Source organism: Candoia aspera, chromosome 16 (assembly GCF_035149785.1).
Source record: "Candoia aspera isolate rCanAsp1 chromosome 16, rCanAsp1.hap2, whole genome shotgun sequence".
NCBI classification, from domain to species: domain Eukaryota; kingdom Metazoa; phylum Chordata; class Lepidosauria; order Squamata; family Boidae; genus Candoia; species Candoia aspera.
Window position 1 is genome coordinate 1,441,818 of NC_086168.1, and position 67,216 is coordinate 1,509,033.

Below are 67,216 nucleotides of genomic sequence, written 5' to 3' on the forward strand. Positions count from 1 at the left end.
CTGGCATCTCTTCTCTCACAAGTGAACAAGAGACTCAGAACCCTTACCGTTCAGCAACAGAGATCTCAGCCTCCTGTCATCCACTTTCGGTGTACAGGTAGGTCTCAGTTAATTAGGTTAATGAATCCCACTAAATGGTTGCATTATTTGAATTTGCACTATTCAGTGATATTTCTATGGAAAGTAGGGTAATTTGTTCCAGCTCGACAGAAATAGACAATGAAAATTTTTAAACATAAATTTTGATATGTATGTTAATGAAATATTACAGTGAAGGGTAAAAAGAATATACTTACAATTTAAATTTATGGTTAACAAAGTCACAGAGTAGATAGAAAGCAAAATAAAACAAAGCAATTCTAAATATCATTCCTAAAGGTAAGCTTGATGTGGAAGGTGAAAGGGCCCCTGTGCAAGCACTGAGTCATGTCTGACCCTTTGGGGGGAATGCTGCTTTCGCGACGTTTAAGGTAAGTTCACGAAAAGCTGATGCAACTTTACTTTTTTTTTCATTTCCCCTGCATGTTTTATAATATTGAGCCCCATACATTCAGGCATTCCAACATCTCATCCTATTTTAGCATTCCTATGACCATTGTTCATGTTGTTCAATTACATCAAGTTTTTGCTCTAATGTAATAATGAACCTCTTCTTTTTAAAATTTGTACTGTTTCCCTCTGATGGAATCTTCCTTTTCTCCATTTTGCAGACACAAAGATTAGCAGCATCTAAAACCCCAATCACTCGCCTCAATTGCAGATGCATTAGTCTTGCATTAGCCACATTTTGGGTCACATTAAACATGACCTGGTATCAATTTACAATCTGCACTAAATCGAATATCACATTATTAAACTCGCACTAATCTGACCCACTTGTACTGCTAATGGCTTTCTCTTTCAACTATGTTAGAAACTATATTTTTGTGGGGGACATGTGCTCCATCAAAGGGTGGTTTCAAATAATTGAGCCTTTTTTCTCTCTCAGGTGAAACAGACATCAGTGAAACAGATTCTGGGTAACTGTTATTTGGTCAGAGGTTATCTTTAATCTACATTAGAACGAACTGGAAAGTGCTGCAGTTCCTGACTCTCTCATGCACTTAGAACCTCGTGCTAAGGTTAGTGGAAATTCCATTTGTGCTCTACACAGTTTGTAATATTCCATAGTATATCTCAGCATTGGTAAAAGATAGCAGGTCTTGGCCTCTCAGGTATTATGAGATGTAACATACTGAAATTCATTAGCCTGATCTATGATCCACTGGAACGTGACCACAGATCTCACCTAGGCACCATCTCTTACTAAGGGGCACTCAAGGGAAATGAACAGATTTCCATAACTCCACTGAAAGATTAGAATGATCAAACACTGGAATCCCATGTTCCTCCTAGGACAGATCATCAGGAAATTAAGTATCCTTTGCTACAGAACATTACATAAATGATTCTACTATCTAACCCACTTGAATTTCACCTAAAGGCTGAATGGTGATGATTATATCTTTCCACCCCTGGTGAATTAAGTGATGCTGTGGATGTCCTGCCCAGTGCTTGGAGGCTATAGGGTCTGGATGGGGAACAACAGGCTTCAAATGAACTCTGGCAAGACTGATTGGCTTTGGGTTTTAGGGCCTTCCAGATCTGGGATTTTACCATCTTTGGTACCGGATGGGGTGGCACTCCCCCAGACAGACCCAGTGGGCAATCTGGGGTTCCTTCTGGACTCACAACTCCTGCTTGAGAAGCAGGTAGCAGTTGTGGCCAGGAGGGCCTTTGTGCAACTTCATGTTGTGCACCAGTTGCACCCATGAGGCTCTGCTCACAGTTACTCATGCCCTAGTCACTTCCCAAATGGACTATTGCAATGCACTCTACATGGGGCTGCCCTTGAAGGGTATCTGGAAGCTTCAATTGGTGCAAAATGCAGTGGCATGGGCAATTACATGTGTCCTTAAGAGGACATACATTATATCCCTGCTTCATGAGCTGCACTGGTTGCCAATCTGCTTCCAGGTCCAATTCAAGTTGCTGGTTTTGACCTTGAAAGCCCTACATGGCATGGGGCCAGGGTACCTGAGGGATTGCCTCTTCCCAATTACATCTACCCATACCATCAGATCCAGCAGGAAAGGCATGCTGCAGGTCCCATCTGCAAGAGTTCCATCTGATGGGACCAGGAGGCGAGCCTTTCCTGCCATGGCCCCCGCCCTCTGGAACATCATCCCTCCCAAGGTGAAGTTAGCCCCAACCCCTGTTGCCTTCCAGAAAGCCCTTAAAATGTGTTTTTTTTCAACAAGCCTGGGGATCCCCTGATAATAGGCACCCCGCATGTTGGCTGTATTATGTGTGATATTCCCCTGCTTGTGGTCTTGTTTTTATCTCTGTTTGCTGTTTTAATATTTTTAATTGGTTTTGTAGTATGTTTTAATAATGGGTTTTATTGTACACTGCCCAGTGTCACTTCCTGCGAGATTCTACAGACATGCTGGAAATAATGTTTCCCTCATCTCTCTTTCATCAAAGACAGAACTAATCGCCAGGTTTCTTCTAAGAAAAAGGGAGGTGGAATGAATCAAATGTTGGTGGAATGAAGAAATAATTGAATATTATCACTTATGAGCTAAGTTGGAAAGTCATTATCTATTTCCTTTGTGATCATGTGTTTTATTTCCAGGAGTACGCACGGTGAGAACTCTTTGGGCCGTACTGGCACGTAAACTGAGTTTTAATAATGAGACTCATGATTATGTAACACTTTGGAAGAATTCTACTTTGAAAATCAGTGGTAAAGCTTGGGTGGTACCTGGGATCATGACTTTAAATCAACTACTATAAAAAGACTATTTTAAGGATTTTTCTCGACTTCAAATTGAATTTGGTCTTTCTAATTTGCAACAGTGGAAGTATCTTCAGCTTCAGCATGTTCTAACAGATCAATATGGACCAGATGCTTCGGCTGCCTCAAAGGCACCTGAGCTGCTTTCTAACCTGAAGGAATCAGGACAGAAATAAAACCTATGACATATCTCTATCAAAATCTCAAGAATGTTTTTAAAGTCGACATTTCTGGGATATTTCAAACACAGACTACAGAACTGGAATTTCCAATAAAGCCACAGCAATAGCTTTAGGTCCTTAAAAATATTAAAATGGTATCTACAGATTTGAGATTAAGGTTGATTCATCAAAAAATTGTATTTAGGATGTATTGGACTCCCCAAAGGATGTATTTGGAATGATGGACATCAGATTTTTGTATACTGGAGGTGTAAAATTTTGAGGATTCACTGACCCATATGAGATAGTCATGTGATCATTTAGCATCTTTTTGGGACAGAGTATTAATGTATATTAATAGATCTATGAGAAAAACCTTAAATATTAAAGATATGAATGTAATGTTTAATGATATACCACAGCTTTAGAATTTATCAGGGATTGTGGTTGTATCAAGCATTGGGCAGGGGGGTTAAAAATGGGAAAGTGATATTATTCCAGGTGTCAAGGAATAGTTGTCAGAAATGTGTGATTTATCTGTTTTGAAAAAGGCAATATTCTCTACTACACAGTAGAGACACAGTAATATTTGTTACTATGGCAGAGATCCTGTGACATCTTACAACAATATCTTGTATTGTTCATATAATACTAGTGAATTCATTGGTAAACCAGTGACTATTGATAAATATAAAATATAAGATAGATTTTTTCCCTGTTTCTCTCTCTTCTTAGTTTGCATTTGTAGTTTGTACTTTTAATTTTTTTTCAAATTTTCTTTTTTCTTTAAGATTAATTATGATTTTGTTTAAAAAACAATAAAATTATTTTTAAAATCTAGTTTTTATTTTTATCTAGCATAAACAATCTTAAGACAAAGGTAGAAGGCAGGGCAGCGAGCACAGAACAGCGTGCTGCAGGTTGAGATATTTGGATGTGTCCGAACATGAGCCTGGTTTGGGCGTAGAGAGCAGGTCCTTCTCAGTCGATGTGCCGGAGCTCACACTGTAAACAGCTTAAATGTCTGTCCTCTGTATTCAAGTGGAATATGAGATTGTAAGAGTCTTGTGCTTGTCTGCATACCATTATCATGCCACAAAACTGTGTAAAATCATCCTGATGCTTTCTGCTGTGTGGTGTGTTCACATCTAAATCTCAGAAACAAAACCACCCTACTTGTCTAAAAATGCTATGAATTATTTTGACATGGGTGACCAAGATACAAACTGGACCCTTCACAGTTGCTGTATTTTTTAATAGCAAATTCTGTTAAGTTTCAAGAGAAGAATAAAAACTACAAAAAATAAAAAATAAAAAACTACAAAGAAAGAAAAAAGAACTAAAAAGGTGAGAAAACACAAGAGAAAAAAATTTCAAATTTACAAAAGATGTGGCTTCCAACTTTTAACAGCAAGGATATACAAAAATTTCCATAATCAATCTTTTATTCTATATTAAACCAAAACACCACATTATTTCTATTCCACTTTAACACATAATAAAGATCACTAAATACAGCTACTCCTCCCCCTTATATTAAAATAAAGAAAAAAAATTCATATAAACCTCCTAAACATCTTTCTCCCCTCCAAAAGATCACATATTTAATTATTCCCTTCCTACCGTTATTCTATACATTTCTGTCTACTATAATAAGAATCAAATTAAAAAGTACATAGATTGTCTGCTATTATACTTAATAATACAACAGTTCATTTCAAAGCAAATAGCATCAGTCAAATCCTTAAAGCAAACCAGATGAACATTCTTCAACCCTTATCCCACTTCAAAATAAACCAGAGCAGTTACATATCCCCACAATGTGCACAGAGCTTTTCACTTGAAAGAATCAAACAGCCCAACTGCCCCCCTCAAAGATTCTGCCTTCTTTTCAAGGCATTCCACCAGAAAGTCAGTCTCACTCATGGCTTACAGATCTCTCTCTTTCTTACATTTCTCCAAGTCTACTATCCAATCTTCATCCAGCATCTCGATAAAAATCCCAATCTCACTCTTAAAAGAAACCTTTCTAACACTGTTGAATTCATTCACCACATCCCCAGCCGGATGGCACATTACAGATATCACATTTTCCACAATGTCCTGAATATCTTGCATAAAAGCTTGATAGAAGTCAGAAGAAATCTGTTTAAAATCTTGGTGGAAATCGGAAAGAAACTGAAATCCTCCATGTGTCACGCAGTAGATTATGGCGCCCCCCAGGAGCTTAACCGGCAAAAATCGAAGATATGCAAGAGTTCTGGAGTGTATTTACATAAAACGAAAGTGAGATAGCAGACGGTTCTCAAGGGAAAGTGAAAACAGAAAGCTGCAGGTACAAATCAGCCAATTCAAGGTGTAGGAAAATGCTAATATCCAAATTTAATACAAAAATAATAACAGGAAGACAATTGTTTACTTTCAATCCTCCTTTCTATTTGGAAGGAAAATGAAATCCAAAACTTAAAAAAAAAATTAAAAAGCACCAAGAGAACCAGCTTCTCCTCACTGTAGAAAGCCTTTCCTGGGGTACATTTACTTAAAAAAATACAAATTGGTGATTTAGGAATGGGGTGGCCGGTCTTAGTGTCCCTTTAAGGCTACAGCACGAACATTTCTGGGCTTCAGGAGAACCTGCCTGAGCCCTAAAAAAGTTGTCGCATTGCCAGCTCTGCCCGCTGAGCCCACGGGCATAGCCATTCAGCCCACCATTCCCACTGGATGCCCCTTCACAGTTGCTGTATGACGTTTGGGATTTACTCTCCCAACTTATGTGGAAGACCAAGACTGAGACCAAGTCTTTGTTACTAGACCTCACTCAATCAATGGTTGAGCATTCAAGAGAAAGAAAGGGCTTTACCCAACAAAACAGAATGCAAGGGTGGGTTTTGCAGGCACCAGCTGCAGTAATGCTTAGATGACTTTTAAGAGAGAGATAATTGTTCCCAAATTTGCTACCTTGTACTAACAACTCTCCAAACACAGAGAGGTGCATCTGTTTGCACATGTCCCAAACACCACTTTTGCTACCAAAACCATAATATATTTTTTCTGCATTTTTGTGGACATTCCTATTAACACATTTCAAATGATAAATTGAGGTCACACATTGGTTAAAAAATAATGAACTAGAGAAAATTGCACTTTGTTGTTGATGAAATGACTGTAATCTTTGAGAACTCCTGAACTTCCTTGTAGGGAAGTGTGAGAAGTTTGGAAAAGAGTTTATGTAGTTGCAATCTTTAAAAAGGAAGAAAAGTGGATCCTGGAAACTGCAGGCCATCAGTATCAGGGAAAATCCTAGAGAAGATCATCAAGCAGAAAAGGTGACTGGAAGCCTGCAGGTGTCAGTCTCCGATCAAAGGTTCACAGAACCCCTTATCGGAGCATCTTCCACCCTCCTCTCATCGGTGTGAACAGACTCCGTGCCGCCAGATGGGAGGGGGTGCCAGAGCGGAGTGCGAACTGAATTGTTATGGTTAGGGGCTTATTGCATCGGCTACCCCAAGGCCATGCAAGCAGGAAACATCAGAGGAGCCACCTGGCATGGGAAGAGGGGTAGAGGGCAATTTAGAGAATGTAGGTTTAAATGTAGGTTTGAGTGGGAACGGGGCATTGGCAGCTTTCTTCTTGTGCTGGTCATTTCGCTTCATTAAAACAGTAGAAAGAGCCTGGTCTCCTGATTGCAATTGAATGAAGGCTTGAATGTGCAAGTGCTTACATTAAGCTGTGAAACGTTCTACCTCGGAAACTCCTCCTGGCTATCAAAAGCCAGTTGAGAGTTGACAAGAATGCCTAAACACCTGAAATCCAAGGCAAAGGAGCCCTCACATTTGACAGATACCAACCAGACCATACTGTGCACCAAAGTCGAGGAGGAGCGGATTGAGTCAGCAGAGAGCTCCAAAAGTGGAGAAAGTGAAAGGGAAGCCAAAGCAAGGTTGAGTACAATGGAGCTGGAGAGTACACTCAACTTCGTGGCAGACCCCCAAACCCCAGATGTGAGAGTGGTCAACCCAGAGATGGGACCATCAATTTCAAGTACAAAGGGCAAGAGGGCACCCCAGCCAGCGGAGGCACAAGTGAAGATACAGAGCCCAGGGACCCATGGGACAGCTACTGAAATGGATGGTACCCTGCAAGCAATTAGAGGGTTGGAATCAAGGATGTCCGCCATGGAGGTGATGAGGCAGCACATGTTGAAAGCTATCAATACCCTGGTGTACCCTCGGGTGAAGGTTCAACCCCACCCTCCAGGAGGACTTTGCCTGACTGACGCAGAGGCCACCAATCTGTGACACCTGTCGAGAGGTCCTGCTACCCAGTCCAGAGGGGGAGGAGCGGAGGCCACCGGGTGAGCCAGGATGAGTCAACATTGGCACCAGTGGAGGAAGCGGCACCCATGGGAACCCCTAAGGAGATAGAAATCAAGTTTAATGGTGACCCTCAACAATTGGCCTTCTTCATGATGAATGTGTCTGTCTACATGTGAGAGTCTGGAGCTTGCTTCCCGACTGAGTACAAGAATATAAGTCAGGTGGGGGCGAGGCTCTGGGGAATGGCAGCCAGCTGGTTCACACAGCTGCACGATGCCATGGCACCCAAGCTAAATAGCTTAAAGGACTTCATGAGGGCCCTAAGAGTTTCGAAGATCCCTTAGACAAGATGTGGGTGAAAACAGCCATACAGCAACTCAGGGGGGAAGAGCGTAGCGGAGTATGCTGTGGAAAGCCCTGGCCGGGAAAGTATTAGACTGGTCTGAAACCACCAAGATAGATTATTTCAAAGGCGGGCTTCAGCCAGAAATCCTGAGATGGGAGCTATGCAGAGGAGATCCCTCCACCTTGAGGGAATGGATCTGCCTCGCGGGGGAAGTCGAAAACACCCAGTACCAGTTCCGCAGACAGCTGAGAGCGCTGGTGGTGGGGAGAAACACCGGACCCCCCAGCCAGTTCCCATTTGCCCAGAGGAGGCTGTTCCATGAAAGAGAGGAAATGAGAGACCGAACCTGGAAGAGGCAGGTGCTTCAAATGTGGGAAAGACTCCCATTGAGCAGCAGAATGTCCACACAGAGGAGCGGAGACAGCCAAGCCGGGAGGAAAACCCACCAACCACCACCACCCCCGCCACAAACACAAGGGAGCTGCAGTGGCAGCACTTGCTTGCAGGGAGAAAGCAGCGGAACTGCCATTGAAATTCAGTGAGGACTCGGAGGGTGAAGACCAAAAACTGGCAGGAAACAGGATTCACCTGTTCTGAATCGCGCACACAAGCAGGTGGAAAATCCCAGGCACAGGATCCCAGTCTCCGAGGAGGACGAAGAGGAAGACCCATTGGTGAGTGATAATTGCCCCACATTACTCATCAGGGTGGAGTTGAAACACTTAAGGATATGGCACAAAGCCAATCTCACAGCGATGTTAGATTCAGGGTGTACAAAATGCTTAATCCACCCCGCACTGATCAACATGCTTGATCTCAAAGTAAAGAGACTGAAACAACCCATAGTTTTTACTCAAATGGATGGGTCAGTAGCCCATGGGGGTCCAGTAGAATTCCGAACAGAAAGTGGCAATGCAGTTCGGGTCTCACAAGGAGACTTTGCAATTCATTGTAGCCCCCATAGCCAACTACTCGATCATATTGGGACTCCCATGGTTAAAAAGCAGAAAGCCCTGGATTGAGTGGGAGACGGGGTCCTTAATTTTCAAAAGTGGGGCAAGGAAAGTTGTGACCCAACCGGCTAGGCAGACAGCAACCCAGTTGGCCAGCATAATGGTCAAACAAATTCCAGTAAAGGCACACAATGCTGACCCTGCCATACCTAGCCCGTATGCTGACTTTTCTGATGTCTTTGATGAAAAAGAATCAGATCAACTAACCCCCCATAGAAAAACTGACTGTGCCATCAAAATAGACCCTGACGCAAAGCTGCCTAAATCAAAAATGTATGCCATGACAGAAACTGAGAAAACGGTGCTCAGGGAGTTCATTGATAAAAATCTAGCCCAGGGATTTATCGAACCAGCTAACTCACCACTAGCAGCCCCAGTGCTTTTTAGAGCAAAAAAGGATGGGACCCTAAGACTCTGCACAGACTACTGTGGAATCAATGTGATCTCAGTCACAAATCAATATCCTCTCCCACTGATGAAGGATATAGGGCAGGGGTCTATAAAAAATAGGTCATGCTAAACAAATCTTACTATTTTTTTGACAGATTAATACACCAGGAGAATGCTGTGGATATAGTGTACCTATACTTCATTAAGGCATTTTATACTGACCATAGTCTCCTTCTCGATAAAATGGAAAGACGTAGTATGGATTTGCATTTGGCTGAAGAGCCATACTCAACCCAGGTTCCTTATTGGATCTACATGTATGTGGAGAGAGGGCTATCACAATGTTTCCTCCTGGGCCCCGTGCTCTTCAACATTGTCATAAATGATTTAGAAAGGGAGGCAGAAGGGATGCTCTTTACATTTGGAGATCATCTCAGAAGACAGGGCGAAGGTTCAAAAGGATTGTGATAGAATTTGGGGGCCTATCCAACAAAATGAAGCCCAGTGGGGGAAATGAAATGTTCGCTACAAGACAGGTAGTACCTGGCTCAATGGTATATGCAACATGCTACAGATAGTTCAGCAGTAATTCTCATCAGATAGACCACAGATTAGGCATGAGCCAGCAGTGTGCTGCGGCTGCCAAAATGAATCTCAATGAATCTTGGTTTCATCAATAGGAAGTGAATTCTGTTCTACACTGCACTGGTCAGGCCATACCTGGAATACTGTGTCCAGTTCTGAGCATTACAAGACAAAAAGGATGCTGGGGAACTGGAACAAGTGCAGAGAAGAGGGACAAAGGTGGTGAGGGGCTTAGAGGCTGAATCCTCTGAAGAGCAGTTAAAGGAACTGGGTAAGTTTAGCCTAAAAAACAGAAGGTGGAAGGGAGACATTATAGCAAACTTGAAGGGCTATCGCAGGGAAACAGATAATGTCAGCCCTGTTGTCTGATTGTTGCTTTGTAACATCACTGTCCTTCAAGGCTGTACAGGCATGGACATGAGGGTGGTCAAGAACCAACATATGGAAGCTTAATACATCCAAGCTTGGAGGTGCCTGGGGAGCAGACTTACCCTGTTATCTGGGAACAGTTTGATCCTGTTGGACCTGAGGAAGTGGACAGGGTCCTTAGGATTGTGAGTGCAGCCACCTGTACTTTAGATCCATGCCCCTCCTGGCTGGTTACAGTCACCTGAGAGGTGGATTCTAGCATTGGTTAATTCATCCTTGGAAGAGGGGGTGTTCCCAGCACCATTTAAAGAGGCACTGGTTTGCCCTCTCCTCAAGAAGCCATCACTAGACCCCACTGTCCTGGACAATTTTTGTCCAGTTTCTTATCTTCTCTTTCTAGGAAAGGTGATAGAGAAGGTGGTTATGCTGCAATTCCAGAGGATCCTGGATGAAACAGATTATCTGGACCCCTTCCAGTCAGGTTTCAGGCCGAGATATGGGACAGAAATGGCATTGATTGCACTTTTAGATGATCTCTGGTGAAAGCAGGGTGGGGCAATGTACCCATCCTGGCTCTTCTTGACTTCTCTGTGGCCTTCTATACCTAGACACATGACCACTGTATCCTGTTGGGTCAGCTCTGGGAGATGGGGGCACAGTTTTGTGCTGGTTCACCTCCTTCCTCCAAGACCAGTCCCAATCGGTGTTGATAGGGATTGAGAAGTCCGACCCACAGCTCCTGCTCTGTGGTGCCTCAGGGTTTGGTGCTCTCTCCACTCCTTTTTAACTTCTACATGAAGTCGGTGGGTGAGATCATCCATCACCACAGGATGAGTACTGATGATACCCAATTGTACAACTCTGTCCCAGATGAGCTAAGTGATGCTGTAGATGTTCTTTTGCAGTGCCTGGAGGCGGGGGTGGTGGTGGCCTGGATGGGGAACGGCTGTGGGTGTGGGATTTCTCTGTACCTGGGGATTTACCATCTTTAGTCCTTGATGAGGTTGCACTACCGCAGATGGACCCAGTGTGCAATTTGGGAGCCTTCCTGGATTCACGATTCCTTATCAAGGAGCAGGTGGCAGTCATGGCTAGGAGGGCCTTTGCTCAACTTCATGTTGCGCACCAGTTGTGCCCTTTCCTGGATTGAGATGCCCTTCTCTCAATCACTCACACCCTGGTCATCTCCCATGTGGACTACTGCAATGTGCTCTACATGTGGCTACCCTTGAAAAGCATCCAGAAGCTGCAGCTGGTGTAGAATGCAGCAGTGTGGGCAGTTATGGGCACCTCTAGGGATGTGCATGTAACACCTCTGCTGCGTGACCTGCATTGGGTGCTGGTGTACTTCCAGGTCCAATTCAACGTGTTGGTTATGACCTTTAAAGCCCTTCATGGCATGGGGCCAGGTTACCTGAGGGACCATCTTGTCCCAATTACATCCATCCCATCCAGTCCAGCAGGAAGGGCATGTTAAAGAATGTTGACTGGCAGAGTTGAGGACAGCTTTTTTTGCTGTGGCTCCTGCCCTGTGGTACATCTTGCCCCCTGAGGTGAGGTTGGCCCCCACTCTCCTGGTCTTCCGGAAGAGTGTTAAGACCTGGCTCTGCCTGGGGATCCAAGAGTGGTCGGCAGCCCTGGGGATGGTTGGTGGGTTGAAGACACTCTCTCCGCCTATTAGTTTTCCTCCTTTACCTTCTTGTATTTCTTATATTTTTTTGTATTTTTATAATGGTTTTTATGATTCTCTATTTGTAAGCCACCCAGAGTCACTTTTATAGTGCGATGGGCAGTGTATAAATTTAATAAACAACAACAACAAAACTTCCTGGCCATGAGAGAAGAACAGCCTGCTTCCTGCATTTGTGGGAAATCCATCACTGGATTCTACAGCTATTTTCTTGATGGGGTTGGAATAGAAGGCATCCAAGGCAGTTTGAATTCTATGATTCTATGAAAATAAAAATTCTCAGCCATCTCTTGAGGGAGTTCTGGCAAATATCTCAGGACTGATGCCATACCAGCAGAGCAGGAAAAAAAAAACTAGAAGGGGCAGAGACCTTGCAGGATGAGATGAAAAGGCTGAAACGGGCTGCAGGGCTCCTGCCAGCACATGTTCAAAAGAGAAGAAAAACCCAATCAACCATACCGAGGCAGCTGGGGGGAAGTGAGCAGATGAAACCCAGAAACGAAGTGCCGTCATAACCTCAGGTCAGTAGCAGGTTTGTCAAGAAACCTGCAAACTCTACTAAAGGAATGTACCGTCATTTACAAAAAGGAAGGAAATTTGTGAAATAATAATGATAAAATTGAGAGATATTGTAAAGGCCAAGGCCTAGTTAGCATTTGGGCTTTGGGATCAGAAAGAGCTGACTTTTTGTAATATTGGAGTAATAATGTTTATTGAAGTCATTAACCCAGTAAACTGAGAAAAGTAGAAATACCAAAATACAGAAATATCTCCCAGGATGATATACTTAAAAATTAATTAATTTTACTCAAAGAAAACCAGTTTAACCATTTAAAATAATGGCAATGCTGGGACAAGGCTGCTGCAGGACTGGATATCCAGGGCTCTCATTCCAGTTAGAGCAAGCAATCCACTCTGTTATTTTCTTCATTTGCACACCATTCTGCAAATCTTCTGCAAAAGCCTCTAACATGGATATTTTTTCTGGTTCTTGATTGCTTTATATGTTCTTACGGAAAATTGCTCTGAAATCTTTTTCACAAAACAGCAACTTTTTCTCCTTCACTTAGAAGTCTGTTATGCAACAAAGAAATGGAAGTTTAGAGGTAGACAGAACAAGTCACAGCCGAGCACAGGAAAGATGGCAGCAAGGGGTCGCTGTTTCAGATGCAGCTCCGATAGATCTTTATAGCAGCCTACTTTCTTCCACAAACAAAAAGGGTAACCATGCATGGCTTGTAACCGTGCACTTCCTAATTTATACATCCTGCTTTCTTAACTTCACTTGAGATGTGATCTGATTGCAAATGACGAATGCAAAAGAATTCAATTCCAGTCCGGTCTGAAGCATATTTCTTTCTCTTGCTAATCGGCAGAAATGTTGGTGGGACAAATAGAGGGGAGATTCATAAGGAAGCTGGAGAATATGGAGTAATTAAAGGTTCCTGAATAAGCATCTAGCCCCACAGGAGCTTCTGAGACCGGCTGAGTGCTCATTAGAGAGGGATAATTAGAAATCAGACTCCACTCATGAGCCACTTTGAATCCCCAGCTCTTCCCTCTTTCTGATCAAGAAGCCTTCAGCCTCTTCTCCGGCTAATGAACAGACAGCAGGGCTGAGAGGTAGATGCAAATTGGCTCCATTGATGCTGCATCGAGCCAGTCATGCTCTAAAAAGAATCACAGATGTGAAGCTGCAGCAGGAGGACAATAGACACGGTGGCTGGTGCTTTCCTACCTTTTGTTGGGCCACTAACAAAATAGGCAGGTAGATTGTTTATGCACTTTATTTATAAAATTAATCTCACTGCCTGAAACCAATGGGAGTCTAGGCAGCTTACAGAGCGTGGGTATTAAAACAGGGTACAAAATCAGGATGCCAAAGTTAAAATATTAAGTAAGAATGCAAAGTTTAAAAATTATGAAATTGTCTATAGCCACTTTGCTATACACAAGTAATCCCCAAAGGCTCTCCAGAAGACCATGGGGTGGGGGTGGGGGGGAGAATCCGCATTTCAGAGGGTGAGCCAGTCCAGAGCAGGACGGCTGGTCCCACGACCAGGCCTCCTCATGCTGTATCTTCTGGTAAGCAGGGATCCTCAGCAGCTACTCAGGTCGGATGGGCACGTACTGTTGGGAAAGACCGTCTCTAAGATACCCGGGCCCTGAGCTATATAGGGTGTTTTGGTAGCGACCAGCACCTGAAAAGCTGCTGGCAGCCAGTGCACTTGCACAGCAAGGATGTAACGTGGTAATAGCAAGACCAAACACTAAGCATTCTGGACTAGCTGAAGTTTCTGAGTGGTCTTCAAGGGTAGTCCCCATGTAGAACAAATCATAGTAATCTAATTGGCAGATGACAACCGCATGACTAGCCATCTGCAGTGCATCCTCTTCCAGGTAGCAAGGTGTTCTCAGCAGTACATTAAAAAAAAGCCACAAGTGGAAATCAATAAAATTAATTAAATAAGGTTTTGGGAGTTAGAGAGAAATCTGTAAGAGGGGACTAATGAACTTCTTTTTACCCCAATCACAAGTTTCAGTTTCCTCTTCCTTTTGACCTTCAGGGAAGAGAGGAGCTTCCTTTTTTTCCTACTCAGGCAGGACGACACAGAGTAGATCAGTCTCCAAAATTTATGATGGGTTTGCAAAGCCAGCTCAAGCATGCATGGGCAAGACCCCGAAACAGAGAAAATGGGACGTGTTTATAATCAAACAAGGAACTACAGAAGTATGGAGACATGATTAATTACAAAGAAACCCAAAGACACCATGCTGAACATGTCAAATGCAAAGCTGCAGCTTTTCAGTCCTAATTCTCTGATCAACTTCCTCTTGAATCCTAACTGCTAATACAGAGTTGAAGCTATGCTATGTTCTCATTAATCATTGGCTGCTATTTTTAAAACCCTTGCTGTGTTTAAGAGCTCTATGCTAAAACATTTATTAATGTTCAAATTGCTTAAATACTTCCACAATTGAAGACTTTCTCAGCAAGGAAAGGGCATTGCAGGTTGTTTTTTTCCTCCTAGGAAAATATTTATTTATTTATTTATTTATTTATTTATTTATTTTCTATCCCGCCTTTATTATTTTTATAAATAACTCAAGGCGGCGAACATACCTAACACTCCTCCTCCTCCTATTTCCCCCACAACAACAACCCTGTGAGGTGAGTTGGGCTGAGAGAGAGAGAGACTGGCCCAAAGCCACCCAGCTGGCTCTCATGCCTAAGGCGGGACTAGAACTCGCCGTCACCTGGTTTCTAGCCCACTGCCTTAACCACTAGACCACATGGGAGAGGTGAGCATGATGGATTACAAAGTTTATGCAGAGACAGTTATTAGTACAGAGATTTTTCTTTCTAGTCTCCCCAAAATATTACTCTGACCTCTTCCAGTGAGGGCTGAGCAAAAAAGAACATGGGGCTGGGGACCCAGGATGCAACCTCATGATCTTAAGAACAAATGAGGACAGAATGCCAGACAATATTGATGAAAGCATTTCCTTTTTTCTGTGTATATGTTGCACAGATCTGTGAGGTCTCTGCAGCCTCTTACAAGCAGAATTTTAAAAAGGTAAAGATAATCTTCAGTTGAACTCCTTTCCAATCCAAACATAGTCATGCAATGTTGACGGCAATATGAAAGTGGTTTGTCTGCACTTACATTTGCCATGTTTCTTTTCTGTTTCAAGTCTAGCCTCCAGGCCTGACATGTCCTGGCAATCTTTCATCCAAGACCCACCAAGCTTGCTTAGCTACTGAGCCCATACAAAAGTCAACTGGGTCTTCTCCATTTTGCCCCATCTTCTTCATGATCATGAGAGGAAGGGTCTTCTCTTGACCCCGACTCTGTACTTCTGTTGACACAACTACTTTGTGTTTGTTTGGGCAACCTCATTACACTGTTAGCTGATGTTCGATTTGTTCATTGTTCAAGCAGATCCTTTCTGCATCTTCTGCTGCCCAGTGTAGCTTCCCCCATCTCATGCCTTTGATTTCTCCATCCCCAAAGTAGGACTGCAATCATACCTGATGAAATTCATCTTGCTGGTTTCAATCCAGGCCACCCCTTGGGGTCCGGCCTTCCCTCCCGCAAAAGGGCAGGAGGGGAGTGAGTTGGGCAGCTCCCTTGCCAAGCCCTCTTCCCTCTCCTCCTCTTCCTCTGCCAGGGCAAGGAGTTTGAGACGCAGCTGAAGGAGAAGAAGCCGGGGGACCTCTTGGATGAGCTGCGCATTGCCCTGGGGATGCCTGTGGGGCCGGTGAGTCGGCAGGACATGCTGGCACTCACGAGATGACTTGCCAAAGTCATCCTGAATCTTGATACTGTCCTCCAAAGTCCTGTGTATATTTGACTATCATATTTTCTAACCTCCTCCCTCCCCAAGCCATTTATAAATGACCGGAGCAGAGGCCTTCTGTTCACCATGAAATCACTCTCGCTCAAATATTCTTGAGGCTGGTGCTTGAATGAAATAAAATAAATATAACATCATTGGTGTGCAAAATTGCAATGTTCCTTCCAAATGTATTGCTTTCACTTGCAATGTATTCCTTAAGCTTTTTTAGAACATCATTTTTTATGTGGATACGTGAAAACATAGAATCAATATCATGGGGGAAAAAATCTTGGAGTTAATTTAAGGGAAATTCTATGCCACAGAAAAACATAGTGTCATTTTTTGATTAGTAGATGAAAACTAATCAAACCATCTCTTGAATCCAATCCTCAATATCAGCAATATTACTTTTCCAATTTCTCAAAATTTCTTTTAACAACCCCCAGGCCCAGTACAATCATAACTCCTCAAAATTAGTCAAATTCCAAAGTTTCAAGATATTTTAACATTAACATATTTTTTTTTTAAAAATCCATTAATCTATTAAAATATTATCCCAAAAACATATCAGTGATTCATAGGACTCAATATTTTTATATCCTTTTTCTCTTACAGCAGAAAAAATCTGATATCCATCCTTTCAAATACATTCTTTGGGTCTCTAGTAAATGTTAAGCTGTTAAACCTGAAGAAAGGAAGTGGTGGCACATAGGAGGACCAGAGGCAAGGTAACACTTCAGCTGTTCCAGCCTGACACTGCAATACAGCCAACTGGAAGAACCTCTGGAGATTCTAACCTGAGAAAATGACTTCTGCAGTCAGTCTGGACCATCCCTACAGCTATGAAATATAATTTGGCAATGATTTTTCCAGCCTAATGAATATTAACTAGTGCAGCCTGCCTGAACCTGACACCCTCAGAATTCCCGTTCTCCCAGAGTTGTCAGTCCAACACATTTGACAATGAGCAGATTGCAAAGGCTGAACTATAGGAAAGGAACAACAAATGATTGATTCACCAGCAAGATGTTTGCTCTACTGTACAGTGAGTGTGCGTGTTTTTATAAGACAGTGTTTCTTTCCTCCAAACAGTCTTCAATAGTAGGTAAGGCATAGCACCTGGAAAGCAGGTAAAATCCAGCTTTGGAATCCCAGAACATCAGCTCTTTTCCCTCTCATTCCTCTCTGCAAAGCATACCTAAATTTCTTCTCTTACAAAGAAACAGGAAGCTGTCAGGCAGGAAAGCAAGCTGTCAATTCAGTCCTCGCTTTCTCAGGAGGCCTTAAGGAAGAAAAGCAGCTCTTCTGGGCTCAGCTTCTCTGGGGATGCCAGGGTGGGGCGGGGGAGAGAGAGAGAGAGGCTGCCAGCTGCACAGGAGAAAAAGTCTTCAGCAAATGAGCAAGATGAATTCCATGTTAGCCCATAGACCAGAGTTCCTCAACCTTGGCAACTTGAAGATGTGTGGACTTCAACTCCCAGAATTCCTCAGCCAGCATCTTTTCCTCAGTCCACACATCTTCAAGTTGCCAAGGTTGAGGAACACTGCCATAGACAGTAGAAACTCATCCAGACCTGCAAAGAGACTCTTGTGACACGGTTACAGATTGGGGTGATTCCTCTTGAGTTGTTTGGGTGACAGCCCCTTTTCCAGGCATTTATCCAGGTGACAGCTCTGCCCATCTGGAACAGTTGTTCCTGCCCCAAAATCCGGATTACCCTGTTCATCATTCAAAGGAGTAGGGACAGACAATATAGCACCATACTGAGAAATGACCCTGCCCATGTGACTCACGTATCTTAGTCCTGCTACTTCTTTCACTTTGATGAAAAGGCATTTGCTTCTGAAATGTCTTGCCAAGGAAAAGGAGGTTCTTGGGTGTCAGGTCACCTGGGTGGGCATATCTTTCATTGCACAGTCCTCTCTCCAGCAGCACCCCAGCCTTCCCAGGATTCTGTTTTATCCCAAGGGAAGACTTTGGGAAGGAACTCTTCCAACAGAGTTTTTTCAGGTGAGGAACTGCGAGCAGCCATGGAGGCTGTCAAGAGATGGAAGAGGAAGCAGCATTACCACCTGAATTTGCACAAGACATCAGCTGAGATGTCACAACAGGTGGCAGTACCAGGTCAGAAAAAACCTAAGCAGGCCAAACCTGGTTAATACTGGGTTTTGTTTTGTTTGGGCTTGGGTTTGTGCCTTCGAGTCAGTCTTGACTCTTGGCGACTGCCTGGACAGTTTTCTCGGCAAGGTTTTTCGGAAGTGGTTTTCCATTGCCTCCTTCCTAGGGCTGAGAGAGAAGCGGCTGGCTCAAGGTCACACAGCTAGCTTTGTGTCTAAGGCGGGACTAGAACTCACGGCCTCCTGGTTTCTAGCCAGGGGACTTTACCACCATACCAAACTGATTCTCAGGACTGGGTTAGGAGACCCCAATGAAGACCCAGAGTGATAGGCGTCAACTGGAAAGCTGAAAAATCCCAGGAAGCAGCGAGATACTACTTCTGCCTTGTTGTCAAAACAAACACAGATGTCTCCATGTAGTCATGAGGTTAGCATGGTTCAGTGTTTGGTGAGCTTGATTCTTAGCATTTTAATGGAACTTAACCGTTACGTAAAAGCATAATGCAATTGATTGATTGATTGATTTGGGCACAGGATATTATGTGACCGTGCCAATGGTGTTTTGTTTAACAGTTTGTTTAAAATTGGTTGTGTGAACTCAGCCAAACTCAGCTCATTATTTACTACCATTAAAGAAAGCTCTAATATGAAACATCCATGATATCTTAGTCAGGATTGTGGTGACACCCAATTTATTTTTCGTTAACTCTAATGTGGGCAAAGGAGCAAATATTGTAAGTTGCAGTGTCTGAGATCAATAAAGTTCTGGATCAAGAGAGGCTGAAATTTATTTAAGGGAATACTGTGGGTACTAATAAGACTAAAGTGGATGTTTGTATGTGAGGACACTCACCTCTTGAGTGAGAGACAGGGGGTGGGAGTAGCGGATGAAGTGCCCCCCTGCTGACCAGTGAGAGGCCGAGAAAGGGGGCACGATGGATGGTTGGGCTCTAACAGCGCCAAGAGTGGAGGTGGAGCGCTGGGGGTCCCACCATCGCCCTGTGGTTGGCTGGTTGTGTATGAGGATGTACAAGTGGATGGAGGGACCCCTAACCAGGGATTCCGGAGGTCTAGGATTGGAGGGAAATGGATTTGGAGACTCTGGGGGTTTTAGGGCAGGCCATGTTATTGAGGTGGTGGCGGGCCAAGGATGCTACGATGGGAGTCAGAGGGCAGGCCATCTTTGGGGAAGATGCCCCTGGTGTTTGAAACCTGTGGTGTGTTGCAGCCCTCTGTGCTCAGACCCAGGCCCTGGACAGCAGACTCCTGGGGGCCCTGGTCGCCAGCTGTTGCTTCTTAACGCCAGGTCAGTCAACAACAAGGCCCCCTCATATGTGATTTGATCACTGAGGAGGGGGCAGACTGGGCATGTATTATCGAAAGCGAATAAATACATAAATACATAAATAAATAACCAAGACCTGGCTGGGCCCGGAAGGAGGGGTTCCCCTTTCAGAGATGTGCCCGGCCGGGTTTAAGGTATGGCACCATACCTTTGAATAAAAATCCAAATGCATACTTTTTTGCTAAAAGGTTTCAAGACAAAGTACTCCAAAACTGGGAACAACCCCAAATAAAGAAAATTAACTGGGCAAGTATCTTTATTCTAAGCAGGATGCAACTTTTTATTCTACAAGTTGATTCTTTGTGTGTTCTACCTATTTGTGAAGCAAGTGTCTTAGCACTCTCTCGCCTTGGACAGTCTGTGCTGAGAAGATATACCAGAAATAGTCTGGGAGGCAGATTTGTTACTGAAAGCACAAAAGCTGTTGTTGACTAAGCGCAATGCAATGCAGGTGGGTAGTACTGAGAGAAAGTGAAAAGAAACTGCCACCCACTTCATAGATGCCCTAAATAAAAAGAGTCTAGATTGCTAGATTGACCCAGGATATAAATCTGCATCTTCTGGGTCAGCTTTTATCCTGTCCAAGTTCCAGGTGGTTCAGGATACCTGGGTATGCTGCCCACACTTTTCTCCTCCGCTTCTTTTGGTTGTGTATTTGAGTATCTTAATTAATTAACCAATTAGCTTAATGGCATTAGATCAATTTTAAGTCTTTGGGGAGTTGAACTTTGCACAATTCAATTCCAAACTCCCAGTCTAACTTTGCATCCAGGACTTAGAAACAGGAGCGAATGCACATCTTTTATTTTTGGCCTCCAGAAAAATCACCTGCACCATTACTATAAGGCAATATTTAGCATCTGAGTTGGAGGGACCCTGGAGGCCATCCAGTTCACCCCCTGATTAAAGCAGGAATCCCAATTAAAGCATCCCAGAGAGATGGCTGTCCAACCTCTCCTTGAACCATCAAGGTGCCTCTCAGTCATGGGTCCGAAACTGTTCTTACACTAAAGAAGTATAGTTTCTTTTCCCAACACTCAATTAGATTGTCAGCCCTTCCATCACACAGACTGCCTAATGCAGTGCCTCTCCTTAATGGACTACGGAGCGGATCATGCCTCGATTAGATGGACTCCCCGTTGGCTGAGTGACCCCGCCCAGAGCGTGCTTGTTAATGGCTCAGCTTGCAGGGAAGTCTTTGGGAAGTCTCCTGAGCCCTGGGCTCTTCAGCACATTTGGGATTGAGGGGACACTTAGCAATTTTGCAGAGCGCCCACACAACTGGGAGGGCCAGCTAAATCGAGGTTAGATGAAAGAAAGAGGATTGGATGGAATGAGCAGGCAGGTGTGTCCAGTTCTGCATCTGTGCAGGACAAAGAAACGGGCAGACAGCCTGGCTTGGCAGTAGGACGTGTAAAAGGGATCTGGGCATCATCCACAAGTTTATCAGTTCACGAGAAGGAATTGCTCTCCTCTCCTCTGCCCTGGTGAGACCCCTTTGCGGTCCTGGGTCCAGTTCTGGGCATCACAGAGAGGCCCTGGAGCGAGTTCAGAAGAGGACCGCCGAGGTGGACGCCAAGCCCTTGGAGGAGCGGTCAAAGGGCCGGATCTGTTTCGCCTATAGAAGAGGCAACTGAGGGCAGAGACGACAGAAGCCTTCCGGTACCTGAAGGGCTGCCACAGACAGGAGAGACTGGATCCACTCTGCTGCCCCAAAGGGCAGGGCCGGAACTGAGGGATTACAACTACAGGAGAGGAAGTTTAGGCTAGACGTCGGGAGGACCTCCCTGACTGTCCAAGCTGTCAGCCAGTGGAACAGGCTGCCACGTGAAGTGGTGAGATTCTCCTTCATTAGATGTCTTCTAAGAGATGCTGGATGGTCATCTCTCAGAGATGCTGTAGAGAGGTATTAGCTGGCTGTTGCAACGGCTCCTGTACCAAGCAGAATAACGTCTCTTTCAACATCTCTTCCAATGGCAGGATTCTGCCATTCAGTTGCTTCAGGAATCAATATCCTGCATTCTGGAATGAGAGAGGACTAGTCTGACCTTTTCCTCCGGGACGTCCCTTCCCTTATCACGTTCCCCCCACCCCCATCTTTCCTTTTCAAGGCTAAGGCTTCTTTATGGAACTTCAAATCTCCTCCCCATATTCCTGAATGCCATTTTTGAACCTGTTTATCTGAGGAGGGAATAAACACCACCTTGAGATAAAAGGCATCTCATGAATAATAGAATAACAATAACTGTTCTTGTTGCTGTTGTTATTCCTTTTCTAAAACATAGCTTTGGCTGACTCTTTATCAGAATTTTTATGCAAATTCTACATCTATTCTAGCAACAAGCTGACTATGTGACCTTCTGTGCTGGAAACAAACCAGCCCCGAATGCAATTCTATTACTCAACTGGTCCTGCGTTCCTTCCAAACAGATGTGCTTGTGACATTCAGATAAATTATTGTGGTCGAACAAAGAAGCTGCAATTAAAAATAGTCCTGTACATTAGCCAACTCAGTTTCTCACTTTGTTCAGGATAATAAAGATCTTTTGGGATGCTGGAATTCTGCCAAGAAGGTTTTTTGATTAGAGAATGCAGCAGCAGCAAATGCACCAGGATACTCTCCCCTTGGTGGGGTTGATGGCAGAGACACCCACCCATGGGAATCAGACCTACTTTTTGCACTCAAAGTCTGCAACTCCTTTTGCAGAGAAATTTGCCTGAGCTCATGCAGGGTTTGTGGTTTTGGAGTGCAGTGGGAACCCAGCCATTTTTCCTCATAGGTTTCAAGTTCTGACATGCCTTGTCATGGAAGAGCATGCTGTTTAACCTGGATTTGGCTCCACTCCAACTGCTCTGGCTGTGATAATTCAGTCACACAAGAACAGCAGCCATAGAATGGTGCTAAAAAGAAATGTTTCGTCATATGCACTTCTGGACAGAACCTGATAAGGGGACATGCACACTTTCATCCAGGTGCTCAGACCCAGCTCCCATAGGTCTGGAAGCCCTTTTTTATTCTTTCCAACCCGTGGTGGAAAAGGAATTAGGAAAGGGGCTTAGCACTGCCTATCCATTGGCATCGCTACCCACAGAGGGCTGGAGTTTGGAAATAGGCCAGATCGAGGGGGAGGGGGGAGAACAACCTTCCAGAAAATTGCCCCATAATCCAGATTGGGGGGGGGGGGTCCAGAGTGCTGCCCACTGCTCCCTCCTGATCATGTGACCCAGAGTCCAGCTGGGTTTCCTGCTGCTGGAATGTGAAAACCTGCGCAGGCTTTGCTCTCCTGCTACAGAGGATGAGCCCCAAGACCCTTTGCCCATAGTGAGGTGGTGGCCCCTTGCACAGCTCCCACTGACTTCAACGGAAAATTTTGGCAAGCTGTCAGGGGCCAGAGCAGAGTTACTTGGAGTCAGTGCAATTATTTTCCTGTTTCAGCTCCGAGAGGGAGAAATTCGCTTGATCTCATTTCACCAATCCCACTGCCAGGAACACAGATCTTGCAGGCCATTCTCAAAGCAAGAGCAACTGTGTCTCTCAGCAGATTTTAGTGAGCGAACAGTCCACTGCAAGTCTTCAATCGCACCCCCCTCCCCTTGCAAAAGCTTCCTACCAGCTGTCCCAGTTTAGGGGCATTTTCTGCTTGAAGAACTGCTTCAGAGTCCATCCAAACATTCTTGTAGATGGTCTTCTGTTCTCCAGATGAATCATAATCCTTAGCTACCAGTTCGCATCCATTCTCGGTGGACTGGACAAGCCTCTCCCCAGATCTTTGGCATGTGGGCTGCAGATCATTCCAGGAGTGCCAGATCACTTGGATGTGAAAAGTCTGACATCAAGTGGCCAGAAGGGGCGTTGCAAAAAGGAGAGACAATCTCAACTTTCCAGCATCGTCTGGCAAAAGAGGCACCCAAGAAGACAGGGCTCAAGCTGTTTGTGGGTGGGGAGAGACTCCACACCAAGGGAGGTTCAGGCACTTGGCCCTGGGGGTGGGGGGGGTGGACACAACACTCTGAAAAGGAGCAAAGAAGCAGGTGGGGTCAGGACAAAACTAACTGAAATGACTTAATCAAACACAAATATGGGACACCTCACCAGCCGAGTTTGGTGTACTGGTTAAGGCACCGTTGGCCAAGAAAGGCCCATGACTTGGCGCGATGTCGCCCAATAAACCACACCAAGGCAGGAAGGTCCTTTGTTCTCTCTTATTTCTGTTCAGATCAACAAAGAGGTCTCCTGCCCAAGTGCAGAGAGCTCCTATGCAACATGCCCATGTTTCCTTCGTGGGTAAACCCAGCTCTAGCCCCTACACAATCATTCCTTGATCACGTGTTGTTCAGGGGATTGTCAGTGGCCACTATGTCTTGTAAACACGGCAACTGGGTCATTCTGTGGTTTTACCGCTGGGACATCCTGCCCGGTGCAGCAAGCCTGCTACCCTTCGGCTACCAACCCACATCCTCTTGAAACTCAACCACATGCATCTACTATCGTCTTGTAAGCAAGCAGGCACCTACAGCAAACAACATTAAAAGGCCATGGGGCCCTCAGCACCAGGCTAGAAACTGGGGGGGCCACGTGTTCTAGTCCCGCCTGAGGCAGGAAGCCAGCTGGGTGACCTTGGGCCAGTCCCTCTCTCTCAGCCCTAGGAAGAAAGTAACGGCAAACTACTTATGAAATCTTGCCAAGAAAACTGCAGGGACTAGTCCAGGGAGTTGCCAAGAATCAGACACAATTGAATGGCAGGAAAAAAAAAAGGATGGGACACCTGACCAGCCAAGAGGAGGACCCAGCAGGAGCCATTACCTAGGATGGGAAAGATCAGGATCCATTTTCCAAGATATCAGTCAGCCTGCCCGAGTCTTTAGATTTCATTTTGTTTATCCCAAAATCTATCAGTTGGTTTGAATTCTAGCCCAGGAGTTCAACCCCAGGGACTGTTCCCTTCCCTGTCATTCCCTTTTCCAGAGGAAAATGGGATGGCAGAGGCTTTTCCCCATGGACAAACGAAACAAACTCTTTGCAATCTTGCACTGCTAAATTAAAAATTCAGAAAAATCTTAGGGGCTGCCCAATTTTTGGTAGGTAGATGTTTTTTCAGTGGATGGTGGTTAGTGTTGGTTTTGTCTCCGCCACCCATCCCGTCCATTTTTAAAGCTCCTTTAAAACTGAATGTTGCACCACAATCATTTCTTTCCCACTTGAACACAGGAGGCAGGGTTGAGAGGAGGGAGCTCTGCTCTGGCCCATGGACCAGCAGTAAACACAGGGAGGCAGGCAGTGAGGCCGTAATCAGGCCACACGTGGTTGGTGGCAGAATCCTGGGTGAACCTCTGTGGACCAGATGGGCCGCAGACCAGATTTCGAGGAATTTCCTGTGAAAGTCTCAAAACCTAGGGCCAGCAACATTTCTGAGGCCAAGCTCCATTGCACAATTTAACACAATGACACAGATGCCCCAAAGCAATCCCTTTATTTATACACACACATGTACTCACTTCAAATGTCTTAAATTAAAACTAAATGAATCTCATGATAATACAAAAATCTAACTGAACAAGGGTTCAGCCACTTTACATGTCTCCCTTTGTGTGTGGATGTGGATGTTGCAGGGGAAGGATGGGGTTGCCATCTAATGTCCCCCACAAGACACTCTTAAGACCTGCTCTGAACCCCTTTAAACTCCCAGTCTTCTTTGTGGGATATTAGCTGACTGGCCAGATCAGCCGCCCAATGCCCTAGTGCCACTTCCAACTGCCACCATGCCTGCTGGTAGAGGATCTTAGAGAAGGGGCTTTGCTCAGTAGGGAGTTCCAGAACAACCACATAGGAGGCCTTGTCTTTCATTTCTACCACGTCTCTCAAAACGGTGAGCCTGGGAATTGAGCTTCTCCCACAGATCTTGAAGCCTAGATAGGCTCATCAAACCTCGTGTAAGTCTCTGTGAAAGCCTGGTCCCAATCCACAGATAAAGTTTTCCTTGTACCATCAGACACACTGAAAATGGATGGAACCTTTTGGTGCAGGAGCAGCCACCCCAGAGGTGCACAGATGATTCTGTTCTCTATGAGAACCCTTCTTTTTCAGTCAAGAAGGGTGGCTCCCTATATATGGCTCCTGTATGTGCTCCATGACAAGGGCTGTGGAAGTCAATGGGTAAATGCCAGTAAAATGCCATCCTGGGTCCTCGAAGGACTGAGCTCTCTTCTGTAGAGCAGGAGAGGGGAGCCCTCTTTGACTCACAGCTCCTGTTGGAAGAGCAGGAGGAGGCCGTAGCCAGGAAGGCCTTCACACAGATCCATCTTGTGCACTATTTGTGACCATTCCTGGACCAAAAGACCCTGATGACTGTCACTCTTTGGTACTTAAACTGTTGGACTACTGCATCTGAAGGAAAACATAGGAAGGATTTTGTGGATGGAAATCCAGATGGGAAAAAAGAGTCAGGAGGATTGGGAAATTCTAAAAAATGAGATGCTTAAGACCAAAATCAAATGATTCCAAAAAGAAAGAAAAATGGGAGGTGCCTGATGAAACCAGCATAGTTGCATAAAAATCTCTCTGATAAGCTGAGAAACCAAAGGACAAATTCAAAAATGGAAAGGAGGGCATATAAAAATATCAACCTATCAGAGAATAGCCTGCATCTTTAAAGGGCTGGAGGTCAGGAGTGCTAAGGCTCAGAATGAGCTGAGGCTTGCAATGAGCATCTAAAATAAAAGAGATTCTTTGGGGGAGGGGGAACAAGAGGAATGTTAAGGAAGTGGTTAGTTGGAGAGGATGGTGAGATAGTGATGGGCAACCCCAGGAAGAAGGCTGAACTGTTAAATTTTGCATCTGTCTTTCATGGTATGAAATGTTCTCCTGCAATTCTTTATTTTGACCTGCATTTCTCTTCTAACCCCCATGAAATCTAGTCTGATGGATTTCATGCCACAGCACTAATAGAACTGGTGGATATGATCTCAGACTTGCAAGATTGTTTTATTATAGCCAATCTCAATTAAAGTAAATTCAGCTTTCACGCAGAGTTGATTTCCTGATCTGGTCTACCTAGTGGGGCTGACATTAATCTTGCAAGTCTGCTTGTGCCGTACCACCTCCTCTTCCTCATACTCCAGTGAGTTAAGGAGGCATTTGCCTGAGCCACTTCTGAATGTAATCTTGTTGCACTAGATTTTAAAAATGCTTCAGCCCCTTTTGCCCAGGTAACAGTTCATGAATATCTCCATCAAGGTCATCTTCCTGACTCTCTACACGTACTCCCAGGTTTACTTCTAAGCAACTTTGCTTAATATGAGCTTACTTCACCCTCATCTTGCATTTAGAAAACCCAACACAAACTATGAAAAGGATAACACTGCCATACATCAGAAACATCTCAGAAACTACCAACAGACTATTACAACCACACAGCATCACCGTACCACACAAACCAACCAAAGCCCTCCAGAACATCTTAAGCAAACCAAAAGACCCATAGCCCAGGAATAAAAAACAGAGTCATCTACAACATACAGTGTAAGGACTGTAAGAACCACTGTGTAGGACAGGCAGGCAGAAGACTAGCAGAGCGCATCCACGAACACCAACTAGCAGCCAGTAGACACGATGAGAACTCCTTAATCTCACAACACATGGACAGACTCAAACATACTTTCAACTGGGAAACTGTGAATGTCCTAAACCAAGCCAAATCCAAAAATGCCAGAGAATTTCTGGAAGCCTGGCACTCAGACAAGTCAGCCATCGACAGGCACATAGAGGTAAACAACATTTACATACCATTCAAAAGAGACAATAAAAAAGCTAAAAGACCAGAACACCTCCTCACCAGCAACCAACACCTGGATATGCAAAGATTAACACCAGGATTAGCACTAGACAACAATCAAGCAGTACACAATATCCTAGTCCTAAACTATCAACTCAGTCAATCAATCGAGAAGCAAACAACAGCCTAATCAAAGAACTCCCAAGGAGAGAACAACACCCCCACCAACACAAGCAGGGCAAGCCACCATATATAAACAGAGAGCAAGGCCCACTCCCTCTTTGCACTGAAGATGGAATGGAGTTATCCTACCAATTATTGATAGAAAATCTGAACAACAAATTTTAAAAAATCAAGGAAAATTGTCCCAATCTTTTTTTGATATGTCAGAAAATTTGGCTATTGTAGCCTGGAGATATAAAAATGGTACGGCTAGAGATTATACATTTTATTCAGACAGATTCAAATCGTTCTCCAGGATCAATATGATATGGGTATCTAAAAATTTGGCAAATAAAATTTTAAATGTATCAATTCTTCCTCGATCCTTCTCAGACCATAATCCAGTTCAACTGGCTATAAAACTCCACCCAAAAAGCTATAGGTGGAGATTAAATGAAACTTTGTTGAGAAATAAAGAACTTGTAGAAGATTGCCAAAAGAAATTGAAAGAATTCTTTGAACTCTTTTGGAATCTAAATAATGAAGTGAGTATTGGGACAGTATGGGATACTAGCAAGACATATATCAGAGGATATTTTATGTATCTAAATAGTTGCCTAAAGAGGAAAACACAACAAAAAATTCAAACAGTTCTTGACCAAATTAAGATAAAAGAAAAAAACCTTCAAATAAAACCATCAAATAAAAATTTTACAGCAGCAATTAAAAATACTTACAACAGATGAAATTGAAAGAAAATTGAGATATATTAAACAAAGAAATTTTGAATATGCTAATAAAGCTGGAAAATGGCTAGCATATAAATTAAGAAAAGGAAAAAAAATTATTACTAAAATTCGAGAAAATGGGAATTAGTTGACAATGAAAAAATTAAAAAGGCATTTCATAATTTCTTTACAAATTTATATAAGAAACAAGAAATTTCAATTGATAAAATTGAGAACTATTTATTAAAACAAAATTTAAAGAAATTAACTAAAGACCAAAAAGTATTAATTAATAATCCCATCACAACCCAGGAAATTATTGAGGCAATTAGAAAATTAAAAATAGGCAAAGTTCCAGGTCCAGATGGATTCTCAGCAGGTTATTATAAATGTTTTCAAGATCAAGTTTTGTTACCACTCAAAGATTTATTGAATGCAATTCTGCTAGGAAATCCAATACCAAAATCTTGGTCAGAGGCAAGGTGAAAAAAATTTGGTCATCTATACATAATTTGTAAAATGCTGGCAGTTAATATTGATAAAGTACCGGAACTCTATTTATTGGGCTATTTATTGAACAAAGATTTGGAAAAAAACTATGAAAAACCTACTGTATTTGATTACTTTGGCCCAAATTCTCTACGCTGCAAAGTGGAAAGAATAATTAATCCCATCTGTGGAGGAATGGATACTTAAATCCCTAAATTTGGTGCAAAAGGCAAAACTAACAGACCAACTAAATGATAAAAATATGGAAGATTTTCAAAAGGATTGGACACTTTTCAAATATGTGGAATGGACTCAAAAAGTTAATATGAATATATAGTATATAGATAGCAAATTGTTTAATTTATTAGAATTAATGAAGGTAATTTAGAGAAGAAAAAAATACTTCAGGATACTAAGCTGTACCATCTAGAAAGTTGGAAACCCTCATCTTTCTATTTATTTATTTATTTTTCATCTTATTCCTTTTTTTATTTTTATTTACTTTTTATATATTTTTTTCCTTTTTCCTTTTCCCCCCTTTTTCTTTTTTCTTTTTTGTATTGTAAGATATTATTGTCTGTATGTAACTCCATGTTTATTTGTATGTAATTTTTGTTTGTATGTAATTCTGTTTATTAAATAAATTAATAAAGATTTCATATAAAAAAAAAGATGTTGCTGAGTCTGGCAGTGAAACGTCTGCAAGGAAACGGCCAGGCTCAGAGAGTACGAAGGATTCCACAGTTCAACCCTCAGCTACAGAGATTCTCTTCAGTTGGCAACAGAGTTCTTTTGTATATCCATCAGTATATTTTTGAATAAGAGCCTTCAAAATCGCAGGGTGCTCTACTGTGCTATGTCCTTTTCAAAACCCTGCCTGTTCTGGAAGAATTTTGTTTCTTCCTCTTAATTTATTCAGATGTCTGGCATAAAGCTTAGAAGAGATGTCTAGCAGACTAATTGGACAATAATTGGCAGGATTCTGCCAGCTGCCGTTTTTGAAGATTTGGTATATTTTACTTTGTTTCCAATGGGGAAATACAACACACATTTTATCTATTTATCATGAGTTCTAGTCCCGCCTTAGGCATGAAAGCCGGCTGGGTGATTTTGGGCCAGTCACTCTCAGCCCAACTCACCTCACAGGGTTGTTGTTGTGAGGAAAACAGGAGGAGGGAGGAGTATTAGGCATGTTTCCCACTTTGAGTTATATATAAAAATAATACAGGGGGGATAAAAAAAAATTTTTTTAAAAAAAAAGTCTAGTCAGAATGGGAACCCAGCAGGAATCATTCGCCTTATATACCTCTGGAGGAATCATCTCTCTCCAGGGGCTGTTCCAAGGGCCAGGATGGAAATCAGCAGCTTACACTCAGATTTTGGGACAGCTGGTCACTCTGTTAGTACGCTCAGTTCAACAGAAACAGTCATCGACTCAGTATGTGAGCAGCTGCAAATAGACAAAAAATATTGGGTCCAATTTTGTGCCGAGATGCATGCACGGAGCACGGCACTGTGTGAGGAAATACCATTAGCTACCAATTCCCCAAATTTCCTCTCATTTATTGGATTAAGCTGAGAACAAGTTCCCTATGACGGGATAACGACTTAGTCTTTAATAATTACTTGTGTTGGAATCGATAACTGAATCCAAGAATCTGTCCTTTCCTCCCTCTCACCGGTAGCTTCCTCAGAGCTCGTCTTTTGTTGCTACAGGCTCGGCTGTACCACCCCTTCCTTACGTAATTCCTTCCAGAACAACAGGTAGTGCAAAGCCGGGAGCTTTCGTTTCAGTCTCGCGCCTGGTATATGGACCCAAGTTACGTTCCTGCTTGTGGGTCCTCTCTTTGAATATGACATCATAGCTGTACGTACGTATGAAACAGTATGTATGTGTACTGTTTCATACATACAGGTAGATGTACGAAAAACCATACGAAAACACAGTTTCATTGCTTCTTCGAAGATGCTTTCAGATATGTTCCTTTTATTGTCTGACTTACCTAGAGTTTGGCAAGGGCAAGGTGTTAACTAAACAGAAATAGAGCCAATCTTGCAGGCTGCAGAATTGTCCATCGGGGAATTGAAAGACGCTCCTGGAAGACATTTTCAGAATCTTCACCAGCGTCTAGCAGATGAACGGTCAGATCTCCATATTATTTATTCACAGGCTAATGTTGTGATATTCAAAACTGCTTATGATACATATGTAGGCACTGTTAAACTGATGCTTAAAGGAAGTCACAATGAGTGCTGCAAGGTTTACTTAGTCAATGGTTTTATCACACACACACAGCCACATTTTCATCCCACCTGGCTAGAAAAAATTTCTGAGAACAGTGAATTGAATCCCAAGACTCTTCTTCTGTAACCTATTTATCCAAATCTGACTCTGTCTCAGTCTTTCTCCAAGAACCTTGGGCAGCAGATAACATGAGGTTAGGTGTACCAATACAACACCAATTAACAGAGGCAGCAGAATGAAAGGGGGGCTGGCAGTCCTTATTTCTACCTGGATACAACTATCAATCACACACCTCTACCTGCCCATTGGTCAACAGCAGCAAATTCACGGCTTAAAAACTCTGTTAACATCTTAACTGATTTCATTGGAGCACGTATTGAGTCTAACCCCTAGCTTCTATTCTATTTGGGAGGGTTTCAATACTAGACAGGGCCTTGATGAAACTACTTTGTATGCTTATTTCTATGGCTACCCCACCTGAGGATAAGGAGGGCTTCTCCCTTTTACTGAGGCTTGCTAAAGATTAAAAAAATGTATTTTTGATTACTTTTGCCTAGCCAGATTGACCACCCAATATAATCTGAATATTCTTAATGCTATAGTATTGGGTGATCACCAGAATTCACTGATTGATCTGGCTCTCACATATCAAAAATAGACTATTGGTTAGCTTCCAATGATCTGGTAGAGATTACTCAGATGTCAGTTGAACGACATCTACAGAGTGACCACCTCCCTCTCTCTCGGCTGTCAACCAGATCCTTACGTAGCACAGCAAGGGTTCCTCCTCTAGAGGTCAATCCAAATGGAGTCCCAGACTTCCATGGTATCTAAATTGTTGAATACACCCAGGAAATTTAAGCAGGAATCTTAGCCACAGGCCCAGATCAAAAGGCAATAGCTAATTAGAGGTTTCTTCTTTCACAGGACTACAAGCTGCACTCCACCTCATTTGAGTTCCAGGCCTGAAAGGCTGGCTTGACCAAGAGCGTCTAGCAGCTAAGACCTTATAGCACAATTTCATGTGTATCAACAAGATCTTACCCAGACTTCTCAAATTAATGCAATATAATAAAAGAGTTTAAGGTTCTCTTAGGTTCAAGAAAAAGGAGTTCAAAAAGTGGCCTGGTACTGCTTGGCCCAAACAGCTAATGCTAAGAACATAAGACTCAGGGCCACTCCCATTATTTATTTTCTATTCCACCTCTCTTCAGCAAAGGATCGTTACCTTGTCGTGGTGCTGGAGCTTGAGCACCTCGATGATGCCATGAGCTAAACCGTGAAAGGCCACCCAAGACGGGAAGGTCATGACAGAGAGGTCAGACTAAATGTGATCCCTGGGAAAGGTAATGGCAACCCACCCCAGTATCCTTGACGTGAAAACTAAATGGATCAGTACAACCAGAGATATGTCGGTATACCATCGGAAGATGAGACTCCCAGGTCGGAAGATGGTCAAAATGCTACTGGGGAGGAACAGAGGATGAGCTCAACTAGCCCCAGACGTGATGACGCAGCTAGCTCAAAGCCAAAAGGACGGCTAGTGGCCGGCGGTGCTGGTGGTGAACGGCGAATCCGATGTTCTAAGGATCAACACACCATTGGAACCTGGAATGTAAGATCTATGAGCCAGGGCAAATTGGATGTGGTTATTGGTGAGATGTCAAGATTAAAGATAGACATTCTGGGCGTCAGTGAACTGAACTGGACTGGAATGGGCCACTTCACATCAAATGACCACCAGATCTACTACTGTGGACAAGAGGACCACAGAAGGAATGGAGTAGCCTTCATAATTAATAGTCAAGTGGCTAAAGCAGTGCTTGGATACAACCCCAAAAACGACAGAATGATCTCAATTCGAATCCAGGGCAAGCCATCTAACATCACAGTGATCCAAATATACGCCCCAACCACAGATGCTGAAGAAGCTGAAGTAGAGCAGTTCTATGAGGATTTGCAGCACCTACTGGACAACACGCCTAAAAGAGATGTTATTTTCATCACGGGAGACTGGAATGCTAAGGTGGGCAGTCAAATGACACCTCGAATTACAGGTAAGCATGGCCTGGGAGAACAAAACGAAGCAGGACATAGGCTGATAGAATTTTGCCAAGACAACTCACTCTGCATAACAAACACTCTCTTCCAACAACCTAAGAGACGGCTTTATACATGGACTTCCCCAGATGGACAACACCGAAATCAGATTGACTACATCCTTTGCAGCCAAAGGTGGTGAACATCTATACAGTTGGTAAAAACAAGACCTGGAGCTGACTGTAGAACCATCGGAGATAAATTCCAGGCCAAAATGGGTATGATCAAAAACAAAGATGGCAAGGACCTAACAGAAGAAGAAGAGATCAAGAAAAGGTGGCAAGAATATACAGAAGACCTGTATAGGAAGGATAACAATATCGGAGATAGCTTTGATGGCGTGGTCAGTGAGCTAGAGCCAGACATCCTGAAGAGTGAGGTTGAGTGGGCCTTAAGAAGCATTGCTAATAACAAGGCAGCAGGAGACGACGGCATCCCAGCTGAACCGTTCAAAATCTTGCAAGATGATGCTGTCAAGGTAATGCATGCTATATGCCAGCAAATTTGGAAAACACAAGAATGGCCATTAGATTGGAAAAAATCAACTTATATCCCCATACCAAAAAAGGGAAACACTAAAGAATGTTCAAACTATCGAACAGTGGCACTCATTTCACATGCCAGTAAGGTAATGCTCAAGATCCTGCAAGGTAGACTTCAGCAATTCGTGGAGCGAGAATTGCCAGATGTACAAGCTGGGTTTAGAAAAGGCAGAGGAACTAGAGACCAAATTGCCAATATCCGATGGATAATGGAGAAAGCCAGGGAGTTTCAGGAAAACATCTATTTCTGTTTTATTGACTATTCTAAAGCCTTTAACTGTGTGGACCACAACAAATTGTGGCAAGTTCTTAGTGGTATGGGGATACCAAGTCATCTTGTCTGCTTCCTGAGGAATCTGTATAATGACCAAGTGGCAACGGTAAGAACAGACAGGAACAACGGACTGGTTTAAGATTGGGAAAGGAGTACGGCAGGGCTGTATACTCTCACCCTACCTATTCAACTTGTACGCAGAACACATCATGCGACATGCTGGGCTTGAAGAATCCAAGGCTAAAATCGCTGGAAGAAACATTAACAATCTCAGATATGCAGATGATACCACTTTGATGGCTGAAAGCAAGAAGGAACTGAGGAGCCTTATGATGAAGGTGAAAGAAGAAAGTGCAAAAGCTGGCTTGCAGCTAAACCTCAAAGATTATGGCAACCAGCTTGATTGATAACTGGCAAATAGAGGGAGAAAACATAGAGGCAGCAACAGACTGTATTTCTAGGTGCGAAGATTACTGCAGATGCTGACTGCAGTCAGGAAATCAGAAGACGCTTAATCCTTGGGAGAAGAGCAATGACCAATCTCAATAAAATAGTTAAGAGCAGAGACATCACACTGACAACAAAGGTCCACATAGTTAAAGCAATGGTGTTCCCCGTAGTAACATATGGCTGCAAGAGCTGGACCATAAGGAAGGCTGAGAGAAGGAAGGTAGATGCTTTTGAACTGTGGTGTTGGAAGAAAATTCTGAGAGTGCCTTGGACTGCAAGAAGATCAAACCAGTCCATACTCCAGGAAATAAAGCCAGACTGCTCACTTGAGGGAATGATATTAAAGGCAAAACTGAAATACTTTGGCCACATAATGAGAAGACAGGACACCCTAGAGAAGATGCTGATGTGGAGAGTGGAGGGCAAAAGGAAGAGGGGCCGACCAAGGGCAAGGTGGATGGATGATATTCTAGAGGTGACAGACTCGTCCCTGGGGGAGCTGGGGGTGTTGACGACCGACAGGAAGCTCTGGCGTGGGCTGGTCCATGAAGTCACAAAGAGTCGGAAGCAACTGAATGAATAAACTACATACCGCCTTTATTATTTTTATAAATAACTCAAGGTGGCGAACATACCTAATACTCCTTCTTCCTATTTTCCCCAAAACCACCACCCTGTGAGGTGAGTTGGGCTGAGAGAGAGGGACTAGCCCAAGGTCACCCAGCTGCCTTTCATGCCCAAGGTGGGACTAGAACTCACTGTCCCCCCGTTTCTAGCCTGATGCTTTAACCATATTACTAGGAATAATTGGAAAATATATTTTATGCCCCCTTATTATGCATATGAAGAGGAACAGAGGACAATAAGTTCTAGAGTAACTCATGTTACCCTTCCAGACTGACCCCATGTGACAGCATCAAAAATTCAAAAATGTATTAAGCTGAACCCTGAGTTTTGGCCTTTTTAAATTCCATGAGGCCATCTATTTTTTGTTGCTTGTATGGTTTAAGCGATGTCTGCATGCCAGAATACATTGTCATTTCTTCCTCTTTCCTATGCTGTAATCTTTTTTTTTTATCAGAATTTTATTAAGTTTAAAGCAAAGATAAAAACTACAAAAAACAAAAAAACCCTAAAAAGTGAGAAAACACAAGAAAACTCTTTAAAAGCTTACATAAGTGACTTCCGACTTTCAACAATATACAGCCATTTCCATAATCAATCCCTTACTCTATATCAAACCAAGATCACATTATTTCTATAAATCAATCCATCAGCACACATAGAAATCACTAAATAATTGCTCCTTCCCCTTATTTATAATTAATATAAGGGGAATGAGCAATTGTTTAGTGATTTCTATCTATCAATTTATATATGTCTAAACCAACTTCCCTCCCCTAAACATAAACTTTATTCACTTATTTCCTTCCTAACACCATTCTATATATTTCTACTACAATAAAAGTCAAATTATAAAAACATATAAATTGCCTTTTTATAATTAATGGTACAATAATATTAACTCTATTAAACCTAAAACCAAACATTATTATACTTTATAGATACCTTATAAATCTTAAAAATCAAACTTTAAAAAGAAACCAATAAATCTTAATCCAAATCATTAAAAAGGCATAAAATCACAAAAGACCTCACTGTCAATCCAATTAATTCTTAAATTTTTACCCCACCTCGAAATATACCAGGACATTTACATATCCCCATTTTATATACAAGGCATTTTTCATACCAAGATCAAACAGCCCAGCTGCCCCCTTCAGACTTCTCAGCAAAAAAACTCCTACAATGTAAGTTCTCTTCTCTCCCATAACAATCCAAAGGAAAGCCATAACAATGACGCAGAAAAACAACTTTCTTAGTAATCGGCATTAAACTAGTAGGCACCTTAGAACAGCACAATCGTTAAGCAAACCATAGCAATAGAGGAAACAGTAAAATGGTCGCGTTCAGAAGTTGGCATATCCTTGATTGTTTGGGCTGATAATACAGCATACACTCAAATTGACACACACAGGTTGAGATGGCTATGAAGGGTAAGTATGCACACCTGTGCCTTAATAGATTTATTTGTATTAGATTGTAAAAAGTGTCTGTGTATAAATAGTCAATGAGTTTCTCAGCATCCAGGACTGCACTGACTTTGCTGGTTACTGAAGATTTTAGCCACGCTCTGTCCATTTCTATGGTTTCTCTCCTGTGTGGATTCTAATATGGTTTTGGAGATTTCCATTTCTTTTGAAGGATTTTTCACACTCCATACATTTATAAACTTTCTTTTCTGTGTGAAGTTTATAATGTTTACTGAGACCCACATTGTGACTGAAGCTCTTTCCACACTCCAGGCATTTATAGGGTTTTTCTCCCGTGTGAATTCTTTGATGTACCCTGAGCTGTCCAGTCTGAGTAAAGCTCTTTCCGCACTCCAGGCATTTATACGGTTTCTCCCCTGAATGGATCCTTTGATGCGTACAAAGGCTCCCACTGCAACTGAAGCCGATTCCACACTCCAGGCATTTATAGGGCTTTTCTCCTGTGTGAATTCTTTGATGTATCCTGAGATCTCCTCTCGATCTGAAACTCTTTCCACACTCCAAGCATTTATATGGTCTCTCTCCTAAATGGATTCTTAGATGTTTATCAAGGCTTCCACTCTGACTGAAGCTCCTTCCGCACTCCAGGCATTTATACGGTTTTTCTCCTGTGTGAATTCTTTGATGTATCGTGAGATTTCCTATCTGACTGAAACTTTTTCCACATTCCAGGCAGTTATAGGGTTTCTCTCCTGAATGGATTCTTTGATGTGTATTAAGGCTGAAACTAAGACCGAAACTCTTTCCACACTGCAGACATTTATAGGGTTTTTCTCCCGTGTGAATTTTTTGATGTATCCTGAGATCTCCGCTCGATCTGAAACTCTTTCCACACTCCAGGCATTTGTAGGGTTTTTCTCCCGTGTGAATTCTTTTATGTATTTTGAGGTTTCCTATCTGATTGAAACTTTTTCCACAGTCCAGGCATTTATAGGGTTTCTCTCCTGAATGGATTCTTTGATGTTTATTAAGGCTTCCCCTGTCACTGAAGCTCCTTCCACACTCCAGGCATTTATACGGTTTTTCTCCCGTGTGAATATTTTGATGTTGACTGAGATATCCTCCCGCTCTGAAACTCTTTCCACACTGCAGGCATTTGTAGGGTTTTTCTCCCGTGTGAATTCTTTGATGTATCCTGAGACTTCCTATCTGATTGAAGCTTTTTCCACAGTCCAGGCATTTATAGGGCTTCTCTCCTGAATGGATTCTTTGATGTTTATTGAGGCTTCCCCTCACACTGAAGCTCTTTTCACACTCCAGGCATTTATAGGGCTTCTCTCCTGGGTGAATTTTCCCGCCTATTCCGACGCCCTCCGCCGCCCCGCATCGCTTCCCGGGCACCCTCCTTCCAGGGGGTCCCTCCTCGCTCTGGATCATCTCGTTGGGCGGCCCTTCGGCAGTTCCACCGGGTCCACACCTTTCCCGCCGCCGCGGCCCGGACCGGGGGGCTCCTCTGCGGGCTCCCTCCTCTCCGCTCGGCTTCGCCTCCTTCCTCCGCCGGACGCGGCCGTCCCCCTGAAGGGCGAGAGGGCAAAGGGGGGTAGGAGGAGGAGGAGGAGGAGAGGCGGGCGGGGCCTCCGTTCCCTTCCCTGAGGGGAGGCCGAGGCCCGCGACGGGGGAAGGCGGAAGCCTCCGGCCTCTCGCGGCCCCCTTCAGGCAGGCAGGCGGCGGACCCCGGCCTCCCCCCACCCCCCGCCAGTGCCGGGACCACCGGGCCTCGGCTCCCCGGCCTGCCCGCTCCCTCCCTTCTCGGGGAGAGGCCCGCCCCGCCCCACGGACTGCGACTCCCAGCAACCCCCGCGCCCCACCTGCATCCGGGCCCCTCCGCCGCCGAACCGCGAAGGTTTTTCCCCCGCCGGACGGATTCCGGAACTGAGGGCGGGACCTCCCGGCGCGCCCTTTCCGAGGAAGCTCCGCCTGTTCCGCCCCCGACAGTCCTCCCGCCAATCACCGCCGCCGCCGCACCCAGAGCAGCCAATCCGCGTCCGCCTCCCTCAGGGAACGAGATGGCGGCCCGCGCGGTGCGGAGGGGCGTCCTGGGCCCGGCGCGTAGGTGAGGCGAGGGGACGCGAGGCGCTCCCTCTTGACCTTCGGGGGCCCCGGCCTGCCCGCCCGCACCCGGGCAGCCGGGGCCGAGGGGCTCATCTTCTGGGGGTGCAGCAGCGCCCCTCCCCAGCCGTCCTGGGGCTGCTCTCTCGCCCCTCCCGGGGGTCTCTCCCTGGGCCTCCTGGGCCCTCCCGGCAGCCGGGAGCTCAGGCGCTGCTCCCTCCGCCCTCCCGATGGTCCGGCCGCGCCTCGACTTTGCCGTCCAGGCAGCCGGGGCCGAGGGGCTCCTTCCGGGGGGCTCCAGCCGGTCCCGCCCCTCGTCAGCCCGCGGGGGCGGGTGAGGGAAGTCCCGCAGGCGGGCTGCGGCGGGGGCCTCCCTTGCTGCCCCCGTTCCGCGGAGCACAACCTCCTTCCCTCCTCGCCTTGCAGGCTGGGGCTCTCCGGGTCGCGGAGGCTCAGCGGCGGGGGCGGCTACCCCGGCACCCCCCTGACGGCCCCTCTGCCGGGGCTACCCCAGCCCGCCTTCGCGGGCCTGGACGGGCCAGAGGGCTTCGCGACGGAGGTCACCGCCTTGGAGGACGGGCTGCGTGTGGCCTCCCAGAGGAAGTTCGGGCAGTTCTGCACCCTGGGCGGTAAGGGGGCTCCGGGCGGGGGGCTGGCGGGGGAGCGTCCGGTCTCCGGCCTGACTGCCTCTCCAGGAGGCCGAGCGCTCCTGGCTTCCGGGTGCCTCTGGGCTGGCTTCTCGGGAAGGCTCCTGGGCAGGGCACGGCAGTGGGGGAGGCAGGCAAGAACCTGCAGCAATCCAGGCCTGCGGGCATCCGAAGCAGCGGGGCAGAACAGCCAGCCGGGCTGCAAGGAGCCCAAATGCCCAGCTGGCGATGCAGCTTCCTCTGCCAGATGAGTGTATTGGGGGGATGCTTCCCTTGGGGCTGCCCTAACCTTTCTCCCCCTTTTTCCGCCTTCTGTCCTTTAACTAGTCCTTATAAACTCAGGCTCAAGATACGAAGCAAAATACACTGGCGGTATTTCACACTTTCTGGAGAAGTTGGCCTTTTCTGTAAGTTGTGTTTTTCAAATTTGTTTGTGGTCATGAGGTTGAGAAACAGAACGACACGCTTAAGACAAGCATTTGGGCCTTGTCCCTTGGTTTCCCGCAAATGACATTAACCGAGGCACCCGAATATGGCAATTGGCACCGTTTCTATATCTTCCTGTCTCCTTCGCTCTTTGCCTGAATTCTTCTCCAAAAGTTATCACCAAATCTCTAATGTTATACATCACAGGGAAATTGGTTATTACGTGTCATCATTCAACTGAATATAATTTAGTTAATGTTTATTTTGCATTTTTGTTCTAGTTCTGCCTGAAAAATGAATTCAGCTTCCTTGCTTTGCTCCCTCCTCTTGTGTTTAGTCCACAGCTCAGTTTAGCAGTAAGGATGAGATCCTGCTCACGCTGGAGAAGCACGGTGGCATTTGTGACTGCCAGGTGTCGAGGTCTGTTTCCCCTTGGGCATCCTTTGTGGCAGGCAGTGCTTTGGCGAATGTGACCCAAGACAGTGGCCTTTGACTGGAAGAGGGGGGTTGATATACTGCACGCTTTTTCCCAGCTCCCATCTTACTGTGTGATCCCTCCATCCTTCGCATGGGGGCTGGCGGGTGGTTCTGTCATTTGAGTTTCGTTTGAGTGAAAGCATTCTCCCCACATGCAACGTACCATTCCTCATGCGGAGCTTTAAAGTCCTTTGTTGCAAGGTCTTAAACATGCCTTGCTCCCCAGGTGAAGATCATGTGTCCCCAGTAGAACATAAAACCAGATTTGCTCCCCTTTCAGGGATACCACGATGTATGCTGTTTCCGCAGATAACAGGGGCCTGGACACCATGGTCAGTCTGTTGGCTGATGTGGTTCTCCAGCCCAGATTGTCAGGTGAGGTGATTTTTGTAATGTTCTAATAAATTAAAAATAGAAAATAATAATTTAAAAAGCAGATTGCCAGGTGAGGTCATCACGGAGTCTTCTGTGCCTGAAGGGAAGAGAATCAGAGCCAGGCAGGGGTTTCGCTGCCCCGCATGAGCATAGATTGCATTGACACAAAGGTGCTTATGGTTTCTACGGTGACAGCGTAATTCGGAAGGACAGGGCTGGGAGAGAGGCCAAGATGGCAGGAGGGGGCATGGATGGGCGTGCCTGATTGAATTTATCTGCTGGGGAGCGGCGCAGGTTTATTCAATGGGATTTGGTGACCATTTGGGAGGCGGGGAGGAAGTTTCCTCCCCTTCCAGCGGGTCCGTGCATGTGCCACTGCCCCTTGGTAGGGAGTTGGCGCTGGACCCTGTGGGGCTGGACTCCAAGGTGGTCCTCCTTGGCTTCTCTTGGCAGATGAGGAAATTGAGATGACTCGTATGGCGGTTCGCTTTGAGCTGGAGGACCTGAACATGAGACCCGATCCAGAGCCGTTGCTGACCGAGATGATTCATGCCGTAAGGCCCGCTGGGATTCTACCCCTGTAAAGCCCCCGAGCTGCGCAGCCACCTTCCGCTAATCTTGTGGATTGAGCTAGGGGGCAAAGGGTGCGACGCTGCTACCAGCATGCCAGATGGGGCAACACTGAGCGGTTTGAGAGGCTGGCGGTGGCTTCCCCATTGTTTGCAATTCGCTTCCTCTAGCGGGAAGGGAAGGGAATTGCATTCCTCTAGATGCAGGACCTGAATAGTTTTCGGAAGGAGCCCAAGTTTGACTTTTGTATGATAAGCGATGGGGTTCATTTTGGGGGGACAATAAGATAAGGACTTCTTACTTGGTTTGCTAATGCAATGTGTTCCTGCCTGCAGCTTGGAAGGGAAATGAAACAGTCCAGGACTGTTTCATTCATTCATTCATTTCATTCAGTGAAAGGGGGCTTTGGTGTGAGCATGGGTGCGCACGCTGCACCGGAAGAAAGTGTGTCTTTTGGCCAACGGGGCATGACAGAGTGCTTCAGAGGGGTGTGGGCACACTATCAATGCCTCCTTAACTGAAATGTGTACTTTCCTGGGATTGCGCAGCTGCCCTGTGATCCCAAGAAAAGAGGCACCTTCTTTAAGGAGGTCCCTCATCTGCTGCGTGTGCACCCGTGTCTGCTGCAAGCCCCCTTTCAGCTTTGGATCCACACACAGAGCAGCTTGCAGGCCCTGGCATTGGGGGCAGAGGAAGATCTCATCACGGGGCTGAGAGGCAACATGGAGTTCTCAGTAGCGTAGGCCATGGATCAGGGAGACCTGGGTTCAAATCCAGGCTTGTCAGACATCTCACTGCTTCTTAGCACGGTTATGTGGACAGCTGTTCGGGTCTGATCCAAAACGTTGCTATAGATAAGCTTTTGAGTTGCACAACCCTGAAGATAAGAGAGCTGGGCAAGGGTATCCCACCATCATCTCCGTGAAGGCCAGATTTTTGTGGGAATAGAAGCTTCCGACATACCCTGGTCCCAAGCCACGTAGCACATGCTTGTTAACTCCAGCACTTGAGATCCAGGCTCAGCATCATTTAAAGGCATACCTTCAACTGTGGAATCCACGGCATAATGCTTTTGCGGTATTTGGGGGCACTAATTGAGCCTTTAGGAGAGGGTGTTACTTTTTCAGGTCTGAGTCTCTCTTATGCTCACAGCTGTATTCTCAGAAAAGTTGAACAGCAAGAGCTTTCTCAAGTCTTGATGCACGTGTGGCCAACAGTAATCCTAAAGCAAGAAAGTACGCTCAACGTACGTTTTGTCATTGCCTGGTTTTTGAAAATCAGCGTAATTTTCCTGGTCTTTGACAGGCAGCTTACAGGGAAAACACAGTGGGATTGAACAGGTTCTGTCCAGCAGAGAACGTTGAGAAGATTGACAGGAGGGTCCTCCATTCGTACCTGAGGAATTACTACACGCCCAGCAGGATGGTGTTGGCTGGCGTGGGGATTGAGCATGAGCAGCTTGTGGAATGTGCTCGCAAGTACTTCCTGGGGGCCCAGCCAGCCTGGGGAAGCGGGAAAGCCGACGATGTGGACAAGTCAGTGGCCCAGTACACCGGAGGGATCCTCAAGGTAAGGAACAGAAGACCGGCTCTGCTTTTCTCACCCCGCTCTGCAGAGATGTGCAGAAGGAACAGGGGAACAAGCCCTGCAGCTGGAGTTTTCAGTGCCGGGAGCTTCTTACTGGCCAGTCGGGAAGCAAAAGCTGACTGTCGTCAGACCTCTTGGTTTAATAAAGTGATCTGTAATGATTTAAAATGTACAACTCGCCTTGGACGTGTTCTCAGAGCAGCTAAAACAAAGTTGAACTGATAAAAATCTGGGACAGACGTGCCCCAAGTAGATTCTGTGCCTCTTTCAAAATAAACATATAGTATAAGGGGCCACTCGCATCTAAAAAAGTAAACACGAGGCAGTGCGAGGATTAAAAGCAATAAAAGTACATTTAAACTGCTGAAGGCAAAGAGGATTGTCTGGAGGAAATAGTCCGCTAGTCGCCCAGAAGGTAAGCAAGGGCCCAACCTGGTTTGTTTGTAGGTGCCACCGGGTAGTCCCTGGCAGTGGCCAACCTCTCTTGCATTTTTGCAAAAGAGCTGCTGTAAGGCTGATTCCGGGGAGGCGCTCTGGTTCAGGTTCCCAGAGACAAGCACACGGCCAGAGTGCTGCATCTCTGAGGATGCCGTCCCCCCAGGTGCTCCCCTGATCCCTTATGGCTTTGGTGCATATGCCAGCATTTGGAAGCATCTTCGGAAACGGCCTGGTGAAGGGCCTCAGGAACCCAGATGGTCCCGCCAACTGGTCCACCCCAGTCAAAATTCTTGCAGATGTGTTTTGAGTTAGTTGAAGTTTGTACCTCCAGTGCCCTGAAGTTCTGTCATCCTGGAGACTATTTTAAAAAGTATTTGTGAGACTTCCAGAGACAGTAGGGGAGTTGGTCTTTCAGCTGGGTTTTTTTCTGGCAAAAGGCCAAATTCCCAAGGAATCTCTCCCTCTCTCTGCAGCTTGAGAAGGACATGTCAGATGTGAGTTTAGGGCCCACCCCCATCCCAGAGTTGGCCCACATCATGATTGGACTGGAAAGCTGCTCGTTTCTGGTAAGTATCCGCTTCTGGCTGCGGCGGCCCTTTCGCTGGACGTCTGAGTGACCGTCTGCTCTGGCTTCTCTGGTCAGGAGGAAGACTTCATCCCCTTTGCCGTCTTAAACATGATGATGGGGGGCGGTGGCTCTTTCTCTGCCGGGGGCCCTGGCAAAGGCATGTTCACACGGCTGTATCTCAACGTCCTCAACCGGTAAGTCCCCGGGCTTTTCTGAAGGAACAGGAAAGCTTTTTTGCTAAGAGCTGGGAGTGGAGACAAGCTGAGCCAGAGTGCGGTGATGGGAATGGCTTTATCATGCTGCTGTGCAGGATCTTCCCTTCAGAGGTTTTTAGGCAGGTGTCCAAAAAGGAGTAAAAATGTGTAGCCGCTTTACACGTTGTGCTAAGCTATCGTTTGCTTTATTCATGACTCTTTTGGCTAACCCAGCGGTGGTAGAGCTCCTGGACCATGCTGAGCCATAACTTAGTTTTACAAACCAGTTGGCTAGGTTCAGACAACACACTAAACCAAAACCAAGTAAACCACCTTTGGCTTATTACAGTATGTGAACCAGGCCTGTTGTTTGAAGACCAGGTTAAGAAACAGGCACCACATACACCTAAAACTCCTTTTATTAGAATGGCTATAGGACCAGAATCTTTTGAGTCTGAATGTGTTTCCCACCCTCCCACTTCATGTGAATTGGGTGGGTGGGGCTGCAGCCTAAGCATTTTTGTAAATCTCTATCTTGGTAGGCTTAAGCCACGTTTATCTGTTTGTTATCTTGGTAATGGATCTTCCCTCTCTCCGTTAAGACCATCCTCTCTGCTCTCTACACACCATCGCCACAGTGATGAATACCCAATCAGCAGAGAGCCTGTGTGTTAACTTGAAGGGTCTTGAGATGCGTTTGTATTGTTGAGGGAATGTCCAGTTAAGCCAGGCAAACTGCTTGGGGCTGAGGTCTCACTCTAGTCTTTCAGAGTCACTCATTCAACATTCCTGATGCCTGGACAGTATGGATTGTGTTCAGTGCTTGGCCCCACTCCAGCTTCCAAGGACTTTGCCAGATTTCCCAGTCTGCCCAGGGTGGAGATCGATAGATGGGTATCCCCAGCACATTGTCAATACTTCGCCCCATACCAATGGGTGACTGTCCCCATGTAGCCACCAACAGAACCCATCTGCTCCGGGAGAAGTAGAGCCTCCGTACAATAATGTCTCCCATTCTCAGCCCTCGCAGGCAGTCCAGAAGGATTCTGGAACCACAACTGTGGAAGGCTACTGAGACAGTCCTGCTCCCACCCTCCAAGCTCAGATGAGAGTGACCAGCGTGGTTTCCATCCCACACCCAGGCTTGAATCCCGATTGCTGTCAATCCAGATATCTCTGTCCTCCAGTATTCTTTGTAGTTATTGGCCCACCCATTTCTTGACAACCTCCTCTGAAAGCAATCTGGAATGGTGGATCCACAGTGGGCCTTTTCTGAGTTCCCACAATAGATTGTGACCTGAATGAACCAGATGGGCTTGCACAAGATGTTGAGTTGCTGAACAGCCCTGATTTGGGTTGTTGCCAATCAGCCTTTGCACGTCCTGTGAATGTATCTGCGAGCTTGGCAGAATTCTTCAAAAATCTGACCGCCTCTGCAGCTGATGCCTTCACCTTGTTTCTGCCTCACAGCAGCCTTCTCTAGGCAAACTGGTGGCTGCCTCGGCTGGGGCTGATGGGACATGTAGTCCAACTCTTGAGGAGGGCCCACAGTTGCAAGTGGCTCTCTTACAAAAAGCTGCAGGGGCAGTTAACATTCACCCCCTTTCCCCTCGTCTTCCGCTCTCCCCCAGGCACCACTGGATGTACAATGCGACCTCCTACCACCACAGCTACGAGGACACCGGCCTCCTGTGCATTCATGCCAGCGCAGATCCCAGACAGGTGGGTGCTCCTCAGAATGGCTTCCTCACCGCAGGGCGGGCTGTCCCTCTCCTGCCAGGCGCGTCATCATTTGTTGCCAGCTGGAGGTTGGGCTGCATCTGCTAGCCCAGCGGGCAAGTGAGTGAGCAGGTGTCCCCAGTGCCCCCTTGTCTGGTCTGGTGAGCAGGCCTCCTTTCCTGTCCTCGCCCCGGAGGTCTCCCCCAAAGCTCTCCACTCTTCAGGAAGAGCGAGGCCTTCAATGGAGTCGGTTCTCACGCCCGGCTCCGTTGTGTCTCTTCCTTGATTGCAGGTCCGTGAAATGGTGGAAATCGTTACCCGGGAATTTGTTTTAATGGCTGGAACCATGGGAGAGGTGAGAGGCTGGGGAGCGGGGGTTATGTCGGGGCTTTGGGGCTCGGGTCAGAGCGCCTCCTGTGGAGGCTGGCGCAGTCCCATCGTCTCTCCCTCCAGGTTGAGCTGGAGCGGGCAAAGACCCAGTTGCAGTCCATGCTGATGATGAACCTCGAGTCTCGGCCGGTTATTTTTGAGGATGTTGGGAGACAGGTGTTGGCGACAGGGGGGAGGAAGCTGCCGCACGAGCTCTGTGTCCTGATCGGTACGTCAACAGCTTAACTTCCCGACTTGCTTCGGGTTTTGGGGCTGCTGCAGACGCGAGCCCCACGCCCCGCAGCTCCTTTTGGAATTTCACCAGGGCCTCCCCAGCGGGAGCACCTTCCCCTCCGGGCCTCCTTTTGCTCCTGCCCCTCTTGTGTCGGTCGCCCCGAGTCTCTGCCGATTCTCGCATCTCACAGAATGTGGAAACCTGTCCTCACTAAGCCCGTATTAGTGGCGCAGCTTTGCGGGAGTCATTAGCACACGGAGCCACACGTACTGAGCGTGGTGGCCTTGGTTTCCCTTTCCCACAGGCAAGGTGAGCGCAGAAGACGTCAAGCGGGTGGCGACGAAGATGCTGCGAAAGAAGCCGGCAGTGGCTGCCCTGGGGGACCTGGGGGAGCTGCCCAGCCACGAGCACATCCAGGCCGCCCTTTGCAGCAAGGACGGGCGGCTTCCCAGGACGTACCGGCTGTTTCGCTGAAGTCCGTTAAAGTTAGAGCCCCACAAAGTCGGAACTTTGGTTAAAACGACCCATTTCTTGCCACGATGCTTCTCTGAAAGACGGGCAGCTCGGTGCGCACTCTGGGCATCGGGGTGGGTGTGCGAGTGTGAGAGAACCATTTTCACATGTCTGTTCAAATTCTGTTGATCCTCAAAATAACTTATTTTGTAAGACTCAAACTATATGAGAAGATGGAGGTGAGGCAGCTGAAGAGAGTTGCCTCCTAAAAATCAGATTGCTATTTTGGTATTCATGTTGATTGTCTTTAATCAGGTGGGTTAAACACCAGGGTGTGTTACTGGCTTTCTTGTAGGAGTTGTCAATCTTTGATGTGGGTGAGCCCACAACTAGCTGTGTGTTTTGGGAGGCTGGACCACTCAGATGATGCCTGTCATGGGGCAAAGCCTTAGTTTACCAAAATGCTCCCTCTTGTCCCTTTGGCCCTCTTCTGACAGGATGTTCCTTTTGATTTCTCCTTATTTTTGCTATTTTTCTTAACTTCCAAATAAAACACCCAACTCCACCCAATTTTCACTTTTAGTATTTATTATTCTAGAATGCATAGGAGTATGATGACTGCAACACTCTATTACCATTAAATCCAACTCATACGTAAATACACTAGAAATCTTTTTAATGGAAGAAGCATACAGAATGGCAAAAAGTTGCAAATGAAAGTTCCCGCATTTTCTCTAACTTAAACAGCCCAATGAGTGCATGATTCCCCCTCCCTCGCTCTGGTATGCAGCCCCCTCTCCCTCAGTTCGTGCCAGTCTCTTGCAGGTGTCTCCAACGGCTCAGCCAGTTGACCTTGGTTATGAGAGATAGTCCAAACACGATGTCTTCTCACTCCTGAATGCTCCCCCTCCCTTCTACCAACTTGCAAGTCTCTACACATGTTGACTTAATTTATGCATGCGAGTCCAGTCAGATGTTCTAGGAATGTTTGATCGGGGAACATGACAAGGAGGCCATTTGGGACCAATTCATTCCTTCTTAACGTACCAGTAATATTGGTGCTTTCCATTTTGTGTGTGTGTGTGTGTTGTGTGTGTGTGTATATGACTCTCAAAGTCAGGGCCAGGAGCCTGGTTTAGTGCTGGAGGCACCTTGGCACTCCTGGGCATTTTGTTGGAGATCCCAGACATCACTGACTGAACATGCAGTGAAGAACTTTCATCTCTTCAAAAACAATGTAAGGTTCTAACTAGACACGACACTGGCATTTAACATCTTTAACAATGTAATTGGAAGCTGCAAGGGAAGGACTCTACAGCGGGAATATAAAGCCATGCTTCAATTTTGATTAGCATTTCTGAGCTGCTCTCCAGTTTGGGAGGAAAAGCTGCCTCTGGCACAATACATTATCTTTGCTTAACAGATATTGTCACAACTGGTAGGGAGAGGGAAGGGTTTAAATCTCCCTTCTCACTGTTCCATTGATAGTGTTTTTCTTACTCCAATCCTCGGGCTGCTGTTTGCTTTTATAACTAACTAACATACCAGTAGCTTCCATAGAAATGCACGTAGGGGAGCCAAAGTTTATTACATAAATTAGAATAATTGCATAATTTGGATTCTCTTGCCAGAAAATGTAAATTCTGTTATCAGAATGCTTGGAGGAGTGAGCTATGAAGAGAGTAAAAAGGGACAGAGGCTAAAACAGGAAAGCTTGAAAATCTGAGATTGGGTAGGGCTTCTACCCATTTTTTTCTTGTAGAAATCAAGGTAATGCAATTCCATGTTCTTGAAGGCCATAACAAGCCCATCTTCTGGAGGGTATTTATAACAGGGTTTCTCAACCAGGATTCCATGTGAGGTCACTAGGGGTTCCCTGGAAGATCATGATTTATTTAAAAATTATTTCAAATTGGGGCAACTTCACACTTAATAAGCATTTTTTTTAGTTTAAGAACATCGTCAATGCATATGTAAAGGCCTACACATGAAACGAATGTAATAATTTTGTAATGTCTGGCCTATATTTGAGCCTGAATGTGCATTTTTCCAAGGCCTGAAAAATATTTCAAGGGTTTCTCCAGGGTCAACAGGTTGAGAAAGGTGGATTTAGAAGGAACCCTGCATGTACAGAACAGCAGGACTTTTAGCATAAAAGGGGACCACAAGAGGCTCTCAAGAACCTTGCTTTAAAATGCTCAGGAATACCCATGGAATTCAGTAGAACTTGGCAGCAAAAATTGCCAGGCCTAATAGGGCTGTACGAAATTTTGAAGGGCTGTTTTGGTTCAATGGTACCCCAAGGAGCACTCTGCCACAAAACAGCCAGCTGAATTTGATGGTCCTGTAATGACACTTGGGGATTCAAAGCAACACTTGCTTTGTGAACGAAAGCAAAACTGAATCGGATCACAACCGATCCACAGCCCTAGTAGACTACTGAGGAATGCTGAAAACACGAGTCCAAAAGATTTGCAATTTTAAGAAAGCGTGCAGAACCTAACGGCTGGAACTGGGCCCAAATGGCCTTTTGAAATTCTTCAGATTTGTGGGCAGAAAAATTGGTTGGATTATTTTTCCAGGGGAAGAATACATTCTCCAAGCACGGTCAAAGGTGAAATCCCCCTTTGTAACAACAGAAGCATTACTACTGAAACTATGGTTGATGTTCACAAAATATGGTTGATGTTCATACCAAGATATTTTATTTTAGTGTTGCTCTGTAGTGCTTCTACTGAACTGGAACTCTGCAACAGCCCTGCTCTAAGCCTTCAGTTGGAGCTGGAGTGTAACTGCTCTCAGCTAGGTGGACAGGGGAATGGAAGTACAGTTCATCTTGCTCTTGGTATTTTCTGCCAACTGGCAAGCAATAACACCCTTTCTAAATCAAGAGTGATGTGAGTTTGTTAGGCACCATTGAAGCAAGAGGCACTTCACATAAAGTGAGAAAGATCAAGTCCTAGGAACAGGTCCTTCACGTCAAGGGGAAAAGAGCCCTGTCAAAAGCTTTTTCACTCTCAGCTTCCAATTCTGGCAATTAAAAGGTTCCAGTGATCTCACAGCAATCACTGAAGCAGAAAACGTTACACTAATTCCTAAGTATCCCACTCAACCATCAAATATGACCAAGCTGCTCTGCTGGTTTCTTTTCTACAGCCGGCAGCAACAAATTTCCTAAATTCACCTGGGTAGCTTCAAAACGTTTTACTTTGCTACTCTCTTAGCAAGCAACTTAGCTCACTCCTCTGCCCTGAATGAGAGGGGAATTCACCCAATCGTTTTTTGGATTTGGAAACGTCCATAAGCAAATGGCACCTCCTGTTTCTTGCAGCTATTATAGCTCACTCTGAGCACAGTCAAACTCAGCTTCATTGAGATAAAATACCTTCTGAAGAAGAGTATCATCTTCCAGCACAGACTGGATGGGCTCACACCACATAATTCACCTGATTGCTCAACTAACCATTTTTCTGGATTCTAGTTATACATTGAACCATAAATTCGCCCAGTAGGCTGGGTTTGGGCAATCACGTGTGAGAATTAAGAGAAAACGTTGATTACAGACAACATTCCACAAGTGGCAAATTTATGGATTATGTCACTCCCTTTCCCAGCCATGTTTGTATCTTTCTTAAAACTCATATTCAAGGACTTTCAGAATACACTCTCTAGTTGCTGAAAAGGCTAGTTTTTGCACGTAAAAGAAAGAGTTTTGGGTAAAAGGAAAACATGGTTTCTTGAACTTCAAAGAAGGCATGAATGCCATGCTAAAATACTAATACCAACTTTATTGAAAAGCTAATAATGAATCCTAAACTTCCAGGTAACAGCTTGGCCACAAAAAGAATCAAGAGTACCTCTAACCAACTTAGTGTGTTGTGTGAATGTAAGCTCCAAACTTCTCCAAACTGACACCTCTACTGGACATTGTCACTGACCTCAGGGTGGCAATCCTTGAGGAGGAGGAACTGAAGCTTACTTAGGGCGAGATCCCAGGGAGGGGAGTCCTTAGCTCCAAGAGAGTGCAGAGGGCTTGGAAACTTCTGGGAAATAAGACACTGCTCGTATACCATTGAGAGAGCCCTTCTGGTGCAGTGAAACCAGCAGGCTGTGAGTTCTAGTTCCAACAGGCGCAAAGCCAGCAGGATGACCATTGGCCAGTCACGCTCTCAGGCCTAGGAAGGAGGCAAAGGCAAACCACTTCTGAAAAGCCTTGTCAAGAAAGCTGCAGGGATAGTCCAGGCAGTTGCCAGGAGCCAAGACTGGCTCAAAGGCACGCACACCAGTGCAAGGAGAAAAGAAAATGGAGGGAGGGGCTTGTTTACTGAGGTATAACCGAAAAGGGGCACAGGCAGGAAATGGAAGATGGGTGTAATCAAGGATGGATGCAGGACTCAAAGGCTCCACCTTTGGGGTATAAGCAACCCAAACCCAATTTCCATCCCCCACCCCGTCCCAGGGATGGGAAATCTTCCCCCAAATCTCCTAAAGAAAAAAAGCAGAGGGTTTAGGAGGAAGATGGAAGGCTTAGGTATAGGAAGGCTATAAGAGCAGAGAGTAATTGTTCATATTTATCTACTGCTAGCCTTGTTTTTATGGCAACATAACCATGATTAACTAAATGGACAAATGTCAAGGTTGACTATGCCATATATTTCCCAACCCAACCTTAACCTTCTCTCTAACCCGGTAAGCCAAAAATAAAACAAAAATACCGAATAGTGCAGGGGCAGGTGAATGAAGAGCAGAAAAGTCGGAAGGGAAGGAGTGTGGAGACAGAATTTTACCAGCATCCTTCTTATAAGGAATGTACGTGTTCAGCTAACTGTGTAAGCTGTACATATCAAGGAAGATAATGGCTTCCTTGTCTCAAGAGTTCCAAGGCTCTCTTGGGAGATATGGATGCCTAAGAATAAGTTGGAATGTGGAGGGCTGACAAGTACATGACAGGTATAAGTTGGAAGGTGGTATGAATGAAAGATAAGGGAAGGAAATACAAACCAGAACCAGCAGAAGCCAGTAAAAGATAATGCAAGCATGCAAGCATGCGCACATGAGGGATATCTTGTCTGAAAGTAACCAGACAGGCAATTATGTTAAATTTCCCTCCCACTATGAGATAATTCCCCACCTTACGGAGGGCCCAAGGTGGAATTTTACACCCAAAGGAGGGGAGGAATCCCAAAATGGTGATGGGTGTAGATGTAGCGTATAGTTAACATAGATAACACAAATGTATGCATGCCTATGTACCCTGTGACAGAAATTGTCCAATAATCATTTTATGCTTATAACTCTATCTTACAGACAATGGTATAAAAGATGCTGTCTACTAACACAAAGGGCTCTCCTCTTCAGAGGAGAGACCCCCCTTGTTACTTGAGCGTTCAAATAAAAGGGTTATCCTATTTCTCGCTTGGTGTGTTTATTGGGACCCATACCAGGTTTAAGGGACTCGGGTCCTAAGCCCTGATTATGGCTCTTCAAGGAGGAAGAGACAAAACCCCAGCTCGGCAGGAGGGCAGGAGAAGGAAAGAGGGGAGGTCAGAAGATAAAAGATGACAGAGGAAGAAGGAAGAGGAGAAGGAGAGAGAAGGGGGAGAAAAGGGTAGAAAAGGGAAGAGGGAAAAAAGGAAGGAAAGGGGAAAGGAAAGGAACCCTGGCGGGAGAAGGGGGCAGGCAGGCCTACAGCGGACTCCGGGAGGGGCGAGGCCGGGTCGGGCCTTCTTCCCCGCGCCGCCGGGGGGCGGACCCGCCAGGCCGGCCGGGAGAGCAGGCCGGGCCGATGGCCGCCCGGTCCCGCCCCCGGCCGCCGCCGGCCCTGCCTCCCTCCCCGCGGGCGGCGCCTGTCCTCTCGCGGCGGCGGCGGCGTTGGCGGCGGATCCCGCGCGGCGCCATCGCGGCCCGGCAGGTGAGCGGGAGACCAGGCCGGGGAGCCGGCGGTCGCCATGGCAACGGGCCCGCCGCGCCGGCCGGGATCCCCAAGGCAGTTCTCTTGGCGGGGGAGGCGCGCCTGGGGGCGCCGGGGCGTCTGGCGAGGCCGGCGGCGGCGGGAAAGGGGCGGCCTCGGGGCCTCGCTCAGAGTTGGCTTCGGACCCAAGCCAATGCCGAGGGAAGGCGGGCCCTCCGTACTGCGCCTCCCTCCCGAGCGGGGTCTGCCGCAGGGAGAGCCGGGGAGCGGCCCGGGGACTGCAGGGGCCCGGGCGAGATGGTATGGGGCCCCTTGAGGAGCCAGCCTGATTACTGGTCCGGGGCCTCCTCGGAAACCTGCTGCGCTGGGGCTTGTTCGCTGGTCGGGGGAGGCGGAGGGTCCCACGCGGGTCCAGACCTCTCCCGGTCCTGGCCAGCCCGTGCTAAAAGGTGATTTTCATTCAAAATAAATAAAGGGGCAATGAATGTATATTTGCCACTTTGACCACAATATATATTTTTAAAAGGCTGGATAAAAATGTAAAAATAACAACACCACCACACCAACCTCCAGCATTATGTGCTTTGCAAGAGTGTCTGTGTGTCCTGCAAAGGGTGGGGGGGCTCAGTTGGCTTTTGCAACCAGCCAACCGTTTTGTGACTTGGCAGGGCATGGCAACCAGGTGGCGAGAAGACCCACGGCATTTAAAGAAGGGGCCCTGAGTCCAAAATGACTGCTTAGCCCTGGAGTGGGGGATTGCAGCACTAACCTTTTTTATTTCCCACTGGAATTAACCTTGGTCCGGGCCCAGTGGAGCAAGGATCTGTATTAGCAATTTGCTGAAGGTAGAACCTGTGTGCCTATCTATGACAGCAGCACATGCATCATGCCAAGCTTGAATGGTGGGAGTTTGGTTGTGGATTGGACAGGCATGCGCAGCCTGTGACCTATCTGGTGTTCCTGAAACCTCAGTGTTTTCTGGCTATGCTTCCAAGGGGTGCTGGGCGTTGTACTTCCATAACATCTGGACTGCTACCAGTGATCTACCTGAGAACATACTGTGGACACAGCCAGTTGGACTTAATCACAAACTGGGATTAAAACAAACCATGGCTTAGTGCAAGCTGCAAATTTAATCGCCCAAATATTGCAAGCATAGGAGTAGCTTTCTGGATCAGATTTATTTAGCAGAAATGTTGTTTTTTCCAGTGACCAGCTTTATCGGATAAACCCTTGTTCAGATATTACAGGAAAATTTTTATCTATGTTCTCCATGGCACAATTTTATACATCTCCTGTCTAATTACTTTACGTACTAAAATTTCAGGAAAAATTCCCCAGGCAGTCGATTAATTGTGGAGTCCTTGGTGCTCTCTGAGCCTTGTTGTTTTCTTGCAGACGTTTCATTGCCAGACTAGGCAACATCTTCAGTGCCATCTTCGATTAATTCCTAATGTCATTCCATCACATATACGGTTATGCTGGTTTCTATAGAATTTTGAGCCTTTTGACTTCCCTTTCTCTTCTACCAGTCCCATGATTTTTTAACATTTCCTTTTCATTTCTTTATAGTCCCCAGGCATTTCACTATTTGAGATTTTCTCTGAGTTTGTCTATTTACATATAAGATAAACTAGACAGATGTGTAGGCAGGTTTTCCAGTCAGTTCAGCAACAGACCAGGCTGTAGTTGCCTCTTCGAATTAAATCAAGGGTTTCCTTTCCTTTTTTTATTTGTATGTGGGTGTGATTGTGAGAGATTAATAAGGTGTAATAATTATGGGTTGAGGTTACACAATTTCTCGATAAACAGGTTGATTGGCAACTCTAATAATTAAAAAAGCACAGAGTAAAGATTTCACAGATTTGATAGGAAAAAATCTGCAATTCTTTATGGTGCTACTGTTATGTATAATGATTGTTTTTGTTTTTATTTTCTTCCTCCAGAATAAACCCAGAGAAGTTAAAGGAAATTAAAACAATCTTCTAATTGATAAAAGAAGCTCCCATAAATAATTTTTTAATTTAATCTTGTTGCTTTAGATAATACAGTGCAAAGTTAATATTAAAAGAAAATCTAGTCGTAAAGCAGTTATCCTGCAAATACTGAAGTAATATTTGTATTTTTGTAGCTGTTTTATGCACTTTTTTTTTTTTTTTTTTGCTAGAATGGGAGAGTGGTTCGCCTGAAACACAATACGTTTGCCAGCCTTCACGTTATCTGGGAGGATGTTTCTCATGAATGCCTCTCCTTTGGTAGCCCTTCAGAGAAAATGGGAACTTTTTCCCCGGTCAAGGAATTGCAGGTACCCGGTCTGTTTCTCAGAATCTGAAGATCTTGCTAGAACAGCTGTAAATGCCAAAGTCCAGATGATCATAAACAATCTGCAAAGTGAAGAAGTGGCCTTGGGTGCTAGCAGTGAATATGGCTGCATCGTGCAGAAGAAACAGAAGAGAACAAAAGATAGAGGACACAAATTTAGGAGGAATGACCAGGTGCTGCAGGAACATGTTAAATACACCCTTCATAACTGCCCAGCAGACTCTGATGGAATGGACATGGAAGAGAGCACAGAGTTTGGACCCCTCTCCTTGAATTCTGACAGTGAGGATTCTGTTGATAGAGATATAGAGGAAGCCATTCAAGAGTACCTGCGAAACAAGGGCCAGAACATTCCCCCATTACCAAATAATACCAAGAATTTGCCTGGTAAGGATGAAGATCACCCTGCCCATCAGGAATATCCTTCCCATGATGTTGCTTGTCATTTATGCCCTGCTGGTCGTGGTCCAGTCAGTGTGGCCCAGCAGTATGCCGTTCCTGATCACGTTGGAGATAATGTTGTCCGATGGGCTTCCTCCCCTTGTAGTGCAAGCAGCGATGACTCTTTCGAACAGAGCATAAAAGCTGAAATAGAACAATTCTTAAAGAAAAAGAAACAGCAAGCAACAAAGAAGATCACGAGGAGGAATAAGCAATTTCATCAGACAGAGTTTCAAGAGAAGTTAGCCATCAGTCAGAAAGGCAGCATTGACAGAGGGAATCGAAATTCTTTAAAGCAGGGGGGCAAGGTGTACTTCCCAAAACAGCATCCTGAACTACAAAGCATCAGCACGCCTAAATGCTTGAGGTCAAAAACCAGCAAGGAGCCTGCAGCCTTAGAAGCAGAAAGGCAAACAGACTTTTCAACTCCAACAGTTCATTATTCCTCCGTCCTGGAAGAAAGCAAAAAAAGTGGGAAGAGGCAGGTGCTTTGCAATGCCAGAAGAGAGGAAAGAGTCAAATGTATAGATTTGTCTGATTCAAGCAGTGATGATGGGATTGAAGAAGCTATTCAGCGTTACCAGCTTGAGAAGATTAAAAAAGCTGCAGAGTCCAGAGCAGGCTACGTTTCTTTGCAGAAGGAAGAGTTCAGCACCAGCAAGGCAGAGAATATCTCCCCAAGCCTGACAAGCGCTTTGCCAGAAGTCACTCAGAAAGCTCAGAGCTGCAGGAGGAAAGATGCCAGTGCAAAGCCAGCAGTATTAAATAGGTCCGGTGCCACTTGTGATGATCTGGGAAAAGACACAAGCAATTCTCCTCCAGAAGACAGTTTTGCCAAATGCACAGTCACATTTCAGGCATCTTGTCGAGCAGATACTGCTGCAGAATTAATGTGTGCAGAAGCCATACTAGATATCTCCAAAACTATTTTGCCTCCTCCCACAGCAAATGATAGCAAACTATTTACAACAAGTCCTTTCTTTTCTTCACAGAACATGCTACCTTTCCAGCATGAAAGTGACAATACTGTGGATAGTGATGATAGCATTGAGCAAGAGATAAGAGCTTTCTTAGCTGTCAAAGCAAAGACTGGACATTTGATAGCAAAATCCAGAGATGTCTCACATGCTTTCAAAATGCCTCCCTCTTTGGGACAGTGCAATGAGCAGATTCAGAGTTCGAAGCAAATGTTCCCCAAATGTTTGAAACTGCCACTGAATCACAAAAAAAAACTTAAGAGGAAAAATGAAATAGTCACCCAGAATGAGGACACACAATTGATCTTCTCAGAGATGGACTATTTGGATAAGAATCTTTCAAAGTCCTCTGTAACCCAACTGAAAAATGAAAGAACTGGAACTGGAAAGGTGGTTATATACCCAAAAGACACTCTAACCACTCTTAGTTCTATCAGTCTTGCCAGTCCTTTGTCTCATGCGCTTCATGGTTCTGGAAGTCTTGTTCAAAATATAACACGGGGTCAGCAGAAATACGGAGCAGATGATAAAAGCAGCTCATTTGATAGTGATGAGGATTTGGATACAGCTATCAAAGATCTCTTAAGATCCAAACGGAAGCTAAAGAAAAAATCCAAAGACCAAAGAGTTCACTGCAAAAAGAAAGTCAGACTTGGTGATTCTGAAATGCATATTTTTTATAAGGATGAGAGAGACAGCCAATCCCAAACTCCCACCTTATTAAAAAAGTGTCTCGTAAGTTCCAGGAGAGACATTAGAGGGGGGAATGTAAAGAAAGGGCCCCTGAGAAAACCAAAAGCTACCATAGAGTTTGAACTTGAATGTAAAAAGGAGTGCCAGGCCAGACCGGTTTCTGGAGCTGAAATCCAGGAGGCCACAAAGACTCATCCATGTCTGTGGGCTGTGACGTCCTTGGCGGATGACAGCAGTTCCATAGACAGCGACGACAGCATTGAGCAAGAAATCCAGAAGTTCTTGGCAGAGAAGGCTAAAGCTTCCACAAGGGCCGGGGCATCACCAGGTGCCGGTGGAGTTGCTGAGACCTCGGGGGCCGGAAAGCCTCGGGCTGCTCTGCCGAAGCCAAGGTGGCAGCTCCTCGGGCGTGGAGGCAGTGCCTCGCAGAGAGAGGGTGAAAAGGTGGGGAGTCTGGACCGCCCAGTTCCTGAGCCGGGCAGCCATCTGAGATGCACAGGAGAGACCGAAGGAAGCGCATCTCACCCCAGTGAGCCAGTCGGATCATTTGTGGAAGAAGGGGGCAGTCAGGCTCCAGTGGCAAACCCACAAACTGTGGAAACAAAGGGGACTGAGCTACCCATAAAAAGAGCTGCAGTCCAAAGAGAGGATACTTGGGGTGACAGGCTTGATCGAAGGGCCCCTTCATCTGGGAAGGGCAAAGTGGAGAGTTGTAAATGGCAAAATTATTTAAAGACCGTGCCCTCTTTCAAAAGGAAGAGCTCATATGAATTCAAAATATCCAGCAAATTTCTAGCAAGTCTCAAAGGTGGTGGGAATAAGAAGAAGTCTGTGCTTTTGGGGAAAAGACAGGGCATCAACCTTTCTTTGCTCGAGAAGCATGGAGGTATCTTGGCAGCAAATTTGTTTGGGGAGAGGTCTCTGCCCAAAGAGGTTGTGGGTTCTGGAAGTGAGGCAGGAATAAGAGAAGCAGATCAAGGTCCTGGGTTCCAGGCAGGAAGTTTGCATCCCTGCAGACAGGAAGGGAATGGAGGTACCCAGGAGACCACCATATTTAACAAAGTGGTAAACTTGGCCAAACCTCATCCTGTGGAAAGACACAATGTAGATTCCAGCCAAAGCCTCGCTTTGCAAGAGCCTGGCATGGAGGCGACCAGAGAGGCCACGGTTAGCCCAGGGGTAGCACAGATTGAAGTCCCTGTGAGGGAGGGAAAAATCCTGGAGCGCAGCACCAGTTGGACCAAGTGTAAGGTTCCCGACGGCCCTTGCGATTTATCCCTGAGAGACGAAGTGGTCAGCCAAGGTAGGATGGCAGAGGAAGAAACCCAGAAGGTTCTAGGGGCAGGTTCTGCAGAGTTTCCAGGTGGCCAGTGGGAGAATACACACCCTGTCTCCTGAAGACACAAGGTTTCCAGTTTATAAGTCCTTTATTTTACAGCATTGGCTTTTTAAAAGGCAACTAAAAGAAAAGTGTTCTTCGTTAAAACTTCTCACAAGAGGCTTAATATCTGTTTTGGAAGAGATGACATACGAAGACTGATTCAAGTTCCAGTTGCATTAGGAGCCTGGATCAGTCCATTCGTAGTGGGAAGTGTGTGCTTATGGAAAGCAACACCTCTTGTCACAAAGATTTATCTGTGTTAAGAGAAAACATAATGATGGCAAAGCAACCAAAGTGATCATATTTTAGGGAACCTGAGACTGAAAGGAGAGGCAGTAAATACAGAGGTACTATCCATGATGCCCACACTTAGAAAGAAATGCGTCTCCAATTTCACCTATCCAGGTTTTATTTTCTCTTTTGGTAAGAATGATTCCTTTATATGAAAAGGGTGATGCTTTAAGGCAATCTTTATACGACATTTTATACAGCATGCTTAACTGCAGGTGTTTGTAGTTAATAGGGTTTTTCATAGCAGATGATTAAGGTCACTGTGTTTTCAGGCTGTTTTCTGGTAAGCCTTCCAGGTCTGTGGGGCTCTCCTCCCCCTCTAGCCTTCAAGTCCCCAGGCTGCAAGGTTTTGGGAAGCAGGATTATTATGGAGCTGGTTCAACAAAGGAGCACAAGGTTGGAGAAGGATGCTCAAACTGAAGTCCTCTTTTACCCTTTTAAGCGTTTATCAGCTGTGAAGAGAATTTTAAAAAGTTGCAGAACAGTGAAATCTGTTATAAATGGGCCACTTATAAAAAAAAAAAATCTTTTTAAAAAAATAATGTTTTTATAATTGAAACTCATAGAGGTTTTTTTTTTAAAATCTCATAGAGGCCATTCTGTTCTTTGTCTGGCTTTGTCCCCCCCATTTTTCCTTTCTTCCTTGTTTATGGAATTGCCAGGCTGGCCAGGTTGGTCCAGAGGGTTGCACAGGAACTCTATGGCCTGCAGCCTGGGCTCTCTGGGTCCAATAAAACAAAGGGGCAGGACTGGCAAACAGAAGAGCTGCTTTTCTGCTGGAGGGCCTTCGGGGAGGAGAATTTACAAGGACTTGGTTGTATTTGCCACTCTGAAACTCCTTCAGTTCAAAATAATGGGCATCCTCAATAATGCCAAAGGGAGGAATCCCAAGTCTGGAGGCATTCTTTTCTTTCAGATTCTTAAAAAAAAAAAATGAGGTTATTTCAGGCTGGATCACTAAAGGGTAAATGTTGGGGTAGGAGAGCAGCCTTAATTCCAACTGAAATTTAATCTGATCTTTTTCTAGTGGCATTTTTTTCTGTTAATGCTGCTTTTATAGGATTAAAGTCCTGTGAATATCAAGTTAGCCTGTTTCTTCTCTGTAAACCCTACTGGACGTTCCTTTCACTTACATTCTTGGGGACTGGGTGTGTGTTGGAGCCTTTGTATTCATTTCCTGTTGAATTTCAATACTTTGTAGCTTGTAATTTCAATGTTCTTTGATTGAAGATGCACTTTTTAAATTAAGAAAACTTGTTTTGTATATAAGAAATGGTGTACAATCGTACATTTATAAGATTTAATAAAATGATTTCAGATCATGAACCATGATCCAGAACCTATTTTTACTTTTCTGTCATATATTTTAAAGATAGATTCACAGCTCTGAGAGGCTTATTTTTGGAATGTCTGTGCTCCAAAGCAGCCTCCAATGATCTTATTCTTCAAGCAGTGACTGGCTGTCCATTGAATCTGAATTTCTGCACTAAGCTGCTGGTTGGTCCTTCTTGCTCTGGTGACATCAGCACATAATCTATCATGCTCCCTGCAACCCTCATAGGCAGAAACTTTTAACAAAAAAAGGGGGGGGAATGCCCATCTCTGCTTTCAGGTACCTGGACAGGGCCCCAGAGAAGGAAAAGTATTTCCAAAATGTGGGATATTGAGGAAAACATACACTGCTCTTTACTTCTTTCTTTCTTCTCATCTGGGAAGACATGGGTGGAATTCTCTTTGGTCCAAACAGAGAGGAGCAAAAGTTATTTTACGGGGAACTGAAGATCGATCCTGCAAGAATGAATCTCAGCTTCATGAACCAGCACCCTGCAGAAAGGTTTCACTCTCATGCTAAGCCCCAATTTTGGCAAACGTCATTTGTTGAACAAACCTCCATTCCTGGATTCAGGGTTGGCGAACCACAGTGGCTAAGCCACAAAGAAGTTGATCATATTACAGCTTTGCTGTGATATTGAACCCACTGCATTTTTGCTGCCTTTGGCTGTTACAACATTTTATGAAACCCACTGCACTAAGCTGTAGCTTGCATAACAATAGCTAAAGTAGCTATTGTATCAGTAGTAGGTGTTCTTGCCACTTGCTTCCATATCCTTCACACTGTATGCTTTTCTTAATACTGGTTTTCAAAGGGTCCCACATGTATGCTTATCTCTACCCTTATTTTTCAACTTACTAAGAGAAATTGAGTTTAGAAATGGTTGATAAAACTACTTCAGGTTTGACATTAGAGAGGTAAAGTTGATAAAAGGTTATTGCACAAATGAAAATACTGTTATTAGGAGCTGTCCATGCACATTTGCACAACTCTATCTTCAGAGCCTGACCAGGAACTGGTGTGGAGTTTTCCTCCTTTTCAAATATTACATTTAGTGTATACAGTCAGGACCAGAAATATTGGAACAAGGATAACTGTTTTGGCATTTGGCCTCTGTACACCACCACACTGAAGCTGAAAGGAAACACACCCAGATGGGAGCAAAGTCAGGACTTTCAACTGTCATTCAAGGGGGTTGACAAAAGTGGGGCACTAACCATTCAGGAAGTACAGCCAGTGGCATACACACACACACATCGTTGGTGGCTCATAAGTAATGGAACAAATGGCTGACAAGCAGCTGCATGGCCAGGTGTGGCCTGTTTCCTGGGTACCCCATGACCAATCAAGCAGATAAAAGGCCTGGAGGTGGTTCTGGGTGTTACATTTGCATTTGGTAGCTGCTCACTGGAACTCAACATCACTGTCCATGCGAGTGAAGGAGGCCATTATTAAGTTGAGAAAAACAAAATAAAGCCATCAGAGAGATAGCAAAAACATTGGGAGTGGCCAAAGAACCATTTGGAACATCCTGAAAAAGAAGGAATTAACTGGCAAGCTCAGCAACAGCAAAAGGCCTGGAAGACCATGGAAGACAGCTAAAGTGGATGAATTCTGCTCATGGTGAAGAGGAACCCTTTCACAACATCTAGCCAGGTCAGGAATGCTCTTGAGGTAGGCATGTCATCATCAACATCTACAGTCAAGAGACGACTTTATGAATGTAAATACAGAGGCTTCACAACAAGGTGCAAACCACTGGTAACGCTCAAGAACAGAAAGGCCAGATTAGACTTTGCCAGCACACACCTAAAAAAGTCTGCCCAGTTCTGGAGTAAGATTCTTTGGACTGATGAAACCAAGATTAACTTGCACCAGAATGATGGGAAGAGAAAAGTATGGAGAAGGAAAGGGACAGCTCACGATCCAAAGCATACCACGTCGTCTGTCAAACATAGTGGAGGCAGTGTTATGGCATGGGCATGCATGGCTGCCAATGGAACTGGGTCACTGGTGTTTATTGATGGCCTGACTGCTGATAAAAGCAGCAGGATGAATTCTGAAGTGCATAGGGCTATACTTTCTGCTCAGATTCAGACAAATGCTGGCAAACTGATAGGACGCTGCTTCATATTGCAGATGGATAATGACCCAAAACATGCAGCAAAAGCTAACCAAGAGCTTCTCAAGGCAAAGAAGTGGGTTGTTCTTCAATGGCCAAGTCAGTCACCTCATCTCAGCCCAATAGAGCATGCTTTTCACTTACTGAAGACAAGACTGAAGGCAGAAAGACCCAGAAACAAGCAGCAGCTGAAGGCAGCTGCAGTAAAGGCCTGGCAAAGCATCTTGAGGGAGGAAACTCAGCATCTGGTCATGTCCATGGGTTCCAGACTTCAGGCAGTCATTGACTGCAAAGGATTTTCATCCAGGTATTACAGGCGATCCTTATGTTTGTAATGATGTTGGTTTGTTCCATTACTTATGAGCCACCAACGATGGGTGTGTGTGTATGCCACTGGCTGTACTTCCTGAATGGTTAGTACCCCACTTTTGTCAACCCCCTTGAATGACAGCTGAAAGTCCTGACTTTGCTCCCATCTGAGTGTGTTTCCTTTCAACTTCAGTGTGGTGGTGTACAGAGGCCAAATGCCAAAACAGTTATCCTTGTTCCAATATTTCTTGTCCTGACTGTACAAGCTTTTCCTAATTGATACTGTTAAATCCAAGGCTCATAGTACTTCTACTACCATATCCCAAGCAGTCTGGTTTTTGAAGTTGTTCTCCACATCTCTGATGTATTTCCTAGTTTAAATATTTTTGACCCACTGTCCAAATTACTTGGAAAGATGTAAAAATAAATCCATAGCTTAACATATCTTATCAAAGGCTGAAATCGTTGTAGTTAGTTTTTTATTGACTCAACATGGAAATGTTCAGTTACACACAGAGCCAGCATCACAATTATGTTCTCTGATCCCCTGATTTTTCAAGTGGTGGCCTCCTATCTTGCAGATCTCCTTTTTGCCCTGTGAGGGAATTGAACAATTCTAGCCGAATCATCAGGAGTGTCCTGGTGGCCAGAATGGGTAAGCAGTGGAAGTTCTGCTCAGAACAGAGAAGGGTTCTTCCTTGCTGGAGGTTTTCAAAAGAGGCTGGGGTGAGTCACCTCTCAGGAGGTGGTTTCTGCTCTAGGCAGGAGTTTGCACTAGGTAGCTTGGTCCTGCCAACGGTCAGATTCCTCCGATCAAAAGGTTCTCAGAACCCCTTATCGAAGCATCTTCCATCACTTCCTTATCAATGGGGCAGACTCTCTGTCACCAGATGGGAGGGGGTGTTGGGTTGGAGTGTGAATTGCCCTATTATGGCTACAGATGTATGGTGGTTACATCAAGGCCGGCCAGTAGAGATACACCAGCAGCAGCACCTGGATGGGAAAGGGGGGTGACATACTTTTGTGGGAAAGGAAGGCAATCAAGGGAATGTAGTTTTAAATGTATGTTTTAGCAGGAATCCTCCATTCGCAGCTTTACCTCTGTCCTAGTCATTTTGCCTCATTAAACAGTTAAAGGATTCTGGTCTCCTGACTGTCATTGTGTGAATGCTCGAATGATTTAGTGCTGACACAAACTTTAGAGTCTATGGTTGTAAGATTCTTGCAGTTCCACCACAGACAATTGCTGCTTCTGCAGCATCATTCAGATGTTCCCTGGCTCTAGATGTAGTAGGATGCCGTTTTCATAGGGTGCTTGTTTGAGCTCTGCAGAAAAGGAAGTCTGTATCTGATAGAGCCACAAACAGTGGCTATCACAAATACCCCCACAATTTTCTGAAGTTTACAAACTTATCCATGGTCACCAGTCCCCCAGCATTTTCCTTCATGCGTGTTGAGTACATTCAGAGAACCCACTTGGCATCAAAGCTGCTGAGGCAGAAGCATCACTGCTTCTTCCAGCGGTCCCCTCAGTGAGTCACCACTGGATCAATTTTACAGTGGTGCTTGCCATCCTTGCCCCCTTCTCCACCAGGCTAATATAAGAAAGGATGGGCAACCCATGCAGGAGCTCACACACTCACTCTTAACTATAAGTCACAGTGAACATGTTGTCTGGTTTCTCAGCCTGTTTGAAAATCAGTGTTTTTAATTTGGGTTTATATGAATTTGCTTCTTTGATACTGTGGGCTTTGTGTTCTGTTTTTTTAACATTTATTTTTAAAAAGCTGTGCAAAAAAAATGGTCATAATCAAATGCAAAGTGTTTTGATCTTTTCTTAGGCAGTTGCCAATTAATTTAGCCTTTGGCCAACTAAAAACATGGGCTTGACTTTTCCTTGGTAGAGAAGGATGGATGGAACACACAGGCAGCCCAGAACAGAAGATAGAGAGAAATTAATCGTTAATTTCTTTTATTTTTTTCCAAAAAGGAAAAGACAATTGGCATGAGAAACTGCAACTCTGGAAGAAAAACAGTAGCAGAGAAACTAAAGGATTCCAATCCCTGATTGGAAGAAATCAACTTATATCCCCATACCAAAAAAGGGAAACACTAAAGAATGTTCAAACTATCGAACAGTGGCACTCATTTCACATGCCAGTAAGGTAATGCTCAAGGTCCTGCAAGGTAGACTTCAGCAGTTCATGGAGTGAGAATTGCCAGATGCACAAGCTGGGTTTAGAAAAGGCAGAGGAACTAGGGACCAAATTGCCAATATCCGCTGGATAATGGAAAAGGCCAGGGAGTTTCAGAAAAACATCTATTACTTATTGACTATTCTAAAGCCTTTGACTGTGTGGACCATAACAAATTGTGGCAAGTTCTTAGCGGCATGGGGATACCAAGTCATCTTGTCTGCCTCCTGAAGAATCTGTATAACGACCAAGTAGCAACAGTAAGAACAGACCACGGAACAACGGACTGGTTTAAGATTGGGAAAGGAGTACGGCAGGGCTGTATACTCTCACCCTACCTGTTCAGCTTGTACGCAGAACACATCATGCGACATGCTGGGCTTGAGGAATCCAAGGCTGGAGTTAAAATCTCTGGAAGAAACATTAACAATCTCAGATATGCAGATGATACCACTTTGATGGCTGAAAGCGAAGAGGAACTGAGGAGCCTTATGATGAAGGTGAAAGAAGAAAGTGCAAAAGCTGGCTTGCAACTAAACCTCAAAAAAACCAAGATTATGGCAACCAGCTTGATTGATAACTGGCAAATAGAGGGAGAAAACGTAGAGGCAGTGAAAGACTTTGTATTTCTAGGTGCGAAGATTACTGCAGATGCTGACTGCAGTCAGGAAATCAGAAGATGCTTAATCCTTGGGAGAAGAGCAATGACAAATCTCGATAAAATAGTTAAAAGCAGAGACATCACACTGACAACAAAGGTCCACATAGTTAAAGCAATGGTGTTCCCCGTAGTAACATATGGCTGCGAGAGCTGGACCATAAGGAAGGCTGAGAGAAGGAAGATTGATGCTTTTGAACTGTGGTGTTGGAAGAAAATCCTGAGAGTGCCTTGGACTGCAAGAAGATCAAACCAGTCCATACTCCAGGAAATAAAGCCAGACTGCTCACTTGAGGGAATGATATTAAAGGCAAAACTGAAATACTTCGGCCACATAATGAGAAGACAGGACACCCTGGAGAAGATGCTGATGCTGGGGAGAGTGGAGGGCAAAAGGAAGAGGGGCCGACCAAGGACAAGGTGGATGGATGACATTCTAGAGGTGATGGACTCATCCCTGGGGGAGCTGGGGGTGTCGACGACCGACAGGAAGCTCTGGTGTGGGCTGGTCCATGAAGTCACGAAGAGTCGGAAGCGACTAAACAAATAAACAACAACACATTCTGCTTTTCAGGAAACAAAAGGGCAGAAACCAGTGTATTTACCCCACCCATTCCCAATAATTTAAGTCTTTTGTTGGGCAGATTCTTCATTGTTACAAATGGCATTCTTTTAAAGAGCTTTGTAGGTCAGGTGTTTCTTGCTGGGAAATCTTGCCAGGGGGACACCAGGAGGAGGCTAGTCTACATTGCACCAAGTTGGGCTGAGAGAGAGGGACTGGCCCAAGGTCACCCAGCCGGCTTTCATGCCTAAGGTGGGACTAGAACTAGGCCTCCTGGTTTCTAGCCCAGCACCTTCACCGCTAGACCAGACTAGCTCTCTTTAAGTCAGTGATTCTTCTTATGTAAAGTTTACATTTTGAAATCATGCCTTACAGAGCATCCCAGCAAAGCACGTTGGAATCAGCCTGGTTCCTCTGCTTTGATAGAGATTTGGTGGGAACCTGTTGCAACCTAAGTCACCTGGACAGCCAATCATTGTGCTTTTCCATGTTGGGATTCTCCAAAATTGCCTGCCCTGTGCTGCTTTTTCCCAGCATTTGTGCAAAAGCAACATTTCTCTTTCCTTGATAGTCATGTGTTTTTTTCTGGAGGTTGATGGCAGCAGAAAATCACTCATTTTCACAAGTTTGAAAAATGTTCTGTTTGCAGCCACTATATCACTTAAAATAGTAAAAGATGCTTTTTCTGAGAGTGAGCAGAATTGTAATCAATACAGTTTCCCTTGGTAGCAAAGTGTACTCATAAATGGGATGTTCTCTTCAAGAATCTTTCAAGAGAGAATTCTTATATTTGACCAGTGATAGTTTTGCTCACAAAAAGAAATGCTCATTACTAGATTATAGTTATTTATTATTTATAATATTTTAATCTACCTAATAACCAAGTTCTCTGGGCAACTGATCTGGTGATTTCAAACATGAAAACAGTAAAATAACATTTCAAAATGCATAATGAATGCATTAGTAATATAACGTAACAGCCCGTCAAAATGACCCTAGAGGACAGCAACCAGAGGGAGGAGGTGTGCTTTCAGCAGACTTAAACAGCCCATAGGCTGACCCCATTCTCAAAAGCCTCATCATGGATGGTTCATTCAGTGAGACTTATGTCTGCAGAAAGGCAACTTTAGGTGGGCTGAGGGTGGGAGAGGTGATATCACGAGAACACATCCTTTCACTACTGTTAACAAGGAGTCAATATGCCGTAGTAATTTGGACATGAGGATGAGCCCCAAGAAAGGACTGTGCTTCAAATAAGGCAAGATGATGGAGAAGCTGTTCAACCACGCATGCAACTCACCTTTCACAACCCTCTTCCAGTGATAGGACTGGAATTTTGTTTGCAAATTCCCAGGGTGGAATAGCAGAGTATCAACATTACAGATATAGCATATTCCAGATACAGCATATTCCACAGCGCCTTTCAGTCTGGTGAAAAGGTGATAATGGACAATCCTCAAATATATTTATTACACAGGAGTGATGCTTACAAGTATGTTTGAAATACATTATCTCTAGAGCCTCCC

At 45.1% G+C, this 67,216-nt stretch overlaps 3 protein-coding genes across 5 annotated transcripts; 2 read left to right on the forward strand and 1 right to left on the reverse strand.

Annotated features, from left to right (window-relative positions):
• Positions 1-35,060: 35,060 nt before the first annotated feature.
• On the reverse strand, positions 35,061-38,270 carry LOC134506173 (zinc finger protein 664-like). Its single transcript, XM_063316229.1, has 2 exons — positions 38,197-38,270; positions 35,061-37,903 (listed from the first exon to the last, which is right to left on the reverse strand). The coding sequence occupies exons 1-2, from the start codon at positions 38,200-38,202 to the stop codon at positions 36,479-36,481; spliced, it is 1,431 nt and encodes a 476-aa protein (XP_063172299.1). The 5' UTR covers positions 38,203-38,270; the 3' UTR covers positions 35,061-36,478.
• A 55-nt stretch (positions 38,271-38,325) lies between these two features.
• LOC134506171 (mitochondrial-processing peptidase subunit alpha-like) lies at positions 38,326-47,056 on the forward strand. 2 transcript variants are annotated; one of them, XM_063316226.1, is made up of 13 exons: positions 38,330-38,441; positions 38,864-39,066; positions 39,412-39,491; positions 39,848-39,930; positions 40,268-40,362; positions 40,816-40,916; positions 42,238-42,501; positions 43,431-43,523; positions 43,601-43,719; positions 45,351-45,441; positions 45,731-45,793; positions 45,892-46,036; positions 46,347-47,056. In XM_063316226.1, the coding sequence occupies exons 1-13, from the start codon at positions 38,395-38,397 to the stop codon at positions 46,514-46,516; spliced, it is 1,554 nt and encodes a 517-aa protein (XP_063172296.1). In that variant the 5' UTR covers positions 38,330-38,394; the 3' UTR covers positions 46,517-47,056. The 2 variants fall into 2 exon arrangements, with proteins under 2 accessions (XP_063172297.1, XP_063172296.1); XM_063316227.1 differs by lacking the exon at positions 45,892-46,036 and having other exon boundaries at positions 38,326-38,441; positions 46,347-46,489.
• A 5,215-nt stretch (positions 47,057-52,271) lies between these two features.
• Positions 52,272-59,854, forward strand: PPP1R26 (protein phosphatase 1 regulatory subunit 26). Of its 2 annotated transcripts, none has more exons than XM_063316211.1 (2): positions 52,272-52,406; positions 54,574-59,854. In XM_063316211.1, exon 2 carries the CDS (start codon positions 54,635-54,637, stop codon positions 58,235-58,237), a length of 3,603 nt encoding a protein of 1,200 aa, XP_063172281.1. In that variant the 5' UTR covers positions 52,272-52,406; positions 54,574-54,634; the 3' UTR covers positions 58,238-59,854. The 2 variants fall into 2 exon arrangements, with proteins under 2 accessions (XP_063172281.1, XP_063172282.1); XM_063316212.1 differs by lacking the exon at positions 52,272-52,406 and adding an exon at positions 52,705-52,855.
• The last annotated feature ends 7,362 nt before the right edge of the window (positions 59,855-67,216 follow it).

Coding starts and splice junctions, on each gene's coding strand:
- LOC134506171 (XM_063316226.1), top strand. CDS start 38,395: ATGGCGGCCCGCGCGGTGCGGAGGGGCGTCCTGGGCCCGGCGCGTAG. Junction 43,524..43,600: donor TGGAAAGCTGCTCGTTTCTG/GTAAGTATCCGC, acceptor TTCTCTGGTCAG/GAGGAAGACTTCATCCCCTT. Junction 46,037..46,346: donor CGAGCTCTGTGTCCTGATCG/GTACGTCAACAG, acceptor CCTTTCCCACAG/GCAAGGTGAGCGCAGAAGAC.
- PPP1R26 (XM_063316211.1), top strand. CDS start 54,635: ATGTTTCTCATGAATGCCTCTCCTTTGGTAGCCCTTCAGAGAAAATGG.